The sequence below is a fragment of the Hydra vulgaris genome, chromosome 03, assembly GCF_038396675.1.
Source record: "Hydra vulgaris chromosome 03, alternate assembly HydraT2T_AEP".
Classification (NCBI taxonomy): Eukaryota; Metazoa; Cnidaria; class Hydrozoa; order Anthoathecata; family Hydridae; genus Hydra; species Hydra vulgaris.
Window position 1 is genome coordinate 38,062,284 of NC_088922.1, and position 72,089 is coordinate 38,134,372.

A 72,089-nucleotide genomic window follows, 5' to 3' on the forward strand; every position below is an offset into this window, starting at 1 on the left:
TTCGGCTATTCAAAAGCAAATTCAAAAAGTTGTTGAAATTTTTTGCAATTGGCCCAACCGTTGCCACAGCTTTTCAAAAAATGCTTTGCATTCAACGCGTTGACACTCAAAAAAAGAAAAAATGTAGACGTGGAAAGATGCGAAATCGATTGTCTTAATTAATATGAAATTTTTTTTTTTTTTGTAGTTATTTTAGGTGCTCCCAGAAGTCCTTACGGTCTTATCACAGAGCACCGTGGAAGAGCATTAATAGGAAGTTCACGCCTCATTCCATACCAATGTCGCTTGTTAGGCTGGAGCTGGCGTCGAACCTAGGACCTCTGGGTTCTGAGCCAGAACTCTATCCACTGCGCCACGGCTGCTCAAAATATTCAAAAGATTAAAACATGCTGACAGCAAAAAAGAAGCAAAACAAGCTAGGAAACGTAAACTTGACTTAGATTATGACCAGCACTTAACATCATGATGATGAGCAGCAGTTAACATCAATTAGCATCAGCAACTCCAACAACAACAACAACAGCAGCAACAACCAAACCGAGTCAAGTGCAAAAAATACCGTAATGTTTTGAGTGAAGCTTTAGCAAGTCAAAAAGCCAAAATAATAAATGGTATCAGAGCGAAAATTCAAAATGCAAAGTATGGCTTTGTCAAACATGCATTTCAAAGGGATATATAAAAGGCCCCGAGTTTTGTTGCACAAAAAAGTGCAGCACAATTGTTCTGCACTTTTTTGCGCTATTAAACTCGGTGTGATATAAATGTCACACCGACATTTGTATCACACCAATATTTTGTGCAACAAAACTCGGTGTGATGTAAATGTCGGAGTGAGATAAATGTCTAGTGACATTTATGTCACTTGCAAGTGACATAAATGCCACTTGCAAGTGACAACTCAACTCAATCTCCAAAACCTCTTAAAGACTCGACATCATCACATTAAAAAAATTTTCATTAATAGTTGGTTTTTTTAAAATTGTTAATACTGGTTGCATTTTTTAACTAAGTATTCTTTATCCATTAATTTGCATATTTCATTCTCCCTAAAAAAGTTTAATGTCTAATCTTTAAAAAGAATTATTTGATTTTTATATATTTAAATACACTTCTATTCTCTACAACTGTTAAAATTTAAAATTTAAAATAAGAAAATTAAAAAATTTAAAAATAAAAAATGTAAAATCTTTTTCCCGTAAAAAAAAAAATGAAACTTTTCACTACTTCATTTGATTTTTTTTTAAATTTAATTATTATTTAGGTGCCCTAAGAAGTCCTTACAGTCTTATCACTGAGCACCGCGCATGAGCATTTAATCGGAAGTTCAGGCCTCCTTCCAAACCGATATCGCAAAACTTGCCCAGAGGTGGTGTTTGAACCACTGATTCTTTGCTTCTGAAGCAAGTGATCACTGCCACTTCGCCACGGCTGCATTGACCTTCTTTTACTCTATTAGATAAAAACAAATCAAACAAAAAATACACGGGTCTTGTTTTAACAACAACATGTATTATAATCGACTTTTAGTCTTAGTTGCTTATTATTACTATTATTTAGGTGCTCCTTATCAAAAAACACCGTGGAATAGTATTTAACCAGGGGGTTTACGCCTGCTTTCTTACCAATGCTGCTTATCGGCATTGAACCTCGTACCTTGAAGCCAGAATTCTAACCACTGCGACACGGCTGTGTCGGACTTACTAATTTCAAAAATGTATTAGTCTATATTAGTCGACTTTTAACAAACATTAATTGATTTATTCGACAGTCGAATTATTTCGAAGTCTAATTGTAACGATGTTTTTTGATATCGTTTCGAGATTTTTATATTTTATATCGTTTTTGATATCGTTTTGAGTCGATACCTCGTTATATATCTCGCTATTATTGTATCTCGTCTTAATTTTTGTAGACGTAATCAAGCGTTTTACTCGCGTTGTATCTAAACTGAAATATATAATAACTAAATTTGTAACTAGTTTCCTAATGGATATTAATAGTAAAAAATACAGTTTATAAGTTCACAAATCCGTTGAAAAATGAAATCATTGCTTCTGAAATAGTTTTATTTATGTTAATTACAAGTTTTAACCTTGACAATTTGTTTGCATACCGCCACAACCTTGTTTGCATCCCACCACAAGCATACCATCGTAATAAACTTGTTTGTTAAATACTATCGGTAAAAATGCATTTTTTTAAACTAAAAAATAGGATTATATTATACCTATTTATGCTTTTACTAACTTTGCTTTTCGGAAAATTACTTTTTGTGAGTAAGGAATGCAAAAACTTGAAAAACCAAATACCGTCAATACACCAAAATGTTATTGTTCCTGATTTTTTCAATTTAAATGAGCATATTGTGGAGTTTGACGATAGTAATAAAATACGTAAAGTAAAACAACGTAATGTTGTTGAACCTATTGTTGCACCTGACATCAATTTGGAAAAGATTATATCTGAAAACAAAGGTATTTTGCAAACTGTATGTTTTATTTTATTAAAAAGTATTTACAGGAAATATTCACAAGATCCTATTTTACATAAAATAAGGGGTTTCTAATATTTTTCTAAGGTAGAAAGCAAATATTTGAATTTTAACAAAAAAATTTTTTACTTAAATCTATGTAAAATGTTAGTATACGATGATAGAGTATTGTTTTTTTTCTTTGTACAAAATCTATAGAGAAAAATATTTTAGTTGTAATAACAAGAAGAATAAAGCAACAAATAGTTGATTTGTTTTTATTTCAAATTAAAAATCAGAAAAAATATAAAACACTCTTCAGAAAAAACAGGTAATTTTAGATTTTTTTATAAAGTCAAGAAAAATATTTTCAAAACATTGCTGATAAAATTTATTTTTATGTCTACATTTAGAAACCAATTCCAATTTTTTATTTAATAAACATTCTTGGTTTGCATATGTGATTATTTGATCTATTCTTATACAATTTTTATATATATATATATATATATATATATATATATATATATATATATATATATATATATATATATATATATATATATACACAGTCTACAAATTTTGAAGAATTTCAGGTCGGCACAAGAGTGCCATACTTACTTAACATTAGGTTACAAAGGTGTATATATATATTATATATATATATATATATTATATATATTATATATATACTATACATACATATTATATATATATATATATATATATACATATATATACAGTGGTGTACACTTGGATTTTGCTCGGTCGCCCTTCGGGCGACTGAGAGTAATAATTTAGCCTATTATGGCCGCCCGCCAATGTTTTTAGTCGTCCATCACCATTTTTTAACAAAATTCGCATTTTGCGTAATTCTCAAACAGTAAAGTCTTGACTATCTCTCCTAAACTCGTTTTTTTTTTAAACATTAAATTTTTTTTTTCTGACTGTCACAACTGTTTTTTATATTTAATGAGGATTACATTATGAATAATAAGGAGAGAAAAAGAAATCAAGCGATAATTGTTCAAATTAATATATTTTATTTTTTGCAACATAATTTGATTGGTAGCAAAAAGACGTTAAATAAAAGCAAACTTTTTATGTATTACTTTTTTTGATAACGCAACTTGGTTTTTATCATTTCTCTTAGAATGTTACAACAAGATAATATTTAAATAATAAATAATACGTACGTACGCAGAAGGGGGTGGTCATAATTATGTTAGATAAAAGTCATCTTCTTAAGTTTTGGACGCATAAACTTTGCTTTATTTATATTTGGACGCATAAATTTTGCTTATAGAATTATTGAAATAATAATAATAATGAAAAAAAAATCGAGTCGCCCGGTCAGGCAACTAAACTGCATCAAAATATTATTTCCAGTAGCCCTTCGGAAGATTCGGGTGGCATTTGCTATCGGGCGACCGCTAGTGTACACCACTGATATATATATAAATATATGTAAAGGTGGGTCATAAATTTTAATTTTTTTGGCTATAGTGTAAAAAGTTGTTCTATTGGCCCAAAATTAGGAACTATAAATGTTTTTAAATTTTGAGCTTAGTACTTGCAAGTTTTAGTTAAAATGATGAAATAATGTGAAAACACATTTCAATTTTATAAAGGCATATCCTTTTAAGTGTTCATTAAGTTTAGTTTATATTATGGCCAGTTGTACATTAAATAATATTAGGTAAGTCTAAGTAACTATAAATTATTAATACCTAACCTTAACTCAACCCAAAGTAATTCTAACCTATAAATATATCCCCATGAAACTTGAAGTAAGGCTAATATAATATTACAAGAATATATGCGTTTAACATTTCTTTTTTATATTGTAGATTGTTAATAAATAGTGATATTTCTTGCTACAAAGGCAGGGTGGTCAGCGATCTTTGAAAAACTGGAAATGATAATGAAATATTGAAATTTGAAAAAGTTCAATATTTCATTATCATGTTTTTACCTTTTACAGAAATAATGATATTGCGCAGATTTCTACTGAATTTATTATATATTTTCTGACTTGCAAAAAGTTTTGTGTTAACTGTTACCGTCAGTATTATTAACATCTAGTAATTATTTACAAAAATATAATATATAACTAATATAATATCTAACACAAAGAACTGTCATTTTCAAACAGAATGGCTATACAAAGGATTCTTATTATGTAAAATTTTGTATATCATGTTCTAAAAAAGCAAGATATAGTTGGTGGAGAACGGATAATAATATTTCTAACATGGGAGTATCTGCCTTGACTTCTCATCCAACTGGTAAAAAGCATAAATTTAATGCAAAGACACATAATGCAGCAGATATATTTTTTACTGGTAGTTATTAGTTTTTTATTTTAATTTAAGTTTTTTTACTTTTTTTTAAATATGTTTTCCTGAATTTTGGAATGCTTGTAGCAACTTAATCGATTGGGTTCTATCAATAACTTACATTCTCCTAATTAAAAAAAAAACAAGCAAACTATAAATCAGCACAGTTTACTATTAAGGATCTTCAATCTCCAGCTCTGGTTACCAAGGCAGAAATAATATAAAGCTTTAATGTAGTAATGTCACATTTTTCTTTAAGATAGTGATTAAATTTAAATGAAATATTGAAATTCATATTATCACAGCACAATAGCATTAAAGTTTGCATTAAGCAAAACAAAATCTGGTTACCTTATTAATTTTGGTTTAGCACCATATTATCGAAACCAGCTTTTCTCTAATGTCAGAGCATCACCAATCTTTGTTTTGTCATATGATGAGAGTATGAGTGCTATCTTGAAAAATAAATAAATGGATTTCCAAGTTAGGTACTGGAATTTAAGTTCTGATGTTGTAAAAGCTAGATATATTGACTTAAATTCCTCAGACACCCTAATTCACAAAATTTATTTGACAAATTCATTGAAGCAACAGAGGTGTTTGATCTTGGAAAACTATAGCATAAAATAGGTACAATTCAGTGAAGAAGGAAAATAAGGATCACTTAGAGGTAGACGAAGTAAGCAAGAAACTTAAATTGATTATTGAAGAGTTTGTAATTATAAAGAAGCAGAATTTTTTTTTTGCAAAATGCAAAAAAAGTTCTTAAAACTGATGCTGACAAGTTAAGCATTGAAGCAGAAGAAAAGCGAAGCTTCACAATCCTTTCAAAAGCAAATTCCTTTAGAAACACAATTTTAGAAAACGGAACTGGCAATTAAAGAGCTTGATATTTCACTAAATTAACGTGAACAATCTAAAAAAGAGATTAAATATAAGTGTTTGATAACCAAGTGCATCTATATATATATATACAATATAAAATATTTTTTAATTTGTACCATACTATATATGACTATATTACAAAATATATTTATGTTTATATATAAAACATATTTTGAAGACAACATTTTTTTCTGATCAATATATCCTTGAAAAATCCTGGAAATATCCTGGAATTTTAAATTAGCTTTTGGCTGGCCATCCTGAAAGGGGTTTATTTCAATCAGTTGTTTATTATCAAATTTTTCTACTTATCATTTTTTGTTGGTTGGACAAGTTGTGCTTTTGACAGACACAAAATCACTTAATAATTTTCCTGCAACAATTAATAAGACAGTATTATTATTAGTTTAGTGAAAACAGAATAGAAAAAAGTACTATGTATTCCTACCTACCATACAAATAATCAGACATATCTTCTGTCGATGGAATGTATCTCTTCCCAGAATTAAGCAAACTTTCTTTTTGTATATTCACTACAATGTTTTCCTTGGTTTGTTCATTAACTTCATCATCAAAGTGTGATAAAACTGTAATTTCTTCTGACAAGTACCAAAGATATTGACAAAACTTGTTCAGGGCTGCTTTAGAGATTGATTTGTTAACATTTTAGTATTCCTTAAGCCTTTTTAAAAAGCACAAATCTTCATTATGTGCCTTCACCACCAGACTACATCCAAGCCAAGGCTTTACATATATAACTGCAATAAATAAACAAATGTCTTCAAATGCTCGTTTTTCCTTGGTGCTAATTTTGATATGGGATTGCAACAAACATATCTTTAAAGATTAAATAGCTTTAGCCATCCACCTTGCTTGATGCATTGCTCCGGAAGGTCTGATTTAAATTTTTTTTCTCATTATCACCTCCTAAGAACAGATTCAATCAGTTCCCGATAATTGTCACGTACAATAGTTTTTTGCAGTTTTTGATTATAAAATGTCAACAATTCTTCAATTGTTGTCTTACTAAAATGTTGTTTAACAATATCGGTGTATGTTTTAATTGCAGCCGGATCAATAGTTTTCCAGTTGTCTCTAAACTTTTTGAACATTGAGACATCAGGGCTACTTGTGACTTGGTGGATTTTTGTTTCAAACACACACTTTAAAACCAGTTTGTAAATGTGATGGCGGCAAGGAAAAAGTAGTAATTCACTGTCTAGTTTTTGTTTTAAAATATACAAACTCCTTTTTCCTGTATTAGACGCTGTTGTGTCACAGCACTTTATTTATACCCTGTCATCAAGGTTCCAGTCATAAAGTGCGTTTAATGCAGCTTCAGCTTGATCTTGGCGGGAAGAGCTCTCTAGTTTAGGTAAAGCCAGCAGTTGCTCTTTTTCCAAATATGAAATTAGAATTGCCAGACGTTCTTCTTTAGAACTTCTAATGTCCATTCCAAGTAATAATTTCCCATCCCAGTGAACAGTCACCATTTCAGATATATTATTCTTAAAATCTGATTTTATACATTCCATTCTATCTTTTCTACTTTGTGTGCAAATGCATTGAATTTACAATTTGTTTATCGAAAAATAATCACAGCTCAAATCTAGTGCTTCTATTACAGCTTGAAGTATATAGACAGAACCCCTAATGCTTAAGTGACATTTATCTAAAGCTGGAAATAACTTAGGCGTGATAAAGTTTTTCTTCCTCTTTTTGTAGTAGTTTCAGAACTTACCATTTGAAAGGTTGATGGTAAGGATTATTCAAGGGTTTCATCAGTACTAGTGTGTTGATCGTGATGTTCTTGTGTTTGTATGAAATCTTGAGTAGTAAAAGATAACGATAAACTCCCGAAACACATTTGCTCATGTCTTTTTTTTTCTTCTTTTAATTTTTTATGTCTTACCCCGTCTTCTTTGGCACATTTTTATGTTATAAAAAAGTTTGGAATTGAAAGCTTTATATTTGGAATTTGTGCTGACACAACAACATGTAACACTGGTTGTAATAAGGGTTGTATAAGTATTTTAGAAGAACTTTTAAATCGACCTTTGTTAAGACTTCTTTGTAGAAAACATTCTCAAGAACGAAAAAAGCGGTGTTAGCTTTCTAAAGCTAAACCTGGTATTTAGCTAAGTAATTACAAATAAACTTGCAGAAGTGTATAGGTATTTTGCTAAGTAATTACAAAAGTCTTTTGAAGAAAAACATTCTTATTATACATTAAATGAGTTTTGTTTTGGACTTAATGTTTTATATTTTATAACAACAAATAGTTTTAAGCACTTTGCATTTCTTGCTGTTAAATGATGTATGTTAAAAACTTTGATCAAAAGGTTTATTTATTTAGCTTTCTATTGATATATAGTTTATTATGCTTTGAAAGAGATTTACTATTCAAATTTTAATTAGTTTTAAATATTATCCAAAAAATTGTGCAATAACTGCAAATAGATTTTTGTTAAAAAGATTGGTATCAAAAGAGTTAAAACGATTTTTACAATGTCGCAAAATTTATAATAATTATCTATTTACAATTATTGTAAATAGGCTACATCAGGTAGTAGGGTTCAAACAGTAATTTAGACAAAATCTTAAAAAATGTGTAATAACTAATACATAAGTTACAGAACTTATTCCACATATTTACAATGTTACTTGCTTTTTGAACAATATGTTTTGAATAATATGTCTACATATCTACAAGATTGTCACGCCTGGAGTGTTTAAAGTCATTTCTGTGTTTTTCAACCACTTGTAGTAGATACTGCTTTTGTTCCTTTTTCTTGGTAATTGATTCATTGAATGTCTGGATAAGTGCTGCTCCGCGCTCTGCGCAATCATTGGCACACACTAACTTCTTTACAACTGATTTTGCAATCTTGAATGATGCAACATTCAGCCAGGTTTCTACATCCACTTCAAGGAAACTGCCGTCAATACCAGGAGTTTGAAAGAAGCTGCGATAGCAGTTTGAAAGAAGCTGCAATATTTGAAAGAAACTGCAATACATTGATAGTTCTGATAAGCTGCTTGGCAATAAATGTGAGTAAATGCTCACCACGAACTGTTTTCATTTTCAGAACATAGTGTGCTTTCTCAAGTGGAGACAGACAATTCAAAAAGAGAGCATTCCTGGCATAGATACCAGGAATGGCGCTTCATCATCTTCAGTCTACTTGTCTGCAAAGCCACATCATCATATTCATTCAGTCGTTGTATAAGCAAAATGTCATTGATTGGCACATCAATAGCAGTTCTGCTGGTAAACCATGATTGAAAATATACACAGATAACGAATCGCTGGATCTTCATTATCGTCAAACAGAAGTTCCATCTTAAGAGAGTAGATGGTCTTTGCCATCCAACGTGCTCAGTGCAGTGCATTAGGCTTCTGTATTGTGGTGTTGATCTGCATAACAAGCATTACACCAGCAAGAAACTCAAAATAGTCATGTCTTGGATGACTTTCAAGATTTAACTGTCTTTCATTAAAGGTCTTTAGTTCATCATGAACATTAATCAAAGGAGCTTGGCGATATATTGGAAGTGATGAATTGCAGTCCACTTATCAGGAAATCTCTTGAAGATGAGTATATCAGGCCTGGTTGATGATCCAAAACACACTGAGAGTACGACTTCAAGCATGTGGTGTCTGCATGTTAACCATAGCAGATTATGTCTAATAGCAACCTCCAACAGTGTGGGAGCTTCTTTGTGTTTACCTGTATTTGACGCAGTTGTGTCAAAGCACATATCAATAATAAGATTTTCACATTTCCACAATACCAACAATTCATAAACTGTGTCTGCTGCATGAACTACAATGAACTGTGCTCTTTGACAGAACTGCAGATGATGTTGAACATCCTACTTTATTCACCATGGAAACTAGAATCATGGTTGATGTTCGAATGGTGAGGCTCGTCCTATCAAGAACTGCAGCCACCTATCAAGAACTGCAAACAGGTAGCCACGACTTTGTCCAGAATGGCATTAATTGGTCATGCACTTGGCGTGCACTGTCTGCAAAAGACAACTTTTTTACACAAGGAAAAAAAAAATTCTGCATAACATCTCGTCCAGCTGGAAGATGTGCCCCTGTGATAGTCTCAGAAAGATACCCTATCAACCAAATACTGTCTTTGCTTCGTGTCACTCTACTCTTTGGGAACTTTACTGATCTTTCTGTAAAAAATTAAAATAATTAAGGTTATATTAAAATTTTTTTTACATTTTGAATTATTATTTGGTCAATCATCGAGTGCAGTCGCACCCACTTTCCGACCAAGCCTGAGTAAAACATATGTGTAGAATCTACAATTTGAGATCTTTTTAATGATACCAAACACATTCCCATATGTTGAGTAACAACTTCATAAACCTTTCACTGCTATCAATTCATTTGACCCTATATACACCAACAGTAAAAATTTCAAGGACCTTGCTGGACCACTAAATATTATTTAAATTTTATAAAAATTTGCAAGTGATATCATGAGACCATAAAGAAACTATTAGGAGGGTGAGACAACATTTTCAACAAAAAAATTTTTACCAAATATTTTATAAAAAACTATAACTTTGCTACTTTATTTTCCCATTCTACGTTGTTATACAAGACAATTCCACAAAAAGTTTTGAAATGTTTCAATTTTCCTGACCTCCCTAAGGGTTTATATATTTTTAAAAAACAAATTTTTGACCAATTGTTCTTTAAATTGCTATCTTAATTGGAGCAAGGACTAAAAAATTTTTTTTGTGTGAGCTGGCTATACTATTAGGAAGGTTGTTATAAAGTTTGAGCTCATAATATTTACAATTTCTCGAGATAAAACATTTTAAAACATGACCTGGTTTCTTTTAAAGACCTGATTTTTACTATGTTTTTAATTGCATATTTATCTAAATACTCTTAAATATTCATTAAAAAACTTAATAAAATTTGTATTTAAGAAGTTTGTTAAATAATCTAAATAATGTACTAAATACAGATAAAAAATAAAACTAATTTGTTTAAAATGTGAAAGACTTTTACTAAAGGCTTTACAAACACGTTTTGTAAATGTACATAAAAAATATACATAAAAAATTCAGTTAAACTTTTCTTATTAAAAGTTTAATTTTTCCCACAATTGATTAAGTATTTCTTTGGACCAGTTACGTTTATAAAATGGAAAATTAACTCTGTGTTCCTTCAAAACCAGTTAAATATCTTGCAACTTTTCCTCTTTAATTGATGAATCGATAAAGTCTTTTACCAATTTTATAGCTCTTTCTCAACAGTCATTGACACAGAATAATCTTTGATAAGTAAGGAAGATAAAAAATCTTTTTTTTTTTTTCAACAACGCAATTACAAATTTCAAAAATAATAAAATATACATATGTATATGTATGTATATATATATATGTATATATATATATATATATATAATATATATATATATATATATATATATATATATATATATATATATATATATATATATATATATTACTAAATAATATTGAACTAAAATTGATATTAAAATAATAATTGAAAATATAACAAACTTTTAATAATATATTTACATTTACAACGTTTATACATTGTTTTAGTTACACTTGAGTTAATTGTTAAATTGAACTAGTTTGTGGTTATTTATTTATTGCGGTAGTTAAAATACTTAACATCTACATATATATATGTATATATATATATATATATATATATATATATATATATATATATATATATATACATATATATATATATATATATATATATATATATATATAGATATATATATATATATGTATGTATATATATATATATATATATATATATGTATATATATATATATATATATATATATATATATATATATATATATATATATATATATATATATATATATATATGTCGTCCATTGCCATTTTTTTTAGAAAATTTTTGCATATTTCTTGTACAGTTAAGTCATTTTTGAATATAGTGTTAAGTCTTCCTTGGAAATGTGTGCAGTTTTTTGTCTTGCATGTTTACGGAAAGGTTTTTAATTTATACAACTTGATCATAGCCGTTTGCAAGTTTTATTATATTAATGTTTATATTATACTTTATGCATTTATATTAGCGTTTATATTATACATTTATTAAGCGTATATATTAAATGTTTATATTATATTATACTTTTTAAAGAAATGAAAATAAAAACAGTACACAAGTTATTTAAATATTAGGTTGCTGCAAAAATAATCTCGTTTTTCAACCGTTAACTTTGAACAAACATAACTCAGCATAGAATAAACTTTATTAATCGAAATAAGAACCATTACAATCAACACATTTTTGCCAACGAGAAACAAGTTTATTTATGCCGGTAGCGTAAAATTCCGAAGTCCTGGAAGCGATGAAGTCATCAAAGGTCGTTTTGACATCGTCTCGGCTTTTGAAGCATTTCTCGTGGAGGAAGTTGTCGAGATGCTTGAAAAAGTGGTAGTCGGTGGGCGAGAGGTCCGGTGAGTATGGTGGATGAGGCAGAGTTTCGTAGCCCAATGCGTTCAACTTCTGCAGGGTCGGTTGTGCGACGTGCGGCCGGGCGTTGTCGTGGAGGAGAATTGGTCCCTTCATATTGACCAATCTCGAGCACATACATCGGAGCTTTTGATGCATTTCGTCGATTTGCTGGCAGTACTTCTCTGCCGTAATCGTCTCGCCAGGATTCAGGAAGCTGTGATGGATGAGACCGGCTGCAGACCACCAAACAGTCACCATAACCTTCTTTTGGTGGAGATTCGGCTTCGGGAAGTGCTGTGGGGCCTCATCGCGGTTCAACCACTGCGGGGAACGTCGTCGGTTGTCGTAGAGGATCCATTTCTCATCATACGTCACAATCCGGTCGAGAAACGGATCGTTTTTGTTATACCTCAAAACGACGATTTTTTTGATTTTCGTTCAGTTCGTGCGGCACGCATTTGCTAAGCTTTTTTGACTTTCCTATTTGCTTCAAATGGCGATCAACTGTTATGAACGTTGAGTTCTTCCGCAACCTCTCGTATGATTTTGCGCGGGTCGGCTTCGATTAAGGCTCTCAATTGATCGTCATCAATCTCAGACGGGCGTCCGCGACCCTCTTTATCTTCAAGGCTCTCCTCACCGCTGTGGAATTTTTTGAACCACCACTGTGCCATACGTTCGTTAGTGGTTTCTGGGCCAAATGCAGTGTTGATATCGCAAGCTGTCTCGGCAGCTTTTCGGCCCATCTTGAACTGGAACAGAAAAATCGTGCGAATTTGTCTCTTGTCCATGATAGATTTGACGTCCTGTAAAAAATGACTAAATTATTATAAAACAAAACCAATACGATAACTAGATCAAGCGAAAAACGCGCTTTTAAATAACATATAGCATGACATCTGCCAATAATAAATTTATTCAAAAATTCATCCAAAAATATAAAATATGAAAAACGAGATCATTTTTGCAGCAACCTAATAATTAATTTTAAAAATTTTTTTTTTAAATTTAGATTTATTTTAATTTCCTATTTTGTTAGTTTTGCTTTCTTTGCTTTTGAGTTTTATTTTTTTTCCGCTAAGTTTAGAAACACTAAATATAATAAAACTTGCAACTTTATTATATTTAGTGATCAAGTTGTCTAAATTAAAAACATTTTCGTTGAGGTACAAGACGAAAAACTGCAAGCGTTTCCTGGGAAGGCTTGAGTTAATTAGAAAATATTTTTGCAAACCAAAATAATTATTAAAAACTATTGTTAATATTCGCTCTTCTAGTTTTAGAAAACACTTTGAGATGAATGACTAGTTCAAGAATACTTATGATTTTAAAGCAATAAAACAAAGCAAAATTCAAAAATGGTTTCTATCATTATTATTATAGTTCTATCACTTTTATCTTTTCTATAGTCGCTCTTCAAAAAATTTTTAATTTGTTTCATTTATTTAGTCAAATTAATTTGCTCTTTTTAAGTAAATTTGAGCTTAAAAAGTGGTTAATTTTTAACAACTTCAATAGTTCAAAGTGAAAGAGCAACAAAACAATTTTAAACATTTTAAATTAATTTGTTCTTTAAGGGATTCCCAAGTGCCGAGACAACATATGTTTATTTTGTAAATAAGCATTAGAAAATAAGTTTTGAGTTTATTAAAATTACCAAAACATTTTATTTATTGAGATATTAACAAAAAATATTTGTTTTGCTATTATACTTCCAGTTGGGAGGTTATTATTAATTTCATGAATCTGCATATTTTTTTCTGTTGTAAAAAAATCTGGTTTGAATAATAAATATACTTACCGCAGAGTTTTTAAACAGTTTACACTATTACACAATTAAATTGTTTACTCTCTTTATAAAAAAATGTTTGCGCTACGTTAAACATTTTAGTTCGGCTAGAGACTTTTAACAAAATAAAAATTGTAATTAAACAAAGATTACTGCTTTTATACTTTGCTTTGTGAAATCAAATGTATTTTCACTCCTTACTAAATCCAAAAAAAAAAGAAAGTATTTTAGGTTTTAAGATTTTATTAGCAGAACTTGTTTTTAACAAATATCAGTATAATTTTTAAATTTATATATATTATATTTGTAGCGCTCGTATTTAGTTTTGTTTTGAAAGTAAAATAAATATAAGTTAGACTTTTAAAGTGTTTACTTTTTGATAGTGTTATTTTTATTCGATTATTATGTTTCATAAAAGATTTTATATCAAGGCATTCTTCTACATAAAAGTTAATTGCAAAAGGGAAAACTCAAACATAAGGTTTATAACTAGAGTTTAAGTTATTTGAAAAAACTTTTTTGTATTGATCTCATTCAGGCCTTATTTTAAAGCGTTACGCGTAGAGCAATTTGTATGTCTCAAGAGATTTTTACGTAAGCAGTAAGCAATTTCAGTTAAGCGACTTTTTATCATTTTTTAACTTTTAAGTTATACTATAAGCGCTAAGATAAAAGAAGTAATTAATTTTAAAAAAAGTTACATTAACTTTTAAATGACGTTTATGTAAAAATATTTCTTACAAAAGTTTGAATGACAATCATGTTTGATATAAGCACTAGTTAAATAATAAATTTAAAAAATAAATTTTTTCATTAGTTAATATTTACTAATAAAAAAAACTCAAATAAAATTAAATTAAATTTATTTTGTTTTTATTTTATTGTAGTAATTGATTTTTTAAGCTTGAAGCAAAGATCATAAAAACATAAAAAATATATATAATTTAATTTAGATTTGAAAAATATATGATTTAATTTTGATTTAAAAAATATATTTAAGTTTTATTAAAGTTAATGCTTCGGTGTAACTTAACTGTCAAATCTATTTAAAAATATTATTAAATAATATTTCAACTTTTAAATTTTATTTGTTCTTAAAAAAAAAATCATTTTTATCACAATTGTTATTTTTCGTTTTCTTTTCTAAACATTTTTTTTTTACTAAAAATTAAATTTTAAATAAATGGCTGCATCAAAAGTTTGCACAAAACATCAGGTTTTTTTTATAACGCAACTTAAATCGCAGCGATAATTTTTAATAAATGATATATTCAGAAATGTAATTTTAATAAAATTAAAAACTTTAAACAAATAAAATAAGTAAGTTAAAGTAATTTTTTTATTTGTTACTTGCTAATTTTTTTTAATAAAAAATCATTTGGAGTTGCAAAGCCGCAGTTAGAAGTTTAAGAAGTAATTGTTTTAAAAACTCAAAAATTTAACATATTTTAATTCATTTTTGCAAATGTCGAGAAAAGAAATTTGTTAATATCAAACATTTTTAAAAATGTAATATTAAATTTAATTATTTAATATAAAAAAAAAGAGAATAGAATGTTCATTCCTTTATAGTAATAATAAAAAAGCCGTTAAATAACATTTAATTCATTTTGCTGTAATAAATATTATCGCAGTAATTTAAAAAAATTAAGAGAATTTTATGACATTAAATATCATGTTAAGTTAATGCATTAAGCATTTTTTATTTAAAACAAGGCCTGCTCATTTATTCACTACAAAAGTTCATTAATCAGACCATATTTAAAAAAAAATCAGAGGGCCAGAACTTACTTTCGAGTAAAAATAGTGTTAAAAATTATAAAGTTTTTTGCTAATGTCTTAATAAATAATTTGTTCTGGAAAGTTTAATTAACATGAAACTTATTTTTTAAGGATTATTTATGATATGAACACAACTTGTCTTGGCACTTGGAGATCACTTTAAAAGTAAATTTTAACTTATGACTTAAACCTTTTACTTTCATTATTAAATGTTAATCATTGAAGTTTTTGTAAATATTATTTACAGAAAATATACAATTTTAAATTTTATTTATATTATTTATAATAGAAATAAGTAACCACTAAAAATGTAACATTGCGGTCCATGTACATTGAGGTATTTTGTTTACAAATATATTTCTATTATTTTTCTAAACTAAATATAAACTAATATTTTAATTTTTAAACAATTTAACGCTCGAACAATATTATTTTGTTCTAATAAATAATAAAAAAAACATAAAACAAACTTCAACACCGAGACTTCCAAAATGTTAACGCATTATTACATTAGATAGTTAAAAAGTCATCAAAAGTATGTAACTGAAAAAAGTTGTCTTCTTTAGAACACACATATATATATATATATATATATATATATATATATATATATATATATATATATATATATATATATATATATATATATATATATATATATATCAGGCCTTGTTAAGAAGCGTTACGCAGCTCGCATTTTGCCTGCGAAAAGGGGATTTGCCTACGCGTTCTGCAGTTTTGCGCTACGCAAAAACTTTCATCGTTTAGAACATTTAAATTATCTTTTGATGTGGTTAAGGTGACGTTTATTCAGAAGAAATAAAGTCGTAAGTAAAAGCTTTTAGCCGCAATTGTAAACTGATAGATTTTTTGTTAAAGAAACAGTTTGTTCAATAATTTTTTTTGTTGTTGTTAAAAATAAGTTAAAAAAAAAAAGTGTTTTAAGTTTTATCTTAAGGAATTAAATATATAAATTCCTTTTAAATATTAAATTTTTTTTTTGTCGTAGTTAAAAAAAATGCACAATATATTTTGATGTAAATATTTTATTAATAAGATATTTTGTTAGTTGTTAATTCAATAACGTAAAGTTTTAATGACGTTCATTTAATTTATGAAAATGAATTATGATCACGAAATATATAAATATATCGGTAACTGATAAATAATAATAAAAAAACTCTTTATTGTTTAAAAACATTATTAAAAAGAGTTCACAAAATAAATAAGAAAAAATTTATTAACAGTTAATAAAATAACCAAAACCAACTGTAAAATTATAAGAAAATAAACAAATATTATTCTACGTTTTATGAAAAAAAAAAAATTTTCAAAATAAAATTTAGTTCATATTTGAAAAAAGTAATAAAAATGATTTTTCAAATAGAAAAAAAAAACTGTTTGTATGAATTTTAACGCGTTAATAAAATAACTTTAATTACAAGATGGTACTTAAAAAGACGCTAGTGATGCAATATAACTTTTAACAATAGAAAATATATTTGCTAAGTTGAGTTACTTAGAAATGCGTTACCCGTTTTCGTTACGCAGCGAAATCACGTAACAAGGCCTGATATATATATATATATATATATATATATATATATATATATATATATATATATATATATATATATATATATATATATATATATATATATATATATATATTTAAGATACTTCTCATTTACATCAAAAGACAGCTGATTTTTATGGACCTCATCGATTGGCCATAATTGTTCCTTATCGAAATCGTTTTGAAGAAATGAAAGAATTTGTTCCTTATATGCACAAATATTTGAATGCTAAAAAAATAAATCACAATATTTATATAATGAACCAAGTTGACAAGCACAGGTGTTTAATTATTTTAGTTTTTCATATATTTATATTTTAATCTTTAACAGTTAGTAAATAGTTTTACACTTTTTGATTGTATTTCTTTTTTTTAATATTAAATTTGTACTAAATACAATTTGACTGGCTTCTGGGAAATAAGCTAGCAAATAGCTAGCTTTATAGGGAATTTTGAGCAATTTTTTTCTCTTTGCATTTGTTTAGTTTTGACTTTTGATTTTAAAAATTAGGATTTTGAAAATTTGAAATTTTTATTTTAATGTTGGTTCAAATATATTTGAAAGAATGATTGAACTTTACACTTTGCAATTACAAATAGCAACAGGTTTATAGCTACTTATTTTAGCTTTGTAGCTAACTGCAGTTTAACATATCTTTAGCTAGTTAATTTACCCATATTATAACTTTTTATCTTGTGAAATTATTACAATATGTCATAGCTATGTAACCACTAATATAGTAGTTTTAAATAATTGAAACCACATTCATGAATAAAAACGTTTTTGTAAGTATAAATAAAAAATATTTACTATGTGTTTTGTAACTATAAATCTGGCGTATAAAGATAGCATCACACATTCTAGTCTGAAGTATAGTACAGTAAAAGGTTAGAAAATACAGTAAGCAGGGGTGTGGTGGCCCCAGAGTTACCGCATGGGTCTTTTTTTTATCTAAATATGGGCCTTTTAACCAATTTTTACTTTTTTTACATTCTGAAGTAAATCTACAAATATTTTTACATTTGTTATATTTATGTTTGTTATGTATATACATTTTTGAGAACTTTTTTGATATTAAGATCATGGATAAAATAAAATTGATTACATTTTAGTAATAGCTGCTTTCTCACATTGAAGTGTAGCTCCAATCGTGAAAGCAAGTCATTACAATAAAAGACTTTTCAATAGTCAAATGTAGTACATTTAGGTAACAAATTTGTATAAGTAATGTAGTACCTTTAGGTTACAAATTTGTACATATTTGTAATATTTTAATTGCATGATATTAATGACATAATAAACAGACTAAGAAGAGAACAAATTGTTTGTTGTACATCCTGACAAGAAAATCAACTTTTTAGGGAAAAGGGGAAATGTGTCCCCCTCCCTTAAATTTTTTTCCTGAATATTTTATGGAAATATTGTAATATCATAATACTTCTTTAAATAATATTTTCGTGTTTACATATTAATATACAAAGTGAAGTCCACAAAGTGCTTTGCATTCAAACTTTAATGATTTATTGAGTATTAAAAGTAACAAATATGTATTATTATATAATACATTTTTGTTACACAAAATATAATGTACAAGACATAATATAATATAATTAGAATAAATTAAATATGAAAATTCATATAAACTTCCTTCATAAATTTTGAGATTTTCTCATTAATGCCATCTAAACTCTATTGCTTGAGTATTCTGATACTGCTCTTCTCTGAAGTTTTCCATGATTCAATTTAGATTCAGAAGTTGAAAATCTACTCAGAGTTTTAACGTGTTGTGATACACAGATTCTGAACACTGGTCAACAAAAACTTTTTATGGCATTTTAATTTTGTTTATGAAAACAACAAGGTGGTGTTCAATAATGTGACCTGTCCACCCAGTTGAAAGGTTTTGGTTGAAGTTATTTTTAGATAAATCTCAGTTTCCTAAATCATATTAAAAACTAAATCAAGAGTTGGTCTATAAACATAAAATATTTATAAATAAGAATTAGTTCCATATTTAAATTAATTTCATATTCATTAATTCCATTCCTAAAATTTCTTAAATTCAAATTTACCAATAACTTCTTAACAAATTTTGCAATAGCATCTTTATAAACTTTATCCAGTTTCATCTCAAAGCACATACTACACTAACTACTAAAGGTTAATGTTAAAGTTTAAATTATGCAATAATATTATAATAGAAAAAACAATATACACAAATGTATGTATTAATGTGAGCGTATATAATTATTTAATTCACATGTAGAAAGGTACAGGTATTTTAAATGAATGTTAAATATAAATATTAAATATAAATATTTAAGTTACCTGTAGAAAACAATTTTAACAGTTCAACAACTGGGTGATATAAAGGAAAATGGTAAAAAATATGTTCTTCTAAATCAGGCAGAAGCTTATAAATTTTATTAGCATTTCTACCATCCAAACTATTCCCATTATATCCATGCCAAATTATCCCACAATTACTTAGCCAGACAGCAATATCAGACTCATTACATAGCACATTTTGAGATTATTGTCACAATTTTTATTATCAAATGAAGATTTGGTGGAGGAATTACATCAAGTATAAGCTTATCTCCACCTACATCAAGTAGACATGGATGTATAACATTTTTATTGATCTGCATAGAACATTTCTTAGATCCATTTTCAGCAAAGCTTCCATACAGCAACTTTAACTTGTTGAAAGTTCTCAGTTCTCCCAGATTTGACTTTTTTTTTGACACCATCACAATATAAACAAGATTACTTTACTCCATGTCTTAACAAGCCTCTAATTATATTTAGCAGTTTAAGATCTGCTGCTAGGTAGAACTTTAAATTGTTGAGTATTATTTTCTCTATAAGAATTTGTAGGTTTACATGATTTTCAGTAACATTTTTGACAAAAGCCAATACCAGTACTTTATTAACACCAGTATTCTTGCATGTTTGACAGTCAATATCCATTTCCATGTTGGAAACATTTATTATAACTTTCAAGGATCCTTGACCACTTTCAATCCCCACACGAATAATAATTTTATCCACATCTAATTCTCTAACAGTGCAAATATGATCAACAAGTGATTTTAGATCTTTCACATACACTAGATATTTAATAATAGTAGGCAGAATTTTATTATTTCCAACTTTTTTCTTTGTTGTGCTTTTTTTACTATGTAGTAATCATCAATAGTACGTGACCATAACTTTATTTTCTTTGAAGTATTAGCTTCCACTCCCAATCTACCTAAATCTTTTCTGCATTCCATTGCTATTGAGTTTATTGTACAATTTGACAGATTGCACTTTTTTTTTATATTATAGAAAATTTGGGTTGAAATTTTTTTTATGATGTGCTTTTTTTCTAATCTGTAGACTCAAAGGAGTCCCCCTGTCGATAATATCATAGTTTTTTCCAAATGAATATTTTTAACTTATATATATATATATATATATATATATATATATATATATATATATATATATATATATATATATATATATATATATGTATATATATATATATATATATATATATATATATATATATATATATATATGTATATATATATATATGTATATATATATATGTATATATATATATATATATATATATGTGTATATATATATATATATATATATATATATATATATATATATATATATATATATATATATATATATATATATACACATACATATATATAACGGGTGATGCGGAAGTTATCGGACAAAATAAAAATGTCAATAACTTATTTATAAACAAAAAAACAAACTACTATTATATTTTTTTTAAATAAAGCATTTATCTTTTAATAAAAATATATTATTTTTTATATGAAAAAACACCACCATCTGCAATTGATCTCAATTTTGCTCTGACGCCTTTCATATGCGACTGTAAAAAGTTTAAATCAATTTCTTGTAGTTTTAGTTTAATGCGATCAATCAAAACTTGCTCTGTTGAAGCTTGCCTACCCGTGCAGATCAAACTCAGATTTTCTCGCTTATGAGGCGAGCGCTCTACCACTACACCACTACCATGTTAATATATATACATGTAGACACACATTGCACATACACACACACATATATATACACATTCCACATTAACATGTCTATATATAAAACTGAATTTTTCTATTGGAGATATGTGAAATATATATTTACCTTTAAATCTTGTAATTTTATTCTCTCAGATGTGAGTAACCAATTCTTTAAAGTCACAATAAATAAAGTCTCCTTTTTTTGCAGAGTATAGATAAAACTTGCAGCTTGAACATAAACCTGTAGGGCTAGAAAGTAGATCTATATTGTAGTTGCTGTTGGCATACATTTGAATCAGATTTAGCAAGGGAGTTCCAGGTTCAAGCACAGAACATTAAAAAAATTTTTTTCCACAACAAACACAAATAAGCTTGCAAGATGATAAATGATCTCTACTTTTATATGGCATGTTATGTATGTTAATTATGCTAGTGAATATACTAATACAAAATAAATGTTAACAAAAGTATTTTAAACATTATTTATATTTATTTAAACTTTATTAAAAAGTTTGATTTCATGAACACCGAATTATTATTTAAAAAAAATCAGAAAAAATCAGTTTAAGAAAGTTAAAGAGTTCTCTTTTCCCTAAAAAGGTGATTTTATCGTCAGGATATACACCAAACAATTTGTTCTCTTTGTAGATAAGTCTGTTTATTCGTTGTTAATATCATGCAATTAAAATTATTTAAGTAATCAAATTTTTAACCTAAATGTACTGCATTTGACTTATGTTTTGTAATTAAAACTTTGTAATTAAATATTTAATGACTAAGATCGATACTTTTAAAACTGTTTTTGTGTCACTTACTTCAAATTTAAACAAAAAAATTTTCATTACTGTTTATTAAAAAATATTTAAGTTTTGAATAAGCGTGTAGCTATAATTTTTACTTTGATTAAGTTGTATTTTAGATACTTAGTTAAAAACGCAACTATAAAAATATTTTAAAATATTCAATAACATCTGCAAATAACTGTGTATTAGCTATAAAAAATATTGTGTTTTAAAAAGTGTACTTTATTTTTTAAAAGTTTTTATATAAAAATATAAAATTTAAATAGATTTTTAAAAACTACTAAAGCTCATTAGTTTTTTATTGCTATTGTTGTTTGTTGTTGTTTCTTTTACAGTTTTTTAATGTTTATTGATGAAATTCTTATACTGTTCATTTAAACATGTATATATATATGTATATATATATATATATATATATATATATAAATATATATATATATATATATATATATATATATATATATATGTGTGTGTGTGTGTGTATATGTGTATATATGTGTGTGTATATATATATATATATATATATATATATATGTGTGTGTGTATATATATATATATATATATATATATATATATATATATATATATATATATATATGTGTGTGTGTATATATATATATATGTGTGTATATATATATGTGTGTGTATATATATGTATGTATGTATATATATATATATATATATATTTATATATATATATATATTTATGTGTATATATGTATGGGCCTTTGTATTCAGAATATATGGTAAAATTCTGTATGTACACGCTTTCTAATAAAATCCTGCATAAGCTTTTTAGAGCCACCACAACCTTGATAGTAAGTAATATTTAAAGAAAAGTTCACAAGTAGTAAAATTGTAAGGTAGTTTTAATAAATGTAAAGCAATGTTACCAAAATCCTAATTTTCAACAGCATAATCAATATAGAATGTTTAAAACTTTGTTAATGTGTTTAGTGAAATTTAGTTAATTTATATTCATTTTCATCTACATTTTGCTTATTTATAGATAATGAAGTTAAAAATCTTTATTGTTTTTATAACAGTTGTTGCTAACTTGTTGTTGTTGTCAGCTTATGTTGCCAGCTTATGTAGCTGTAATCTTTGTGAGCGAATTGGCATGTTTGTGGTTACAAATGTTGCTAGCTAGTTGTTAGCCAATTTCCTACTAGATGATTTAAAAAAGTATATTTTTGTAATATAAATTTTTAACATTAAAAAAATATATAAGAAAATAATTTTATAATAAAAATTTGTTTACTCAAATACTGAGTTCAGGTAATTATGATAAAAACTTATATTAAATAGCCAAATTAAAAAAATAGTTCTGCTTATAAGTTTTACAAAAAAATTATTTTTAAAAATAATGTGTTATTATTATTGCAAAAACATTTTTTTATAGTATTTATTTAATAATAGCTAATATGAAATATTTATCATAACAAATATTTAATATGTTCTTGGAATGAAAGTTTCATGCGTTGGGGTTTGGAAAAACAATGCTCAGATTATTTATAATTGCATTTATTATTGGGTTAACACACCCCTGCAGTTATAAATAGTTGTAATTTTTTTAGAGTCGAAAATAATGGTTTTAAAATTTATAAAATGATTCAAAAACATTCATATTTAGATTCAACCGTGCATCTTTGATTAATACAGGCTTTTTGATTGCACGAAATGAATCATGTGATTATATTGCAATGCATGATGTAGATCTCATGCCATTAAATCCTAACTTAAACTACAATTACCCTGAACTTGGTCCTTTTCATGTTGCTGCTCCGAACCTTCATCCAAAATACCATTATTCTACATTTGTTGGTGGTATTTTGCTGTTATCTGTGGATCAATTTGAGGAGGTCTTCAATGTTTATCTTTATGTTTATTCATGGAAACAATTTTAATTCAGATAAAGAAAGAATTTGTTTTTGTCATTTGTAGCTAAATGGTTTGTCAAATATATTTTGGGGTTGGGGTCGTGAAGATGATGAGTTTTACATGAGAATTTCTGATAAAGGTTTCAAGGTAGTTAAATCTTTACTGTTTATAACTTTTTTATGTTAAAGTTTTTTTTTATTGAAAATTTTTTGGTCAATTTGTAAGTTTAGATTAAATTCTAGATTAATAGATCAATTAATAAGTTGTTGTTTAAAAAGCAGTGTCAAAGTTTGACAATTTTGTAATTCAACAATGCGATTAATGATTAATCAAATAAATTTATTTCGAATATATTTAATGGTCATTTATTTTATATTATCAACTTTCAACATTAATCAAAATATAATACTATACAATATAGTATATTATAGTATATTACTATTATGTTAAGGGGTAAAGAGATTCTATCTGTTCTTCAGATTATTAATCTGTTTCAGATTCTTAATCTGTCTTAATCTAAATTCAGATTCTTAATCTGTTCTGTCAGCATCTTAAGGGGTAAACAGATTTAATCTGTTGACCAGCTTTGCACCCCTTCTTCATCTATTAGGCTGGCGCAGATGTATTTTTAATACATTGTTTCCAGTTTAGGATGTTGAATGCTGGATCTTCTTGACTCAATGCATAGGTATTGCTTGTGTCTCTGTTTTTATGACTAGGCAGCTCATTCTATTATCTCCTAATGAGGGTACAGCTCTAAAACTCAGTTTTATGGTTCTGAGGCCGGCCGGTAGTCTGGTTTCCCGAACTCTGTGGTAGCTCTCAGAGAGGCTGATCAACAGCTGAAAAATATCAAAGTATTAACAGTGCCATGTTGCGCATGGATGATGTCCCTGTTTGTACTTTTGGTGTGCATTGCGGAGGCCACATTTGGAGCCCTTTGTTATGGCTTAGGGTTTATTAGTAGTAATGAGGCTATTGCTTGGGCTATTAAACAGTGTTCTGAGTACTATCTATGCTTTGAGTCAAGTTCTTCAATCTAATTTTAAAATAAATAAAGTACCAAAAACTATAAAACACAAAAAACCATCATCATCACCAAGTTCTCTAAACCTATCGTTCACTAATATTCGTGGTCTTCGAAGTAACTTTTTTTCTGTTAAGTCTTATCTCTTGCAAAGTTCACCAGACCTACTTGCTCTTTGTGAGACTAATTTGAGTTCAGCTGTCTCATCTTGCGATCTTGGTGTTGATGGTTATCTTCCTTTAGTTCGTAAAGACTCCTATAGCAGGCTTGGCCAGGAAGGCGTGCGATTTCACGTCATAATATGACCACGCAATACTATTTGATTTTACTTAACTTGACCACGGCTGTTAATAAGTTTTATAAATTTGTATCTGTTTTAAAAACGCGCAATAAAAATCTTAACTGAACTATAAAGAAGCTTAAAAAAAACTTATCGTTAAAGAAGCAAATAAATTTTCGTAAAAAAATTAGCGAAAAACAAAATGAAAATATTTTTACTAAAACTAAAATAGCAAAAATAAAATTAAAACTTAACTAAAATAAATAATAAACTATAAAGATAAGATTATCTAAATTACGTTTGGAATAATAACTTTGAATCGTCGTTTATCTTTACTAATGTTTTTATAATTGCATATTTTGCGAAACCCTTTTTAAATAAAATAACAATTTACAACTGACAATTGTTTAATAAACGCATACATTTAAAAGTTTAAAAAAAGATTCTTAACAAATCTTCGCACAAATAGTAAAATAAGTAAATATTATTAAATCGTTTATTTAAAAAATTTTTATAATTTTTTTTTTATTTAAAAACTATTATAATAAAAAATAAATGCTTAAATAAATATTAAAAAACATATATTATTCATTAATGTTTTTATAAAAAATCATTAGCAGTGATATGTTACTTTATTTAAATGCGTTTCAATAATATAGAAACGTAAGTAAAGATCAAAGTTATTTAATTCAAACGGCTTTCAAAAAAGTTTTTTTTTTTTTTTTCTTCTCAGCAAAAACTTTAATGATTCTAATATAAAGTTTATTAAAAACCTACGACTCTCTACTCCGACGACTCTAAACTTTAAATTCAAATTAAAAGCCACGACTCTAAACTTCGCTGTTTAGAGTCGTTGCTTATAAAATTTTTTGTTTTTAATTTTTACTTTTTTTTTTTATAAAAATATCTTATATAATTAAATAATATAAATAAAAAATTATACAACTTTCAATGATACTTTAATTAAAATTATTAGCTACTTTATTTAAAACCGTTTTGCTAATAAAAAAACATTAGTAAAGATAAACGTGTCAAAATTTTTTATTTTCAAAGTAATTAAAAACTAATTATTTCAGCGCATTTGTTTAAAACCGTGGTTAAATCATCAGAACAAAATATTATTTGCGTCGTCATATAAAGACTTGAAATCGCACGCCTTCCTGGCCAAGCCTGCTATAGTCACATACTTGGCCTGGGCATTTACATTTGTAAGAATTCACCCATTTGTCGTGAAACTAGATTTGAATTACAACCTCTTACAACTACAGTAAAGCTGACTGGGATTCTTTCCGTGATTTTCTTTGTGATGGCTCTTGGGTAGAAATTTTTTGTCTTCCTGTCGATAAATGCGCATCTTACATAACTTTGTGGATTCAGGCTGGCATGGAATCTTTTGTTCCCTCTCGACGATTCCTGGTCAAGCCTCACTCTCCTCCATGGTTTTCCTCACACTGTGCTGCTGCAATTGCCAATCAAAACCGTTACTTCCATATTTATCAGCAAAACAATTCTCCAGAAAACAGGCGTCTGTTTATTTCTGTTAGAAACCATTGTAAAAAGGTTTTGTCTAACGCCAAAGCCCGCTATTCTCAGGTCATGAAATCTTGCATCTCATCTCAAAAATTAGGCTCTCGTGACTTCTGGAGAATCTTTAATAGTATCAATAATAAGGGCAAATCTTTAATTCAACCTCTCTTGTATGGTTTTGATTTTGTCACCTCACCTGAAGACAAAGCTGAATTGTTTGCTAAAAACTTTTCATCAATATCATCTCTTGATTCCACTAGTTGTGTTCTACCTGATATTGCCAACAAACAGGTTGATCCATTGCTTGACATTCGTATTACTCCAGCTTCTGTATCTAAAGTGATTTCCTGCCTAGACTCTTCTACAGCTTGTGGCCCGGACAACATACCTGTTATTGTCTTGCAGAAGTGTTCTCCGGAGCTGTCGTCTATGCTCTCAAAACTATTTAACAAGTGCTTATCAGAGTCTTGTTTTCCAGTCTGCTGGAAAGCAGCATCTGTTATCCCTATCTTCAAAAATTCTGGAGAGCGATCTGCTTCGTCTAACTACTGTCCCATAAGTCTTCTTCCTATCATAAGCAAGGTTTTTGAATCTTTAATTAACAAACACTTAATTTCTTATCTTGAATCTAATAACTTACTTTCTTACCATTAATATGGATTTCGATCTTCTCGTTCTACAGCTGATTTGCTAACAGTAATAACTGATAGGTTTTATCGTGCATTAGATGAAGGTGGAGAGGTTAAGGCCATCGCTCTTGACATTTCAAAAGCTTTTGATAAAGTTTGGCATGCTGGTTTTCTCCATAAGCTTTTTTCTTATGGTGTATCTGGCAACATCTTTAAAATTATTGAATCCTTCCTTTCCAATTGTAGCATAAAAGTTGTCCTCATGGACAGCACTCTTCTTCTTATTCTGTAACTTCAGGGGTTCCTCAAGGTTCTCTCCTTGGCCCTATACTCTTTTTAATTTACATCAACAATCTTCCAGATATTCTCACATCTAAGGTGGCATTGTTTGCTGATGGTACTGCCATTTATTTTTGTTGTGATAAGAAACCAACACTCTCTGATTGCTTGGAGGGGGCATTTGAGCTTGAAAAGGATCTCACTTCTGCTACAGCATGGGGCTTACAGTGGCTGGTGAACTTCAATGCAGATAAAACTCAATTTTTTTCAGCCAATCGTTATCGCAATAATTTAGATCTTCCTATATTTATGAACGGCGATGTTCTCGTTGAGTAACCTACTCTTCATCTTCTAGGATTAACTCTTACTTCGGATCTTTCTTGGAAACCATTTATCAAATCAGTTGCAAAGTTAGCATCTGCTAAGGTTGCATCTCTTTATCGAGCTTTTTTACTTAGGATTCTATTCTCTATCGCTATAAATCTCAAATCCGGCCTTGTATGGAATACTGTTGCCATATTTGGGGCGGACCTTCTAACAATGCCCTTTCTCTTTTAGACAAGATGCAAAAACGCGTTGTAAACATAGTTGGACCTGCTCGTGCAGCCAACCTCCAACCATTATCACATCGTCGTAATGTTGCTTCTCTTTCTCTTTTCTACAAATACTATAATGGGCACTGCTCTAAAGAGCTAGCGTCTCTTGTGCCATCTACTAAAATTCATTCTCATTATACTCGTTATTCAATTAAGTTTCATCCTTTTTCCGTGGCTGTTCCTAAGTGCTCCAAAAATGCTTATTCATCTAGTTTTTTTCCTCGAACATCGGCTCTTTGGATTTCGCTTCCTTTATCTTGTTTTCCTGATTCATATAATTTGCAATCCTTTAAACTGTCTGTCAATCGTTATCTTGCTCTACAATCTTCATCTTTTCTCTTTCAGTAACTTCCAACTTTAATTAGTGGCTGCTTGAAGCTTTGTTGGAAGCGAAGATGTTTAGGAAAAAAAAAAGCTTGTGTGTGTGTGTATATATATATATATATATATATATATATATATATATATATATATATATATATATATATATATATATATATATACCATACTGCTCAAAGATTTAGCACACATTAGGTTTAATTTGGTTTTTTTCTTTAAAAATGAAATAAAAGTAAAAACAAGAAATTCAAGGATTTTTAAAAAACGAAATATTTGTTTGACTTTTTTAATTACATTAAGAGAAAAAAAAAAAAAAAAAAAATAAACGCAAGTGTCTATCACTAAATATCTTTAATCAAAATTAGGATATAAAAAAAGCTGCTCATAAGTTTAGCACACCTGGATTTAAGTTTGCTTTAATAGCAAGATCAATAATGGATATGTCCACCTTTGTTCTTTATGCATAGTCAACATCTTCTATTAATCGAATCAAAAAGTTTTCGGCAATAATCAGTTGATAAGTGTAGAACGACTCTTTCAAACTTTCCCTAAGATGTTCAGCTGATGTTACAGGGGCTTTAGTGAGTTTGCGGTCTGGTACAGTCCATACATTTTCGATTAAGGTCAGGTGATCTAGCTGGCCACTGAAGTACCTTAATGTTATTTTCTTGAAACCAAATAATCACCATTTTTACCTTTTGACAAGGAACGTTGTCTTGTTGAAACTGCCACTTTGACACATTGCTAAAAAAGATGTCTCTAGTTGGGATTAAATAATTTTCAAACGTTTCGATATATTTATGTTGATCCATATGACCATTGTATAAATAGCAGAAACCTGGGTTGTCATATGTGATGCAACCCCATATGCCTACCTTCACCATCTTGTAGTCGCAGCACAATGAGGCGACTATGAAAACATCTCATTATAGTGTCTTCAGATAATCACTCTGTTCTTTCGGTTAATAACTGTAAAGTTGGATTCATCACTAAATATTATTCTTCTTAGTTCATAATTAGATATTTTCAAAATAGCTCTACAAAATTTGATACGTTTTAACCGATCAGTTGGTTTAAGCAGTGGTTTTCTGGCAGCAACATTGCAACAAAGCTTTCGATCATTTAATTTTCTATTTACAGTTTGTCTTAAGATATGATTTTTTTAGAGCCAAGTTCACTTCTTGTGCAATCTCTTTGGCTGAGTATTTAGACTTTTTTCTTGCAATTCTATAGTTACTATTATCATCGGTGATACTTGTTATTCTTGGTCGTCCAGATTGGTTTTTGTACTTTTTTTTACTTGTATTTTAAATACTTTTGTTGGAAGTATTTAGTATTTGTACTTAAAATACTTTTTATTAATATTTTGTATTTTATACTCATTGAAAATACTTATTGAAAATACTTATAATTCAAATACTGCTTAAAGCATTTACAATGCACATTTATTCTGAAGTGTCACTTAGTCACTATTTATTCTGAATTATTTCTTTTTTTATTTACCTACTTTGGTTTCATTAGGGTAATTATTAAATTATATTGCGGGAATTATTATAAATTAAAGATCGCTGCATTTAACAGGGAAAATAAAAAAACTTTTGAATCAGTAAATGAAAATCAAGAAAATAATGAAATTTTACCAGCCATTGTAGATGGTACTTTTTTCAAAATCGTAGCCAGATCAAAAAAAAGTAATAAAATATCAGCGATATGCTTATTATGTGTACATAATTCTTAAGCATTTGAAGGTAATTTTCAATTTGGTATTAGTTAAATTAATTTATTTTATCTTTTTTGAACAATATGCAATTGATTATTAACTATCAATTATTTAATGTTGCAGTATAAATTAATATTCATCAAAATTTATTAATAATCTATTATAATAATTATTAATAATCCTATATAAATTATCAATAATCGAAATTTACAATACTTACTCAGTTACAGCAAAGTAAAAACTTTTAAAGAGTTTTATGTTTACTGTATAGAACTTGCACAAGAATCGCTTCGGAGACCATAAGTTACATAAGGTATATGTTCACAAGAAGTGTAAGCTATGCAATGCTGGTGTAGAAAGAACGACTGAGGAAGGCCCTGCTATAAAGAAGTTCAAACAAACTACTTACCATGAAGCAGTATCAGAATTATCAGCACGACGTCATATTATATCGCAAGAAGAAGCTGACAACTTAATTGTGGATTACATTGCTGAAGAGATGTGTCCTTTGGCTACTGTCGAAAAACTGGCTTTTTGTCAACTGCTTCATGGATTCAATCCTAATGTAAGCATCATGTGTTGCATGACTCTTAACAAATGTTTAAATTCAAAGCTTTCTAAGATTCATGAAAAAATAAGAAGCTAACTGAAAAAGCATCATTAGTTTGCACAACTGCTGATATATGGATAAAAGTTATCTTGGCATGACTGCAGACTGTATTGAAGTGCCTCTGAATGAATCTAGTTCAGTTTCACAAGCATCAGTATCCCTTGCTTACCATCGATTTTATGGTAGTCACACATATGATACAATTGCTGCAATGATTTCTCAAGTTCATTGTCAATATGACTTTAATGTAGAAAAAGTCTCAGCAACTGTCACTGACAATGCGTCAAATTTTGGAAAAGCATTTAGAGATTTTTTTGAAGAGTCAACTACAAGTGCTGCAGCAACTAGTGTAAGTGTGACTATCACACCTAATGCATCTGAAGAGCAAAAGGACATGGAAGAGGATGCAGTTAATGATTATGAAATTGATGTAATTAATATTGGAAGCATTCTTTTATTTTCATCAAAAAATGATAATGTTGATGATGATGATTCCTTAGCTGAGAGAATTTCTATGCCATCTCAAGAAACATGTATCAGCCATTCACTGAATCTGTTTTCAACTAATGATGCTAGCAAAGCATGTGATACAGATAGTGCGTTTGAGCGCATTTACCGTGCAGCTCTTGCAAAATGCACTTCAATATGGAATGCAACTCGGCAAAGTAGTAAAGCATCAGATGTTATGTCACATATTACAGACAAAGCAATACTCTGTCCTGTGCCAACACGTTGGAATTCTCAGTACAATGCTATCAAGCGATTACTTGAATTATGTGACAAACTTAATGATATATGTAATGCATTGAGCGCACCAAAATTTAAAAGCAAGAAATAAAAAGCCAAAATTTAAAAAAGCAAGAAATAAAAAGCCTGCAAGAATATGTTAAGGTAATGAACCTGTTGCTACAACATTGAATACTTTACAAGGAGATAATGTTTATTATGGTCATGTGTTTCCACATTTGCATAGCTTACAAGTAAAATTGGAAGCATTTCAAAATTACCAGTTAAAATATGCTAAATTATTTGTTGCAGCAATGTTAGCACAAATGAAAACTCGTTTTGAAAAGAAGTTGAGATTTGATGTAAGTAATTCATGCAAGATTGTTGGAGCAGTTTCTCATCCACTATTTAAGTTACAGTGGGTGCCAACTAATAAACGAGCTATCTGCAGAGAAATATGTGAAAATGCTATACTAGCTTCTAGTGAGCTGTCAGCAGCAACTAATCTCAATGTGACCACTGACAGCATAACTGAAAATTTTGTTTAGCTTACAAGTGAAATTGCATAGCTTACAAGTGAAATGTCATTATTATATACAAGTTGTATATAATGATGACACTCCAAATGCTGGTGCAACAAATGATGCTCATCAATAGTGCATGTTGTATTTGAATGATAAGATACAAGTTTGAATGCTCTGAATAAGTATAAGACTTTTTGGTCACTGTTTGTCAAATTCAATACCACTGTACCATTGTCGGCTCCAGTTGAACAACTGTTTAGCACAGCGGGACAAATACAAACGCCTAGGTGTAACTGTCTAAGTGATATGATGTTCGAAAAACTGCTGCTGCTAAAAACAAATGTGGACAACTGAATGAATGATATTTTGATATAAATGCAGTATAATGACTAAAAATTATGCTCGAGCAATGACAAAAATAAAGTTTAAAAATTGCCATAGTTTTTGCCATTAATTTTGGTAAAGTATTTTATATTTAGTATTTTAAAAACTTTTTTAGAAGTATTTTTATTTTAAATACTTTTAAAGTATTTGTATTCGTATTTGTATTTAAAATTTTTTTGTTCCATTATTTGTATTTATATTTTAAATACTTTTATTAAGTATTTTACCCAGCACTGGCGAAAAATACCAAGTTTATTTCAATTGAGGTAATACATACTTTGTACATCATAGAAACTTTAGTTCAGTTATTATGTGAAAAAAAAGAATAGTTAAATTTACTTAAGTAAAAATTTGACGTCAAAAAGTAAAAAGCGGTAGTTAAAAGACAATAATAGTGCAAGTGTGCTAAACTAATGAGCGGGTTTTTTAAACCACTTTAATTAGCGGTTTAAGTTAAAAATAGATGGTTAAAATAACTTTTTTTTTTTTTTCATAAGGTTTGTTTTAATTAACTGTAAACAAAAAAAAATAGAAAAGGCATACAAAGTTTACCGCCTAAAAATTCAATTAAAAGAAGAAAAATGAAACTTAAATCTAATGTGTGCTAAATTTTTGAGCAGTATTGTATATAGTCTTGAAAGTTGAAAGGTTTCTTCCATACACTACTACAGGTAGTTATAGTGTAGTTTAACTACACTACTTTGCTTCAATTGTTACTGGTGTTGAGGAAGGGCTTCTCATATTTGATAATTTAAAAAAATCGATTTTGTACACCCTGACTAGTAACATTCCTGAGTTAGCTCCATTTACTATTTTTATCATTTTAAATGTTCCTTTACCGCTTGGAACAATCCCTATGTTATGCATTGCTGTTACAAACTTATTTTCTGCTATCTCATTGGCTCATGAATCACCTGAAAATGATATTATGGAGCGCAAACCTCGAAATGAGAGTCATGATCAACTTGTTAACTCACGTCTAATTTCATTGTCTTATTCAATAAGAGGTGTAATTCAGGTCTTTTTTTTTTTTTTTGTTATTATTTGTCAAGTTAAAATATTAGATATTACAATAGTAACTCCTTAAACTGTGTAGTTTTAGGAGAACGCTGATAAAACTGATCAGATAAAGTTTAAGAAGTTGAATATAGTTTTTTTTAAGATATGATAGATAGCTTGCCCTAACCAAACCCTTCTTCGATGTAGCGGCATTTCCTTGTACCAGCAGGTTATAAGGTATTCGGTTTAGCAGCGCTCCCTTGTAGTGGCAGGGTTTAAGATAGTCAATGTAGCAGCACTTCTTTGTAGCAGCAGGCTATGAGATAGTTGATGTAGCAGCAGTCTCTTGTAGAACAAATAAACTTGTAAAAACTGGCATAAGTGCGAATATATATATTTGGGCCATTCTGAGAGAAAGGAAAAATAAAAAAAAAGCTAAAAAGTTAGGAAAACACATACTAAACTCCAACTTTTTTTTTTATATATTTAAAAATACTTTTAAGCAAAAAGTTGTAAAAAAATATCATTTGATCATACTATAGCATGGTTTTAATGTTTTAAGGGTTGTATAAACATGTTTTGATGTTTATTTACAGTCCTGTTGTGTAGTATTAAAAATCATATTGTAAAACCATAATTGAGAACTTAAATTTAAAAACTTAAAAAAAAGAATTAATAATTTGATAATGTTAGTGCATTTTTTCAATGTAATTTACATGGTTTTTTATAACCATTAATACTTTTTTTCTTACATCATTGATTGCATTGTTTTATTTGTTGTTTTTAATATTATTTTTTTTGTTCCGACCATCACAGTTTCAACTTTCACGTCAAAAAAAGAAAAACATAAAAATGCTTGTAAAAGTTCAAGTAAAAACTATAGAACTCAGCATATAATAATATCAATATGTGCTAAATACACAGACCAAATGATTTTTTTTTTACCATGCTGTTCGCTGCAGTAAGTCTGACAAAGTTGTTTTGTTTGGAAGTGATTAAAAGTAAATGTTCTGACCGTCACGCTATCTAGAGTTAATGGAGAAAAATATTTATGATTTTAATGCTGTAACTTTTGCATACTTAATGATATGGTAGTATTTCACATTTCTAAAAAATTCATTTCCATTTTTTGGTTCATTTTTAATAGCTTAAAGAGTATCAAATGTTATGACCATTGCGCTCTCGGAATTGGCCATATATATATATATATATATATATATATATATATATATATATATATATATATATATATTATTTAAAGATGGGTTTTCCCATTTAATATGGAGTGCTTCTTTAATTTTCAATTTGTTTTTAAATTGAAAATTAAAACTATAATTGTTTTAAAATTAAAATTTTCAATTTTAAAACAATTATAGTTACTTAGATTTTTACAATTAACTGATGAAATTATATGCTTATAAACATTAGATTCTTTGTCACTTGTAAGATGCTCATGAATCCTTGTTGTTAAGTGTCTAAAAGTTTCTAATGTCTAAAGCTGGCATTACATCCAGCACAAGAAAATTTGTAAACAACATTGGATTTGAGCAGCTTAGGAAGTGGATCTTTTATACATAAACCGTTTTGTAATTTGTTGGTGGTGAAAATTAAATTAATTATAACATCTTTATAATATTTTTTAATGGTTTTATAACTTTAGATATAGTAAAATTTAAGTAAAATCCTATAAATGGAAGCTTATAATATCTTATATTATGATTATCAATACTATTTATCACAGATGGGTTTAATTTTTTATCAACAAATAATTTAATTTCAGTGTCGATTATTTTAGGTGGGTATTGGTTATTTTTTAAAACATTAGATAGATTTTTTATGTCCTTATCAAATCTTAGTTGATTTTATACGTTCTATCTATTAAACAACATGTAAGACTAATTTTATAACAATTAGGAACAAAACTGGAAAATTTTTGTAAAAGACTTGTTTTTTGTGTGAACCCATGAACCCATCTTTAAATAAACGAACTGTTCAAGTTTTTTTTTTATTTTTTTAATTTAATTATAATTTTCATTTTTTTGCAATTTACGGTATCATAATTTATATTATAATTTTAATGGTTAGTAACAATTCTATTTGTCTGTTAATATTTCTCTGTAATGTCTTCGAATTTTGATTTTATATTTATATCCAGAGTTTTAAATTGTAATTTTATTTTTTGAAAATGTAGTATGTTATCTACGAAACATGTCAAGATTAAAAAATATTGTGTTTTTCTTTAAAATATGTTCATATATATATATATATATATATATATATATATATATATATATATATATATATATATATATATATATAAATATATATATATATGTATGTATGTATATTATGGTTGTTCAGTATGCTAATTTGTTTTCAGAACATAGGTATTTGAAGTGTTTTTTCCCATTCTACTATCATATTGTGGTTCAAAAATATTTTTTACTAAATTTTATTATTTGCCCTGAAGGTCCCTCAAAGCCCCCAAACATTTGACAGGTCCCAAATATTATTAAAAAAAATTATTTAAAAATATGTTGGCCTGGAACTCAAAAGAGGCAAAATCATTTTAAAATTTCAAAAATAAAATTGTTTTTTTTTTTATAAAAATAACAATTTTAGGTTTTTTTGAATAAAAACTATGGTTTTTAAACAAAAAGTAAAAATATGTTAATATTCACAATGCTTTTATTAATATGCATTTTTAAGTTGTTTTTTATAAAAAATTAATCTAATTTTTAAAATTTTTATAAAATTTTGCTTCTTTTGAGTACCAGGTTGACATATTTTGAAATAATTTTTTTTAAATAATATTAAGGACCTGTCAAATGTTTGGGGGTTTAAAAAACCTTGAGGGTAAATAATAAAATTTAGTAAAAAATATTTTAGAACCACGATATGATAATCGAATGGGAAAAACCTCAATTAGCTATGTTCTGAAAACAAATTAGCATACTGAACAGCCCTAATGTATATATGTATATACATATATACAGCCTGCAAAATTCAGGTCAGCATTCAGCAATGCAGATGCAAAAGCCAATCTATCTTTGTTTTACGATGGCATACAACTGTCAAGCTGAATCTCGTAAAGTGTTGTCATGCAAAAATAAATATATATAAAAAATATGTAATATTTGTTCATTATAAATTCATAATTTATTTATTGTAATCGTTTTTTCATGTTTGATAAGTATTATTCAAAAAAAAATTCATTTATTTTTTCTTTTCTTTTTGGTACACGAACAACAACAACAAGCTATTTATTTTCCATGATTTGTTTTTAACAATAGAATTAATAATAATAAAAGTAATAATGAAAACAATAATAAATAAGAAGAAGAAGAAGAATAACAATAATAATAGAATAATAATAATAATAATAATATAAGATAACAAATTTAACACAAATTATAGTAATAGTAACACTAAGTATGTTTACAATAATTACAATGAATAAATAAATATTATAATGGTATTTATAAGCATAAAATTGTTTATAATAATAAGCTAATGATTTTTTAAGACAGTGTCACTCATATAGAAATCTGATCAAAGGAATGAACCAATATCAAAGGAGTTACACCAATTAAAAGGAGTGACACTAATATAAAAAAATAGTAATGGTATATATAATAATAATGGCACTGTTATGTTTAACACATGTGGAGAAGAAACATGTTAGTTAAAAAACTTTAGATTTTTTTTTAATTACAAGTATTTATTTAAAATAAAATAACAATAATTTAGATACAAGTTAAGGTTTTCATTAAATTCACTCAAAATATAAAACACGACATTGTTAAACAATAGAAACTCAAAACAAATCATAATGCTTAACAGAACAGTTATTGAAAAATGGGGATTAAAATATTGCAGCTTTCAAACAATTTTAGGTGAAGTAATTTAATATTCAGATGTTTTGAAAAATTGTCACAATAAAAATAAAGGCTGCGTTAAATTAGCAATTTTTCAGACCAGATTTTTTTTTTATTTCGAAGAGTATATATTTATAAGACATCTGTGGCATAGTGGTTAGAGCGCTTGCTTTAGAAGCAAGAAATCCAGGGTTGGAAGTGAACATTAGGCATATTTTGTGTCATTGATTAAAATAAGGCAGAACTTCTTAATTAAATGCTCTTCCACAGTGCTCTGTAACATGACCGTTAGGTCTTCTTAGGTTACCTTAAACAAAAATCAAAAAAAGAAGATTGTTTTTTTATCAAAAAATGAAAAACAACTACTGTAGGAGATGCATATATGTTTATATATGCATGTTTATATATATATATATTTATAAGGTTTTGTTATTTTAGTTATAATTTTGTAATTATTAACAGTCATTTTAAAGGTTTATCGACATGGTGATGAAATTCTTACTGGTTTTAATACTTTCAAGCATTTTCATGGACCAGAGCGTAAACGTGACTATGTCAAGCTTCCTGGTCAAAAAAAGGTTTGTTTAATGTTAAATGACTAATAACTTAATGCAATCAATAACTTAAACAAAAAAAATTTTAATAAATTTTTTTATTAAAAAAAATTATTTTTGACAAAAGTATGACAATTCAAAACCATTCCAGTGTGTATTTAAGTTCAAAATAGACATTTTTTTGAATCTTCAAAATACGTCTTTTTGGATTTGAAATTTGAATTTATTCTTTCAGTAAATAAAAGTTTAAATTAAAATTTATAAAAATTTAATGATATTTGTTCTAATATCGTCAATAATAAGATCTGTTCTGCGTTTTAGTGGTATATTTTTATTATATATTTTTTTAAATCATGATAAAAAATGGTGACTTTTTTTTGTTTCCTTTCAATTTTGAAAAACATTCAAAATCAAAAATTTAAAAAAAATCGTTTCATCAAGTGTAAATATATTTCAAAGATCTTTGTACAAAAGTATTTCTAAAATATTTTAGATAAAAAAGATTTTGTGATATTTTTTTATATCATGTAAAAAAAAATTACATTCATGTTTTACATCTGCTTTTCACAGAAATCTTATTTAGAAACTAAAAATAATTTACCTGATTTAAAATGTTTGTTTTTAAGTGAAAATAATGTTGTTCAACTGCAGCTTTAATTGCTAAAAACTTGTTACCAATAAACATGATTTTTTTTTTTTTAAGTTATTCAAATTCAATGTTTTAAGACTAAAAAGTGTTCAATAAAAATCTGTGAAAATTATAAATTGCTATTATTTAAGTTTTTAAGCTAAAAACTAAACAGAAATGTATTTATATAGAGTATTTATTCCTTTAGTTGTTTTGATATTAAGCTTATTTTATCATTTATTTTTAATTTTTCCTATTCTAGAACAAGTTGACTTGGCTAGGTCTTTTACGGGGTTCTTATTAACTTTCTTTTGGCAAGAATTTATTCTAATACTGGGTTGTTTCAGATTTTTTGCCTGCTAATTTCTCTTTAGAATGTTCCAACAAATCCCATTCCCTTAAGAATACTCCAAAAATCCTCAATTGAACAATATTCTGGTATATTTAGCGGTTTATCAGTTTTGGCCTCATAATTTATGGAATTCTTTTCCAAGAATAGTATCACCGTTCTAATGCAAAGAAGCATTAAAATAATTATTAATTGTCATCATGATATTTCTTAATAAAAGGCAACCGTTTCTTGATGCAATTCTCTAATTAAAGATATTGGTTAGCTGCAAAACTGGAAAGGACAAAGTATGTTTTTGAGATTTTTTGGTAAAAATTTTCCATTCCTCTATATTTTACTTGCAAAAAAGTTTGCTCAACATTGCTTGAGTAAAGCTATTATTGCCATTGATTGTGCTGTGAGCCTAAGTAAAATAAGACTCTTCAATAATGCACAATTTTCCTTGCAAATTCCAATACAGACAATTGCCACTTTAGCAAATTTTTTCTTGCTGGTCATTATTTACATTGTTATCTTTTTCATTTAATGGCAACTGGTTCTGGTCTTCTTTTTTAACAAGTAATTTATCAGTACTGTACTGCACTTTAATTTGTGAGCAGGTTTTATGCACCTTTATAGAGTAACTTATGGAGTTTCCCAAAGACAAACTGTCTTTGGGAAACTCCATAAAGTTGATCAAACATGATTTAGAGGCATTTAATGTTTTTTTCATTCATTTTCTGACAATATATCCACTACCTTTAACTCTTTTATAATAATAATAATAAAAATAAAAGTCATTTTCAGCATGCTGGATTATATCAGAGATAGTTTGTCTTGAAATTTTTCTATTTTAAAGTGTTTTAAGGTGAATTTCTTTCCATAATAAATAAAATTCATAATTTTGTTTTCTGTTAGTTTCTTGTTTTGGCATCATTTTCTTAAAAATGTGTAACTATTTTACAAAATGTAGTACACGCCCACACCTCCTAATAAATCCTAAAATATCCTAACTAAATATCTCGACTAAATCTTATAGTTTTTCTGGGGCTGGGTTTGCAAAAAGTCTCATATTTAGCCAGGGCCCCAGTCAGTTACTATGTGTATATATATGTATGTGTGTATATATATGTATGTATGTGTGTGTGTGTGTATATATATATACATATATATATATATATATATATATATATATATATATATATGTATGTGTATATATATTTGTGTGTGTATATATATATTTATATATATATATTTATATATATATATATATATATATATATATATATATATATATATATATATATATATATATATATATATATATATATATATATATATATATATATATATAGATAGATAGATATAGATATAACTCTCGGAATTAGGGTCGGCATTCGGCAATGCTGACCTAACTGCCGACCTAAAAGTGTTTGAGGTCAGCAAAAATTGCCGACCTTGTTTCTATGTTTTATGGTAAGACCTTTGTATCAATTTTTTTTTGCCGACCTCTAAAAGCTTGAGGTCAGCATATTATTGCCGACCCCATTTTTCCTAATTTAGAGGATTATATATAAATATATATATATATATATATATATATATATATATATATATATATATATATATATATATATATATATATATATTAGTTTTAGTGTTGTTAACATTAGGGGATAAAACATACTTTAGGGACTGTGAATTTATATATAACTTGAGGATTGGTTTTACTTTTCGTATCACTAAATTCAGTATTTTCCTGTTTTACTTTTGTTATGCAAAACCTTGCTTATGTTATTTTTTAATGTGTAAGTATTTATTGGAATATTATTTGTAAGTATTTATTAGAATTAATTAGAATGTAAGTATTTACTAGAATTATTTTTGAGAATGTAATGTTTAAAATTGTAAAGAATATTTCATTATTTAAATCTTTTTAGGTAGGGATGTATAAAATAAGCAGTGATATCACAAACAAAAACAAGAAAACTTGGCAAAGCAATTTAGTTCATTTTGAGAAATCAAAGGCAAAAAGAACAGAAATCAATAAAATTAAAGAACCACTTGACAAGCCTAATGCACTAGTTATTTTAGGGAGGTTCACTTAGTTGGCCTTTTTAGAGAAATCTGTTTTTGAGAGATGCAAAGTTATCGCCTGTGAATTAATTTTTTTATTGACCAAACTGAATTTTCCAGTCATTTTTTTTGTTGATGAACTGATACAAAATTATGGTGTCTTGGTTAAAAATTTCAAACAGTCAACGCCAATTATTAGCATACACGCGGTGGTATGGCAAGATGACATGAAGTTTTTGTGTGAACTAGGGAATCACACTTCATATCATGACGCTTTTGTGTGGAAAAAAAACTTTGTGTCATCAGCATTTCCATTATGTGGAAAAAAAAGATTTTGCCGAAATTAATTTTAAAGCTCTTCCAAATATTTGTGATTTTGATGAAATTCAAGAGGAACTATAGCATTACTTGCATTTATTTTAATGCCAGAAGATTGGCAGCAACTGCAACAAGCATGCAATTTTATTGCTGGTTGTTGGATAAGTATCTGGTTTTCCAATCGCTATTAATAAAACTATGAAGTTTTATTAGCTGCAGTTAATCAGTATGCAAAAGCAAAAAAAAATTTTTTAAGACACTGGTGTAATCAAGAATCTGTTATAAACACGGCAAGATCCAATATTTGTACAAAAACTGTAAAAACTGTGCAAGAAATTTTGGTTTATGCAAAAACTGTCAACAATTAATAAAAAACTAATTTTTTGTAATAAAATTTAAAAGTTATACTGGTACTAATTTTTTAAGCATCTAGAATTTGTTAGAAATACATGACTTTATATTGAAAAGGCCTAAAATCATTAAAAACTGTTTTTTGCAGTTTTTTAATTTTTTTAAATTATAATTAAGATATTTTTTATTTTTAGTCTAAAACTCATTGTGTGGCACCATGGCCATACAAGATTTAAAAAAAGCAAAAAAATTTTTTTGTTATTAAAAATTAGTTAAAAAAAACAAAGTGTTTTAAGTTTTATCTTAAGGAATTAAATATATAAATTCCTTTTAAATATAAAAATTATTTTTAGTCATAATAGTTTAAAGAATGCACGATTTATTTTGATGTAAATATTTTAATAATAAGATATTTTGTTTATTGTTAATTCAATAACGTAAAGTTTTAATGACGTTCATTTAGTTTATGAAAATAAATTATGATCACGAATATGTTATCGGTAACTGATAAATAACAAAAAAAAACTCTGTTGTTTAAAAACATTATTAAAAAGAGTTCACAAATACACGAGTTCAAGCAAACTTTTGCCATTATTAATATCGCGCATGAAAAAGTCCTGGAACGAATTTAGAAGGGTAAATATTTATTTTCTCAGTTGCGAATTAGTAATAAAGTATATAAGATGAAAGTTAACTGTGCTATTATAGGATGTACCAATAGTTCCTTTTAGCTAGAAAAGCTGAAAGATAAAACTTGTTTTCAACACAAAGGGAAGATACTCTCCGAGTGTGGATGTGAGGCACCATTTCAAATGTATTGTTTCCCTAGTTTTAAAAGAAATAGCATAAAAAGAGAACAATGGATTAGTCAGCTTAGACGAGAAGGAAATAAAAAAGGAAGTGCATGGAAATCAGGAACTGCAGATAGAGTATGCTCTGATCATTTTGTTGATAAAATTCCAACTGTTATGAACCCTAATCCAACAATAAATATGGGTTTTTATCAACCTGAACAAAAAAAACCTAGAAGAACTTTAATGAAGCACCCAATCACTTCTTTACCATGTTCTAGTAAAATGCAACCTGTAGAACCTTTGTTGACTGAAAATAGTATTGTCACAGAGTTTTCAAGTCTTAGTTTTAATGCTGATGTTTTATCACCTATATTATCAGACCATACGTATTCATTGAGCTTACCACAACTTAACTATTGTACTTCATGTGAATACAAATCTTCACTTATCACCTCTTATGTTAGTAAGGTAAATAGCCTTACTAATCAATTAAAAAAGTCAAAAATAAAACAAACAGTCAAGCTTAAACAAAAATTCTCTTAGAGGTTAGTTAACAATGATAAAAGAATGAACTTTTATACTGGTATATCTTCGATTGCTATTTTTAATGTTATTTTTGGTTTGTTAAAACCATTTTTGCCATCCATTCGTTATTGGAGAGGCCCGAAACATTCACGTAGCAAAGTTAAACAACTAAAATCTATATCTAAATGTAAACTGTTATCACACAAAGAAGAATTTTTAATGACACTTATGAGGTTGCGCTTAGGTTTATTAAATGAAGATATTGCTGATCGTTTTGATATTTCAAAAGCTTTGTGTTCTAATATATTTACCACTTTTATTAGAATTATTGCTTATATTCTCGGAAATCCTATTATTGTTTGGCTCCCAAGTGAAGTCATAAAAAAAAACTTACCAGAGTTCTTTGTGAAAGCAAAGCATCACAAGTGTATAGTGATTCTTGATTGTTTTGAAATATTTATTGAACGTCCAAAGTCCCTTTACAACCAAGCAGTGACTTGGTCTGATTACAAGCACCACAACACTATTATAATATAAGGTATTAATTGGTATAGCACCAAATGGGTACATAACGTTTCTATCTAAATGTTACGGTGGAAGAGCATCAGATAAATTTTTTTCAAGTGACAGTGGTTTTTACAATCTGTTGAAAGAAGCGACGAGGTGATGGCAGACAGAGGATTTCAAATAAGAGAAGAACTATTATTCCGTTATTGCAGTTTATCAGTTCCACCAGGTGCAAGAGTAAAGAGTCAAATGACTGCAACTGAATGCAAGAAGACTACTGATGTTGCAAACTTAAGAATTCACATTGAAAGGGCCATAAACCGAATAAAAACTTTTCGAATCTTAAAAAATGTATTACCCATTTCTATGCTTCATCATATGGATGATATTATTTTATCGTGTGCAGCTTTATGCAGTTTAAAGCCTGCTTTAATAAAAAAATAATTCAAGCTTAAAAGTTTAAAACATAATTTTTAATTTAGTATTAGTCACGCGTGCTTAATACAAGGGGGTGGGGAAATTTTAGTCCAGATCTAATAAACAGGAGGATCTTAATTAAAGGTCAGATGGCAATTTTTTTGTTTTACACAACACACATGATTTTTTTATAGATTGACAATTTTTTAAATCTGATTACACTGAAAGTTTTATTTTTTATCTGTGAATGATATTATATTTTCCATTTTTTAAGGCCGGTTTACACTGAATATTTTTCTTATTTTTGACATTTAAACATTTTTGACATTTCAGCAAGTAAAAATTAATAAGATTTGTGGGTAGGAAAATTTTCTGAAAATTATTAAAAGCCCCTCTACAATTACTCTTGAGTCTTGATTGAGATTTTTGTTAACTTTTCCCATCCACTTTTTAATAAAACCCTCCAGTTTGTTAGATCTGGACTAAAATTCCCACCCACACTTTAATTCCCTCCCCTTGTATTAAGGACTCAATAGTAAGCACGCGAGAGTATTAAAATTGTAAATTTTTTTAACTACTTGTAAGGGATGCCGGACACCACTGTGCACTTTTAATGAATATATATGTTTCACACTACTACTGCTTTTTACTATTATAAATAGCTTGAATAACCATTTTGATTTTCAGTATTTTCTTTACCTAAATATTTGTACACCATTATTTGGATCTTATAATAAGATATAATAAGATGTAGAAGCTTCCAAAAGTTTCCAGAAAAAACATCTGGAAGCATCCAGAAGTATCCAGAAACATTCAGAAGCATCCAGAAGCATCGAAAAGAAGCATCTAGAATTTTCCAGAACAGGTTCACACAGGTTCATTTTACTATATAAGAGACATGTAAATCGACATGTAATTCAGTCAGTATATGGAAGTCAATCAGTCAGTATTATCAAGACAGTTTATTGAAGTGAGTTTTATCAAAGTGTTTTATCGAAGAACATCAATACAAGAAGTGAAATACAACAAGTGTTTCATTACATCAATACAGTCCACATCCAACCAAGACGTTGTGTTCCACACAGCATTATTGTATCATCACAAGGTAAATGTAACACGGTAAGCCTTGAGAAGCGTAATTATTTATTTTTTATTATTTTTATGACTTCAAGTGCAAAAATGGCTCCCGACAGTCTTGGATTGGAACTAAGAAAGAAAATTATTGGAGATTACGTAAGTGGAATGTCACAAATAAGTATTTGTGATAAATATTGCGTGAAAAAATGGACCGTATCAAGACTATGTTCCAAATATCGTTCTACGGGGAAGCTGGTAGCAGATAACAAAGGTGGAAGACCGCGTTCCACCACTTCTAGAGAGGATTCTATGATCGTCAGATTTGTCAAGAAGGATCCCTGGATATCATCAGTCGAGATACAAAAGCAATTAGAGCTGCCTGTATCGGACGGAACAATCAGACGACGTGCTGTTGAAGCAGGATTGTTTTCTCGACGCCCTGTAAAGAAACCGCTAATTTCACTAAAAAAAACAGAAGAAAAGACTCCTGTTTGCTACATCTCATATTGACTGGAATGTGCAGAAATGGCGAACTGTCCTGTTCAGTGATGAATCGAAGTTCAACATCATTGGTAGCGATGGCATTTGCCGTGTTCGTCGACCGGCCGGAAAACGCTTCGATTTACGTTACTGCCATAAGACCGTGAAGCATGGTGGAGGCAATGTAATGGTCTGGGGGTGTTATTCTGCTAACGGTCTAGGTCAAATACATCGAAGATGTTATGTTACCTCAAGCTGAATGGAATATGCCAATAAAATGGGTTTTTCAGCAAGACAACGATCCGAAACACACTGCAAAATTAGTCAAGCAGTGGTTTCAAGACAACCACCTATCGGTGATGGATTGGTCGCCTCAATCTCCGGATCTCAACCCTATCAAGAACCTGTGGGAGATTGTCAACCACAGAATTATTCGTGAAGGTGTTCGTAATAAGGATCAACTGTTTGAACAAATCCAAATGGCCTGCGCAGCGATTCCATAAAGTTTCATTGATCACCTGATCGAATCTATGCCTCGAAGATGCAAGGCTGTGATCGACAACAAAGGATTCGTCACGAAATATTGATAGCGAAATACAGCTTGGTCAACATTTTGTCGAGTTGCACTTGTTTTGCCCAGAAGAAAATCAACTTTTTGTTAATACTTTTGATTAATTTAATAATTTTCGTGTACAAATAATGAACTTTGTGATGAATAAAACTTGAAGAACTTTGTCTCTAAACAGTTACATAGTTATTTCTCTAAATTGAAAAAATGCAGCACTTTTATATAAAAAAACTAAATTAGCATTATTTGGTTGCACTCGTTTTGTCCGATACTGTATGTTTACATAAATACCACTAGCTTGAATTAAAAACAATATTTTAAAACAAGAGATCTATTTAAAAGATTATATTAAGGTAATAATAAGAATAATACGTATGAAACTTTACCATACATAAAGAAATTTGTTTTGCAATGTCTTTCAAATGCTATAAATTTTTTCATTAAACTTAAAATGTCGAGACCAAATATTTTGCTTCTCATATGCTTATTTTTTAAGAAATGGACATTAGATTGGGGGTGGGGTGGATGTTGTGTGGGATGCAATGGATGTTGTGTTTTTATTTTTTTAATTCTCAAGATTTTATTTTTATTCATTTTTTAAGATTTTATTCTTATAAAATTTATAAAAACCCTTCTCTGACTCATATTTTAGAATTTGTGTAGTTTTGGAAAACTTTTTTTCAAAAACAGATAACAAATATTATTATACATTTTAAATTATTAAAATCAGATGTTACTATACATTTTAATATATTATTATATATTTTCTGTTTATCTTTTCGCCACTAAAGAGTCGTGCTTTCGATATTTTAGGCTATGTTTTCGCGAGATCGTGTCACTGGATTAAACACACTTGAATACAACATTGTGAAAAGACAAGAAATTTATATAGACGGTTATCATTGCTCTGTTATAGACGTGGAACTTAAATGCGATTTAAATGCTACCCCATGGTGCGATCTTCCAGCATCAACGTAAAAAGACAAGAAAAAAAAAAGTTGTTTGAAATTTAAGTTTTAATAATATTTAATATTTATTTTGTATTTATTATAGAATATAAGTTTTCAGAAATATTGAAATTTACATGTTTCACGGTGCTCATATTAGCTTTTAAAACTCTCAAAAGCAATTAAAGCAATGCAAAAGTTTATCAAAACTTGGTCCAAAACCTCCAAAATTTCTTTTTCAAAAAAGTTGCCAAATTTTATTTTTAACATTAAATTAGGGCTATAAATACATTCTTTTAGAATATTTTTTATAGAGAAATTAAAGTTGAAGCAAAGGTCATTCGTTTTTTTTATATAATTTGCTCGTTAAAAGTTATAAAAAAATTGAAACAGACGACTATCGTAAGTATCAATTGACTTTGAAAGACTAATTTTGAGTGGATCTCATATTCCAGTTTACTATATGTCTAAATTAGAGTTATATAGTAGTTTTAAGCAAAATATCTATCAAAATGTCTATTTTTAAATAAAATACAAATATTTTTAGCATCACTAAAAAGAACATATGTTACAAACTGAAAATATAGATGAATATATTAGGAATCCATGCGGATATTTTCAGATCATATGATTTATTAAAGATAAAGGCTACCTAAAAGTTAAGTATTTATTTTTCCAATCAAAAAGATGGTTCAGAAACCAATATGAATTTTTAAAATATATTCTTGTAAGTTATGTATTTTTTTTATGTTTTATATTTGTTTATATATATATATATATATATATATATATATATATATATATATATATATATATATATACACACACACACAGTATTGGACAAAACATTTGCAACCAACATCGAACAATACTAAAAAGTGTTCCTAATTTTACATGTCTTAAAAACGAAACGAGCTATACTACGACAGCAAACAGCTCAGGAGGAGGAGTCAAAGCATGTCATGACATGAGTAATCAGCTGACAGGTGACAGCACGCAGGCAGAATTTCGTTGACAAGTGCAATTTTGCAGCGGACAAATTAAGTGCAACTTTTTTGGTTTGTTTCATTTTCTTAAGTATGGTCTGTGTCAACGTCACGGAAGTTTTTAATAATTAAAGGAAGTATCCAGAAATATCCAGAAACATTCAGAAGCATCGAAAAGAAGCATCTAGAATCTTCCAGAACAGGTTCGTTTTACTATATAAGAGACATGTAAATCGACATGTAATTCAGTCAGTATATGGAAGTCAATCAGTCAGTATTATCAAGACAGTTTATCGAAGTTGCTTCTCTTTCTCTTTTCTACAAATAGTATAATGGGCACTGCTCTAAAGAGCTAGCGTCTCTTGTGCCATCTACTAAAATTCATTCTCGTGTTACTCGTTATTCAATTAAGTGTCATCTATTTTCTGTGACTGTTCCTAAGTGCTCCAAAAACGCTTATTCGTCTAGTTTTTTTCCTCGAACATCAGTTCTTTGGAATTCGCTTCCTTTATCTTGCTTTCCTGATTCATATAATTTGCAATCTTTTAAGTCGTCCGTCAATCGTTATCTTGCTCTACAATCTTCATCTTTTCCTTTTCAGTAACTTCCAACTTTAATTAGTGGCTGCTTGCAGCCTTGTTGGAAGCGAAGATGTTAAAAAAAAAAAAAAGTGAGTTTTTTCAAAGTGTTTTATCGAAGAACATCAATACAAGAAGTGAAATACAACAAGTGTTTCATTACATCAATACAGTCCACATCCAACCAAGACGTTGTGTTCCACACAGCATTATTGTATCATCACAAGGTAAATGTAACACGGTAAGCCTTGAGAAGCGTAATTATTTATTTTTTATTATTTTTATGACTTCAAGTGCAAAAATGGCTCCCGACAGTCTTGGATTGGAACTAAGAAAGAAAATTATTGGAGATTACGTAAGTGGAATGTCACAAATAAGTATTTGTGATAAATATTGCGTGAAAAAATGGACCGTATCAAGACTATGTTCCAAATATCGTTCTACGGGGAAGCTGGTAGCAGATAACAAAGGTGGAAGACCGCGTTCCACCACTTCTAGAGAGGATTCTATGATCGTCAGATTTGTCAAGAAGGATCCCTGGATATCATCAGTCGAGATACAAAAGCAATTAGAGCTGCCTGTATCGGACGGAACAATCAGACGACGTGCTGTTGAAGCAGGATTGTTTTCTCGACGCCCTGTAAAGAAACCGCTAATTTCACTAAAAAAAACAGAAGAAAAGACTCCTGTTTGCTACATCTCATATTGACTGGAATGTGCAGAAATGGCGAACTGTCCTGTTCAGTGATGAATCGAAGTTCAACATCATTGGTAGCGATGGCATTTGCCGTGTTCGTCGACCGGCCGGAAAACGCTTCGATTTACGTTACTGCCATAAGACCGTGAAGCATGGTGGAGGCAATGTAATGGTCTGGGGGTGTTATTCTGCTAACGGTCTAGGTCAAATACATCGAAGATGTTATGTTACCTCAAGCTGAATGGAATATGCCAATAAAATGGGTTTTTCAGCAAGACAACGATCCGAAACACACTGCAAAATTAGTCAAGCAGTGGTTTCAAGACAACCACCTATCGGTGATGGATTGGTCGCCTCAATCTCCGGATCTCAACCCTATCAAGAACCTGTGGGAGATTGTCAACCACAGAATTATTCGTGAAGGTGTTCGTAATAAGGATCAACTGTTTGAACAAATCCAAATGGCCTGCGCAGCGATTCCATAAAGTTTCATTGATCACCTGATCGAATCTATGCCTCGAAGATGCAAGGCTGTGATCGACAACAAAGGATTCGTCACGAAATATTGATAGCGAAATACAGCTTGGTCAACATTTTGTCGAGTTGCACTTGTTTTGCCCAGAAGAAAATCAACTTTTTGTTAATACTTTTGATTAATTTAATAATTTTCGTGTACAAATAATGAACTTTGTGATGAATAAAACTTGAAGAACTTTGTCTCTAAACAGTTACATAGTTATTTCTCTAAATTGAAAAAATGCAGCACTTTTATATAAAAAAACTAAATTAGCATTATTTGGTTGCACTCGTTTTGTCCGATACTGTATGTTTACATAAATACCACTAGCTTGAATTAAAAACAATATTTTAAAACAAGAGATCTATTTAAAAGATTATATTAAGGTAATAATAAGAATAATACGTATGAAACTTTACCATACATAAAGAAATTTGTTTTGCAATGTCTTTCAAATGCTATAAATTTTTTCATTAAACTTAAAATGTCGAGACCAAATATTTTGCTTCTCATATGCTTATTTTTTAAGAAATGGACATTAGATTGGGGGTGGGGTGGATGTTGTGTGGGATGCAATGGATGTTGTGTTTTTATTTTTTTAATTCTCAAGATTTTATTTTTATTCATTTTTTAAGATTTTATTCTTATAAAATTTATAAAAACCCTTCTCTGACTCATATTTTAGAATTTGTGTAGTTTTGGAAAACTTTTTTTCAAAAACAGATAACAAATATTATTATACATTTTAAATTATTAAAATCAGATGTTACTATACATTTTAATATATTATTATATATTTTCTGTTTATCTTTTCGCCACTAAAGAGTCGTGCTTTCGATATTTTAGGCTATGTTTTCGCGAGATCGTGTCACTGGATTAAACACACTTGAATACAACATTGTGAAAAGACAAGAAATTTATATAGACGGTTATCATTGCTCTGTTATAGACGTGGAACTTAAATGCGATTTAAATGCTACCCCATGGTGCGATCTTCCAGCATCAACGTAAAAAGACAAGAAAAAAAAAAGTTGTTTGAAATTTAAGTTTTAATAATATTTAATATTTATTTTGTATTTATTATAGAATATAAGTTTTCAGAAATATTGAAATTTACATGTTTCACGGTGCTCATATTAGCTTTTAAAACTCTCAAAAGCAATTAAAGCAATGCAAAAGTTTATCAAAACTTGGTCCAAAACCTCCAAAATTTCTTTTTCAAAAAAGTTGCCAAATTTTATTTTTAACATTAAATTAGGGCTATAAATACATTCTTTTAGAATATTTTTTATAGAGAAATTAAAGTTGAAGCAAAGGTCATTCGTTTTTTTTATATAATTTGCTCGTTAAAAGTTATAAAAAAATTGAAACAGACGACTATCGTAAGTATCAATTGACTTTGAAAGACTAATTTTGAGTGGATCTCATATTCCAGTTTACTATATGTCTAAATTAGAGTTATATAGTAGTTTTAAGCAAAATATCTATCAAAATGTCTATTTTTAAATAAAATACAAATATTTTTAGCATCACTAAAAAGAACATATGTTACAAACTGAAAATATAGATGAATATATTAGGAATCCATGCGGATATTTTCAGATCATATGATTTATTAAAGATAAAGGCTACCTAAAAGTTAAGTATTTATTTTTCCAATCAAAAAGATGGTTCAGAAACCAATATGAATTTTTAAAATATATTCTTGTAAGTTATGTAATTATTTGATGTGTAATATATGTGTATATATATATATATATATATATATATATATATATATATATATATATATATATATATATATATATATATATATATATATATATACACACACACACAGTATTGGACAAAACATTTGCAACCAACATCGAACAATACTAAAAAGTGTTCCTAATTTTACATGTCTTAAAAACGAAACGAGCTATACTACGACAGCAAACAGCTCAGGAGGAGGAGTCAAAGCATGTCATGACATGAGTAATCAGCTGACAGGTGACAGCACGCAGGCAGAATTTCGTTGACAAGTGCAATTTTGCAGCGGACAAATTAAGTGCAACTTTTTTGGTTTGTTTCATTTTCTTAAGTATGGTCTGTGTCAACGTCACGGAAGTTTTTAATAATTAAAGGAAGTATCCAGAAATATCCAGAAACATTCAGAAGCATCGAAAAGAAGCATCTAGAATCTTCCAGAACAGGTTCGTTTTACTATATAAGAGACATGTAAATCGACATGTAATTCAGTCAGTATATGGAAGTCAATCAGTCAGTATTATCAAGACAGTTTATCGAAGTTGCTTCTCTTTCTCTTTTCTACAAATAGTATAATGGGCACTGCTCTAAAGAGCTAGCGTCTCTTGTGCCATCTACTAAAATTCATTCTCGTGTTACTCGTTATTCAATTAAGTGTCATCTATTTTCTGTGACTGTTCCTAAGTGCTCCAAAAACGCTTATTCGTCTAGTTTTTTTCCTCGAACATCAGTTCTTTGGAATTCGCTTCCTTTATCTTGCTTTCCTGATTCATATAATTTGCAATCTTTTAAGTCGTCCGTCAATCGTTATCTTGCTCTACAATCTTCATCTTTTCCTTTTCAGTAACTTCCAACTTTAATTAGTGGCTGCTTGCAGCCTTGTTGGAAGCGAAGATGTTAAAAAAAAAAAAAAGTGAGTTTTTTCAAAGTGTTTTATCGAAGAACATCAATACAAGAAGTGAAATACAACAAGTGTTTCATTACATCAATACAGTCCACATCCAACCAAGACGTTGTGTTCCACACAGCATTATTGTATCATCACAAGGTAAATGTAACACGGTAAGCCTTGAGAAGCGTAATTATTTATTTTTTATTATTTTTATGACTTCAAGTGCAAAAATGGCTCCCGACAGTCTTGGATTGGAACTAAGAAAGAAAATTATTGGAGATTACGTAAGTGGAATGTCACAAATAAGTATTTGTGATAAATATTGCGTGAAAAAATGGACCGTATCAAGACTATGTTCCAAATATCGTTCTACGGGGAAGCTGGTAGCAGATAACAAAGGTGGAAGACCGCGTTCCACCACTTCTAGAGAGGATTCTATGATCGTCAGATTTGTCAAGAAGGATCCCTGGATATCATCAGTCGAGATACAAAAGCAATTAGAGCTGCCTGTATCGGACGGAACAATCAGACGACGTGCTGTTGAAGCAGGATTGTTTTCTCGACGCCCTGTAAAGAAACCGCTAATTTCACTAAAAAAAACAGAAGAAAAGACTCCTGTTTGCTACATCTCATATTGACTGGAATGTGCAGAAATGGCGAACTGTCCTGTTCAGTGATGAATCGAAGTTCAACATCATTGGTAGCGATGGCATTTGCCGTGTTCGTCGACCGGCCGGAAAACGCTTCGATTTACGTTACTGCCATAAGACCGTGAAGCATGGTGGAGGCAATGTAATGGTCTGGGGGTGTTATTCTGCTAACGGTCTAGGTCAAATACATCGAAGATGTTATGTTACCTCAAGCTGAATGGAATATGCCAATAAAATGGGTTTTTCAGCAAGACAACGATCCGAAACACACTGCAAAATTAGTCAAGCAGTGGTTTCAAGACAACCACCTATCGGTGATGGATTGGTCGCCTCAATCTCCGGATCTCAACCCTATCAAGAACCTGTGGGAGATTGTCAACCACAGAATTATTCGTGAAGGTGTTCGTAATAAGGATCAACTGTTTGAACAAATCCAAATGGCCTGCGCAGCGATTCCATAAAGTTTCATTGATCACCTGATCGAATCTATGCCTCGAAGATGCAAGGCTGTGATCGACAACAAAGGATTCGTCACGAAATATTGATAGCGAAATACAGCTTGGTCAACAGTTTGTTGAGTTGCACTTGTTTTGTCCAGAAGGAAATCAATTTTTTAATACTTTTGATTAATTTATTAATTTTCGTGTACAAATAATGAACTTTGTGATGAATAAAACTTGAAGAACTTTGTCTCTAAACAGTTACATATTGTAATTTCTCTAAATTGAAAAAATGCAGCACTTTTATATAAGAAAACTAAATTAGCATTATTTGGTTGCACTCGTTTTGTCCGATACTGTATATATATATATATATATATATATATATATATATATATATATATATATATATATATATATATATATATATATATATATATATATATATATATATATATATATATATATATATAAATATATATATATATATATATACATATATATATATATATATATATATATATATATATATATATATATGTGTATATATATATATATATATATATTTACATATATATATATATATATATATATATATATATATATATATATATATATATATATATATATATATATATATTTATATATATATATATATATATATATCAGTGGTGTACACTGGATTTTTAGATGTTTGAGTTTTGACACTTACAGACAATGTGCAAACTCCAAAATTTTGTATGGTTACGCTCATATCAAAAAAGAATATTTTGCAAAGAATTGGGGTGATTGGAGTTTGGGATTTTTGGGCCCACCCAGCCCTTATCGTGGGAGCAATGAGTTTATAAAATATTTTCTTTACTATTTTTGTCTAAATTTATGTTCATCAACAAATTTGAAATTTTATGCAATAATCTCTTATTTTTTAAAAACTATGACCATATAAAAATTTAACCCCCCCCCCCCTTAATTTGAAGGGGCTGTAAACATTGCAGGGTCATAAAAACTGAACACTAAGAGATTCTTGCATGAAACTTGATTTTTTTTGATGACTATAAATTTAGATACAAATAGTAATGAAAATATTTTATAAACTCATTGCTCCCATGTTAAGGGCTGTGTGGGCCGAAAAATTATGGTTTTTTGTTCCCAAACTCCAATCAACCCAATTCTTTGCAAAACATTCTTTTTTGGTATAAGCATGAACATACAAAAGTTTGGAGTTTGCACAATGCCTGTAAGTACCAAAACTCAAACATCTAAAAATCCAGTGTACACCACTGTGTGTGTGCATGTACCTAGAGGATCAAAAAAATATTTAACATAAAATCACTGATTGGCGTCCGAGAGAGAAAATTGCAATTTAAATTTATGACTAAAATTTGAAGAACCTATGAAAAGAATTTATTAATTTTTATTATTCAAAAATATATTTTCTAACTTAAGCTCATCAAACTATCACAAAAGATTGACAAGGTGATAAAATTCTAAAAATAAGATGAGAAAATACCACTTTTCTTTCTTTGACAAGCTTAAAAATTTATCACAATTCTGAATTTAATTCTAAGTTTTCATTCTTCACATGTGCTTACTGCTAAGATCAACCAGACCTTGATCAAGTGCTCTGCATATTGAGGATGACCAGGAAAACGTTTGAATCTTTGCCAATGGAGCTTAAACTCATGATGTAGTGCCTCTGTCGTTTGTTCACTGAAGATGGTTAAAGAGCATTTCCTTCTGTTGATGAAATGTTGAATGTGGTGAAAGACTGTGTGAACTTTCGGTGTTACAGATGGCCCATTGAGAGCAATGTAGGATTCCTTGAAAGTTTGGATTATTTCAGAATAGTCTTTTTCAGGTTCATTGCCAAAGCATGAATCTACATCAGCATTGAATTTTCGCATTGTGTCAACGTAGCCAAAAACTTGAAATGCAGACTCTCTTTCAGCTTGCTGTTGAAGTAAGTCAATGTTTTTCAGGATCTTTCTGCATTCTGGTCCAGCCAACTGACCACCATGGTATGGCTTAATTTGAATGTGTAGTGCAGAAAGCCACTTGTCAACATTAGTCCAAGAGCCTTTAAGTGACTCAAGCAGATGGTTCACAACTCCTAATAGCAGATGGAGCTCCATTGGAGGGATAAGGTCAATAAGGAGAGAATCATCAGAAAGACTGATAATTGGAGAATGTTAAACCTTTGTTAAACCTTTTTGCTTTTTTGCTATCACCCCCAGAGGCAATGAAAGCTTCAAAGTTTTTCTTGACAGAACCAAAGGTTCGAGGAGTTCCACAGCTTGCAAGATTCTTTGTATCAATGTCACACCATGTACAAGGGTTTGAACTAGCATGTGACTAAATTCCACAAATAATGTTTGCAAGTTTCATTTCACAAGACAAGAAGAAACTTATTTGGTGCACTTGGACGAGTTCTAAGATTATTTTCACATTCTTATAGGTTTTTGGAAGTTCCTCACAAACAGCAAGTAAAAGCTGCCTTTTGACACTGGAATTTTTTGCAGTTTGATAAGTCAGAAGTCTTCTAGTGACATGTTGTGGGGTTTGTTGCAAATCAATAACACCCAAACTGACTTTGAGAAAACCTCCTCCCCATCTATACCCACTTTCACAAGGTGGTTTTGAGAAATGTTTCTTTTGAGTAGAGTTTTTTCTAGGAGAGACTTTGCACTAATGCAATGTGCAACTACTTTTGGTTCTGCTGATTTGCTTTCTAATGAAAACAGAATCTCAGTGTTAGTAAATTCAGATGCAAGTTGCCGCCCAAAAGACTGAAAGTTAGTAGCAAAATTTTTTTCTACATTGCGGGTCTGTGACACATTGTTCAAGGTTGAAACCAGTTTCTGCACTCCAGAGTTAGAAAGACCAGTGTTCATTTGTACTTTTGCTAAGTCTTCAGCACCAAGGACTTCTTTTTCTGGAAATAGGCATTTGGATCGTGATGAACCTGCAAATAAATTACAAAATGTTGTCAAGATTCTCAACTATTATACAAACCAATTATATTTCTTAATCACATAATAGACATTATTTACCTTGAAGGTAAATGGAAATGGACTGCCTCCTTATGCTTGATGCACATTATAGACATTATCTTTATGCACATTATAGACATTATTTACCTTGAAGGTAAAAGGAAATCGACTGCCTCCTTATGCTTGTTTGAGACGAATTGTTCCATGTGGAGATGCTTCAGATGAAGAGATGACTGACACTGCAACTGTTTCAGCAGCAAGTCTGTCCTTTGATGTGACTTCAACCAAGTTCTTGTGTAGAGTACTCTTTGTACATACATGAGCAAAACCACGGCCAATGACTGAAAAGCATTTTCCACATTTTTTCTCTACAGTATTTTGAGCTTTTATAACCTTGGCTGGTCCTGGGTTGGATGAGTTTTCAAGAAAAGTAGGCTTAGTTTTTCCAGATAGTCTTGCAGTTGAGCAAATCTTGCAATCACAGGTTGAAGTTCTGGTCAGTGTTTTTAGACTGATTGAATTAAAGTTGTGAAGTTCTGGCAAAGTGACCTTCAGACCTTCATCGCATCTTCTAAGTGATGATCTACAGGCCTCACATACACCAAGAGGGACTCTTGGGTCTTGAAAATCAATTTGTTTCTGTAAAATAACCTGTGATCTGTGTTTCATATCGTCAGTCAGTGCTCTAGAAGCCTTTTTGAAACAAAGAAAGCAGATACATTTTCGGTTTTCTTCATGAGTCTTTGCCCTATTAGGCATTTTGCCATGAAAAACCATGTTCTTTGTTTTAAATAAACACAAATCTAAAAAACGCAAATGTAAACAAACATATACATGTCTTTTCCCAGAATTTTACGCGACTTTTAGGTTTGTGTTGCGCTACAAAACTCCGAAGGCTTTGTTCGCTTAACTCCAGAAAAAAATTTAAAAAGATTTTTTATGTGTGTAGAGTTACTTTGACAGAATTTTTTTTTAATACAACAGATTTTATTTTCTTTGAAACTTTTCATTTATAGCATAAACTTTAAATGCAATTTTCTCTCTCGGACGCCAATCAGTGATTTTGAGTTTAATATTTTTTTGATCCTCTTGGTACATACTATCATCCCTAAAGAGGGTTTCTCTGGGTCAGAAGGTTTGGGTGGGAAGCCTTTTTTCGGAAAAGTGATTAAATCATTAAAGTGCCATAGTTCGACAACAATCATAAAGATGACGAAGTGATTCAGAAGTACTAATAAACAAGCATTGTTTAGGTCGAGTAAGCAGCTTTGAATAGTTCGGTTTTAAGTCTTTTTTTAAATGTTTTGTAGAATCACGCGTTTCTTTACTTAAATTGTTTCAAGTTCGTGGTGCAGATGTGTAGAAAGATTTTGTACCAAGAGATGTTCTTGCTCGACGACGTACAAGTTGGCAACTGTCTGACAATCTTGTGTTGGGGAGCTGGGAGGTTTGAATTTTTAAGAGATCAAAAAGGTATGCAGGAGACTTAGTTGATATAGTTTTATAAATTATGACAGATATTTTGTAGATTATTCTTTGACGTATTGGTAACCAATGGAGCGATTGAAGCAAATTTTCAGATTGCGAACGGAAAGGAGAGTGAAAAACAACACGAGCTAACTTATTTTGAATACGTTGAAGTTTGTTTAGATTTTTTTAAGAAGTTCCAGATAAAAGAAAGTACAGTAATCAAGTCAAGAGTTTGCAATTCCACAGGCAATTATTTTTGCACCACTTTTGGTAAGAAACGGACAAATATAATGAAGTGCGCGAATATGGTAGTTTCAGGATTTTACAATATTCTTTATGTGCTGGTCCATAGAGAGTGTTGAATCTAAGGTAATACCAAAAGTTTTTACCAAATTTGATGCAATAAGACCTGGAAATAAAAATTGGGTTTCGTCTTTAAATTTAAATGTTTGATTATTGGCTCCAAATAAGACAGCTTCTGTTTTTTTTGGATTAGGCAGTAGTCTATTTTCATGAAACCATGTGGTGACTGCATTTGCACATTAAGCTATATTGTTTATGTGGTCTATCCCTGGTCTAACGGCAGTATACAGTTGAGTATCATCAGCATATTGATGGTGATTATATCCAAGTTTACCAATAATGCTATTTACGGGAGACACAAACATGGAAAATAGAAATGGACTAATAAGACTACCTTGTGTACTCCGGTTGAAATATATGAGATTGATGATTGTTGTTCCAATAGAAAATAAAATGTATAGTACTAATTTTCTGTAACTTTTAAAACAAACATAGTTAATATGTTTTTGTTACGGCCGTAACTAACTAATTTTTTTGCTTCGAAAACATACTTGTAATTTTGATTAGGGTGGGGTGGGGCTGGTTGGGCAATTTTTACTAAATCTAACAGATCTCTTGAACGGTACATCGGATTAGTATAATTTTTTCACTATTAGTAAGATAATTTGATTCTCTAAAAAATGGTTGAGACAAAAAAACTTTTTTTGGTTTGTTTTAGAAAATATTATCTAAGGTTTATTAGGCTACTCAACCTACCCCAGCGGGGTAAGTTAAGCAATTGTGTGGAGTAAGTTGAGCAATAAAAAAATGAATGTATTTCTGTGACAACTATTAACTCTGTTATAAAACCAAAACATAGCTTCCTTATATATTAAATATATACTTTCAATTTTAACAAATTATTTAAGATATGAATATAAAATCTAATAATTTTGAGACTAAAATAAAATCAAAACAAAACTTTTCAATTTTAAAACTAAACACAACTTTTTAAACACATTTTTAAACAAAACTTGTTAATATTATGATAAAATAAAAACTAAACACTTAATGTTAGTCTTCAATTTTCATTTTGCAGTTAACACAAATATAGTTTTGACCAGAATGTGAATCACATTTTGAATGAGACTATTGATTGCAACCTTGACACTGGATCCAATTTTCTTCTGGTAGAATTTCAGAATAAGTTTCCCAACATACAAGACAAGCACAATCGTGTTCTGCACTTGTCTTTAATTTTTTTTTATCATCTTTATTGTTTGATTGTTTTTTAACTTTTTTTAATATACTAAGCAGCTGAGTCTCCTTATTACCATGATCTGAGTCTCCTTATTACCATGATACCATGATGCAAAGGATTGACAGGCAGAACTTTTTTTTGGTTTCTTTAAAATTTCTTTCTTTTCAGTTTTGTTTGTTTGTTTGTTTCTTTACTTTTTTTAATATACAATGAAACTGAGTCTCTATATTACCATGCTCTTTATTATTAGTTGAAAGAGATTGACAGGTAGATCATTTTTTTTTGTTTCTCAACTTTTTTAAGTTTCTTAGTTTGCTGCTGTTTTAATATAATTCTTTCTGGAGTATCTGTTAAAATACCAGCTTTCCTTTTTCTTTGTCTCGTCAAATATCTTTCTTAGTGCTACTTTTGGGTAAGGTCGAACAGTTTCTGGAGAAAATGCTTTAGGAGTTTCAGGAATAAGTAACGTTGTCTCTTTATTAATACTATTTTTGACAGATTAACCTGAAGATGATGTTAAACGTACTTCAAAATGAAGTACGTTTCAGAATGAGCTCCGTGTGAAAGCTCAGATATGAGATTTACTGGTTCTATACGATCTGTGACAAATGATGGTAAAAAATAATCAGCAAAAATGTTTGGATTGTACAGGTATATACCAGTACTTTGAAAACCCTTTGTATTGTTAATACACGTTATAGCTAATGGCAATTAATCAGATACAATTTTTGGTATATCATAAATTGTTATGGCTTTTCCGGGATTGTTTCTCAGCCATGCATCTTGTGCAACTGATAAGTACTTTTTAAAAGGTCCAAACACTGATACATCCAGTGGCTGCAACTTATGGCTGCAGAGTGGTGGTAAAGACAACAAGATTATTTCATTCTCCTATGCTAAGTTTAGTGTTTCAAAACGTAAGTGAGAAGAGCGATTGTTTAAAATCAACAGAATTTTATATTCATTTAAAGGCTTCGCACGTATAATGAAATGTTGCATAAAATTTTTGAATTCAATATCTGTAACCCAGCCACTTCCATTACCTACCCCAATACAGTCCGGTGAACCATTATTAACAAAAAATCTTTGTAACTTTTGCAAAGGAACACAAACATTGGAGGCACTGTATTTCCGGAGGCTGATACAGGGGTTATCATTGTGACACTAGTGCCTCTTTTCTCAGATGTCATAGCACCAACATTTCTCTTGCCCTTTAGATCCACAATTTTATTAGGTTTTACAACTGAACTTGTGTATTTAACTTATCCTAACTTATCCAATCACAAACAATCTTTTAAACATAAAAAATACTCAAAAGAAACTATGCTGTCTAAATATATTTGGTAACTAAAAGAAAAAAATATTAATTTTAAATTAAACTGGTCTATCCTAAAAACTGCGCCTGCCTATAATAACATTTCCAAAAAATGTATACTATACTTACAAGAAAAATTTGAAATTATTACTCATTTAGATCAAGAAAATTTACTGAATAAAAAATCAGAATTAATTTATAAAAAATAAAAAATCAGAATTAATGCAGACATGAAAATAATTTTCTTTAAAAAAATTATAAAAACAAGTGACCAGTCCAAATTTATCCTAATTCTAAAGAATTCTTTTCATGATTTTTTAATTATCTAATGTAGTTAATGCAACTTCCTGGTTGCAAAATACTACAGTTATTACATAATTATAACAGTTCCCAACTTCTTGTGAAATAATTTTTCTATAATTTGAAAACTTTTTTATGTTTAGACATTCTTCCTGATGAACCTACTGAAACACAGTGAAACACAGTGTTGAAGTAATCAAAAATTAGATAAGTGTTTTTACTAATTTATATATATATATACATATATATATACTTATATGTGTGAGTGTTTAAGTGTGTGTGCGTGCGTGCGTGCGTGTATGTGTGTGTGCGTTTGTGTGTGTGTGTGTGTATGTGCGTGTGTGTGTGTGTGTATGTGTATGTTAGTATGTGTGTATACATTCACACACACACACACACACACACACACACACACACACACACACACACACACACACACACACACACACACACACACTCTAACTATTATATACCAATATTTAAAGTTTTTTATTTAAATATAGTAATATTAAATAATATATATAAATTATTTATATATAGTATAAATAATCAAAATATGAATGAAATATCATATTTTATATATGTTTTGATTAGGCGCTACTGCACTTTTTAGTTGTTAAATTTAGTTGTGCGAATCCCTATTTGTCAGTCGATGTATGTATATTTAATTGCGCCAATCCATATTTGTCAATCGATTTTTGTACATTTAAAAAGCAATATCTTAATTTAGTTTTTAAAAGATTAATTTAGAATATATAAACTATATTCATAAAAAACATTTAATTTAACTAAAATTTAATTTTGACGACAATAAAAACCGGTTTGCATAATTAAAAAAAGATTTTTTGAACGATTGATTTCAAAATGTAAACTTTGATCTAAAACATTTTTAAAAAATGACGAATCATTCGCTGTATTATCATAATAAACTTAGTACACAAGATTAATTTGAAAAAATTATTCAAGAACTTTTCAACTTAAAGATTTTATTGGCCAAGTAACATTGAAGTAAAAATATTTTTAAAATATTAAAAAATCAAATAATTTTAAACCATAATAACATTAAAAAAAAAACAAAAAACGTTTAAGATATTACCTAATAATTGTTTTAGTATTTTATAATGATTAATTTAAAAGTGTGAATGGACATTAAAATGTTTATCAAACAAAAATTTTATATTCGCGTCTGATAGAGCCATTTTATTAATCGTTGTCAAATCTGCTCAACTTACCCCTACTAGACAAGACGACACATCAGTTAGGTTATAAAAAGAATTATAAAACTTGGGGTAAAAGGATAAGTATAAAAATAGCCAAATAAATGGGTAAAGTATAAACACTTATGTTATTCCAGATAAATGCTTTTTTGAGCATCTAAGAGAAAAATAGCAAAAATATTTATTTTTACTTTTTTGGACCAAAATCGAAAAAATGTCAATAAACTCAATGTTTCATTAGCGTTTCAAAAATCAGCGTATTATGTCCAAACAAGAGCTTTAGATGTTATAATATTTTATGCTTCAACTTTTTTTTATGTTTAAAGATATTTTCCTCTTTTTTATATAGTTTTCAAAACTTTTTTATTACCCTAATTGTGAATCTAAAACACTATTTTTGAGTCTTTAGATAGATTTCGCTTAAGGTGGTTCACCAGAAAAAAAAAAGAAAAAAATTTTTTTTTTTAATTTTATGAAAGATTGACCATTTAAGTTGACTTTAAAAAAAAAATTTGACATTCTTGTTTTAATATATAGCTTAATTTAATATACTTGAGCCCTATCATCATGTAAAACTCCCTAGCAGCATCATAGTAACAGGTTTTTATTTCGTTTTGGAAGTGTTTTTGAACTTGTTTTTTTAATAGCAATTTTGAGATGAAAGCAGTCATCAAGAAAGAACTGTTCTTGTTTTTCCCGGTCTTAACTGCATCGGTAGAAATCACAAATTAAACAGAGAAAAAGCTAGCACAAACATTAATGTTGCTTATTTGATTTTTAAAAAAAATTTATCTAGAAAAGTTAAAAGAAAATGGAATGGATATCATCCTAATGAAAATTCAACTGTTCAACCTTTAACTTCTCCAGCTTCATCAGTTGTTCCATCTAGTTCCAGTGATAAGAAACTAAAGCGTGTACAGGAAATAAATGTGAAAAGCAATAAAAAAAGTAGAAAAGCAACTAAAAAAAAGTACTTCTCAATTTTTATTTCAAACCAAGTAATAATTTTAATACAATAATATAAGAAGATCAAACATTAAAAAAAAGTTAATTATTCCTGTGGGAATCTAATAAAATTTCAAGCTTTTGCTTTAGCGGTACCCATAAGCTTGCGCACAGAATAAGAATCAAAATTATTTGATGCTTTTATAAATGATATTTTAATATTTTTAATGTTTCTGCGAAGCTTTTTTGTTTTTTTCATTTTCTTTTAATAATAGCCCAGCACTTTTCAATAACTCTCATTCTGGGCAGTTTGGAGGATTTTCTGTTTTAGGCATAAATTTCACATTATTCTTTTTATACCATTCCATAGCTAGTTTACAATAATGAATTGAAGCTAAATCAGGCCAGAACACAGGTCTGTTATTGTGTGATTTAATGAGAGGTAAAAGGCGTTGTTGTAAACATTCTTTAACATATATTTGACCAGAAAGTGTGGACTGAGAAATATAAGGTGCTGATTTTTTGCCACAACTGCAAATAGCTTGCCAAATCAAAACTTTTTTAGCGAACTTGTCATGTTTTGTGTATTTCAATTTCTTATTTCTTTTCCTTTAGAAATAAAATTGTCATACAACTTTCTGCCGCGGGTTCTTGCACTTTTTTGTTGAGTTCCAGAACGGTTGGGCACTTTTTGTGCTTTGAAAGAATAAAAACCATGCTTGTTTCTAACTTTTGCAACAAAATTATGAGAAAATCCATACATTTTTTCGCGTTCCCTTAGTGAAAGGCTTGGGTTATTCTTAAAACTGTTAACCAGTTTTCTAACTAGTTTTATATCTTTAAAACTTTCTTTTCTTCCACCACCAGATTTGCGTTTGATCGATTTTGTTTGAAAAAAAACGTTAAATAGCGCGACTAACAGTGTATGGATGTATTTGCAACGAATTTGCTATCGAATTGTAGCTACTATTAGGATTTTATAAATATTTGTGCATAACTTTTTCTCTTACGTCTTCTTCTTTTGTCATTTTTAAAACTTTTTTCAAGTTAAATCCAAAAACTAACATATTTTTTTGAAACCACAACACGTTGAAAACAAAATACAAAATAATTAAAAAGATTTTAATACAACCACTGACAAAAAATGACGTGTTTATTCTTTCACATTTATTTCGTGTACACGCTTTATTTACTGTCAATGGTATTGAAAATTGTGATGATAAATAAGTTGTTAATTATTTCGTTTTGAATTTACCATATTAAAGATTTTGATTTCAAAAATAGTCAGTGCTGTTTTTTGCCTCTTTTGATTGAAGATAAATTAAGTCACAGAATGGGTTTTTCTCATTTACTCAATATGAATTGCTTAGTTTATGGCTTGTTAACGTGTACTTATACTTCACCAAGAATTTTATCGAAAATTAAGCCACAATTTTGTAGGAAAAAAAATTCTTGAAATGGGTGTCCATTCAGCAGTGATCCATTACAATGATGGTACATATGGTGTATTAAATGTACCAAAGTATTATGGCTTAATCAGTTCAGTAACTTGTAAAAAATCAATTTTAGCAAATATTGCTCGTGTTAAACGAATGAATTTAAAATCGAATAATGAAGCAAAAAGTAGGAGAAAATCTTCAAGATAAAATATAATGGTTTATCGCGATGCTGAAACCATTTTATTTTATCTTGAAGATTTAGAATAGGATAGACAGGATAAGAAAAAAGAGTTTTATGTAGCTGATGGTTTTTAGCAGTTTTAACACTTCAAAATGATCTATTCTTTTTTAATTCTTGTTTTTTTTTCATAATACAACCACTGTTTTTTTTGGGGTTTTGTAAAATTCAAAACATGAGTAACTTTTTTAAGTTTATGTTTATGAGCTGAAATTTTCAAGAAATGTTTATTTAATATTGATGCTCCGGTTGACCCATAGGTTTTTCTTGGATTTGGTTAGATAAAAAGTTATTGCTATAAATCTATAGAAGTCAAAAATTTTCAATTTTTTTAGTAAATTTGTGATAAAAAGAGTAATTTTCAAAAATTTTAAAAACGCATGCGTTAAACGGTGTATAACAAGTGTTTTTATAACTGTATCAATTTTCAATCCATAATCTTTTCACTAGATCAAGATATTATGTTTTGAAATACAGCCTTTGTTGTTCTTTTTTCCGCCATAATGGATTTTTAATGAGTTTTAAAAATTATCTTTCTAAATAAAAATAATAATAACACTTTATTAAAAAAAGTTTTCATCAAAAGGAAACATTTTATATAATATTTTTCAAATTAATTTTTCCCTGGTGTACCACCTTAACAGAGTTCCCTGGTGTACCACCTTAACAGAGTTCCCTGGTGTACCACCTTAGCAGAGTTCCCTGGTGTACCACCTTAGCAGAGTTCCCTGGTGTACCACCTTAACAGAGTTCCCTGGTGTAACCACCTTAACAGAGTTCCCTGGTGTACCACCTTAACAGAGTTCCCTGGTGTACCACCTTAACAGAGTTCCCTGGTGTACCACCTTAACAGAGTTCCCTGGTGTACCACCTTAGCAGAGTTCCCTGGTGTACCACCTTAGCAGAGTTCCCTGGTGTACCACCTTAACAGAGTTCCCTGGTGTAACCACCTTAACAGAGTTCCCTGGTGTACCACCTTAACAGAGTTCCCTGGTGTACCACCTTAACAGAGTTCCCTGGTGTACCACCTTAACAGAGTTCCCTGGTGTAACCACCTTAACAGAGTTCCCTGGTGTACCACCTTAACAGAGTTCCCTGGTGTACCACCTTAACAGAGTTAACTTAATTTTAATTAAAGTTTTTTGAAAAATTGCCTTAATCTACTATAAATCTTAACTCTAATCAGTTCTAGTACATATTAACTAAATATAATGAGTAAACACAACATCTCTATCAACTTTTACAAAAAAAAAAAGACTTCCGACCAAGAAAGAGCTTATAATTAAGAAATTGCCAATAAACAATCAGAACAGATCATAAAAAACGTATTTATTTATAATCTCATTTAAATTTGGACAAGCGATTGTGATTTTCAGATTTTTTTTTTATAAAAAAGGATTTTCGGTCCAGGTTTTTTCGCTACAAACATATTTTTTGCTACGGCAAAATTCGTCATTAATTGTTTTTCGTTTTTTTATAATTCACACACCTGATCATTTAAAGGAATTATATAGTCTACAAAATATTATACAGACGCTATAATATTTTAAAATCGCCTTAACTACACCGAGTACTTTCAAAATTTTTATGATTACACTCAAATTCTAAAACGTTTGTAAATCGTTCGAATTCCAAGTAATATTGGAAAATAATATTGTTAAAACTGTATATGTATTTATTTGTATTTTATAAATTGATCAATAATTCTTTTAATTAGTGAATTTCTTTATACAATCAGAATTAAGATCAAATGGCTAGAAATAGGTCTTTAGCTAGCATCTAAAAAATTGACGCCTAAACACATGTTAACTTTAATTTTGTTAAAAACTTTATACAATTATATTCGTCGTTAAGTAATCTATTTAAAACCAAACTATTTTATTTTTATTACACGATGCGAATTTGTTTTTTTAAATAATAAATGCAATGTGGCCAGAAATAAGTCTGTTTATCCTAACTCCAAGGAAGTGGGAGACAATTTATCAAAAATAACCGCTGTGTTTACAGAAAAACAAGCAAAAAAAATAGTAAAAGCAATTTAGGTAACTTTTAAAGTAGAAATTTTCAACATTATTTTTTAAAGGTACATATCTAATGTTTTGGAGTTGGGGCATTCTTTGGTCTGGTGAGATGGTATTCACTAAATACAAGGAGTTAAATCTGGGGTATGACAAACAATAAAAACGTTTTTTTTTAAAGTTTTATTTTTATTTATACTGTAAAGTTTTATTTTTATTCATACTGTAATACAAAGCATATGTCTTCTTGAATGATTATCAAGCTATTTAAGATAAGTTAAAGATTTTAAGTTGGTTTCCATGGTTTACCACCTGTAGATTTTAAGTATCAACTATGTATATATATATACACCTGAAAGATTAAATATGTTTTTATTTAGAAGGTTTTCACATAAAATTAGCACAAATAACAACTCTTTTGTAAATATAGGACCTAAACTAGCCGCAAAAATTCGCAATGGAAAAAATCATTTAAGCTATACATCCAAATTAATAAAAATTAACTTAAAGATGAAGAATTAAGATTTAATGATCTTGAAAGAACTTTTAGAAGCTTAAAACGTAATCGTAAACGTGTTATCTTTAGAGAAAAAACTGATAAATGTGAGGTTTTTATTTAACGAAAATTGGTTATTTAAAAATTAAATAAAAATCTTTATTTGTTTTTATGTATATATATATATATATATATATATATATATATATATATATATATATATATATATATATATATATATATATATTATTTGCTAAAATAAAATAAAATAATAGCTATACATATTTTTTATATAGATTAATTTGATCATTTTCATTTAGATTTCTTTTTCTTACGAAGTGGAGACAAATTATCACCAGTGCTACTATACTCCTGTGATGGTTCATTGGTATCAAGCAGCCTTTTACTGAGAAGGATTAACCTTTCACTGACCTTACCTTTCTCAGAGCATTTAAAATCTTTTTTGTTTTGTTGTGTTTTACCTAATACCTTAAAATTAATTTTAAAACGTGCATCAATAAAAAGGCAACCTTATAACTGACATTCCCATTAAAGTTAAACCATGTTTTAAATTCAGGTTATAATGAAGGTATTATTTTTGATAAGTTTAAAGTTCTCTGTTGTATTTTTTTCAATAGCAACTTCTGATCTCAAAAATGCAATATGTACCTGAGCTGATTATTTTTATAATATTTTTGAATGTTTTGAAGAGTACCTTATCTGCTTTTTTTGTATTATTATTGTGGTTATTTAGGTACTGCCAGAAGCCATTATGGTTTTATTACAAAGTATTGCGGAAGAGCATTAAAATAGGAATTTCACGCTTCCTTCCTTACCAATGTCTCTTATTGGGCTGGAGCCGGTGTCAAACCTCGAACCTCTAGGTTCTCAACCTGAACTCTATCTTTGATTTTGGTAATTCCTTATGGAACAAAAAAGCTATGGGCTAGGAACATTATCTGTAATACGTTTACTTAATTGAAAATAGACTGTTTTGCGATTCTGAAATAAATTATCTGCATAATGAGAGTTTTAAGAAGAGACATTTCTCTGTGAGATTTTTTTTAGGAAGTTACAAAATCGTAAATACTTAAATTGTAGTTGGCTAGTTAATTCGAATTATAAAAACGCTTTATTTTGTCTTGGCTGCCGATTGTTCTCAAATCTAAAAATCAAGCTCACAATTAGGAAAAAAAGATCGGTAAAATATTCCTTTGTTCCAATTGTTTTTCATTGCTTAAACCTTTATCCCTTAACCTTACCATCAGCCGATTCATTGACCACTTTATTTAAAACTATCTGACTACTTTAACCAACGTTGGTAATCTAGCTAAACATGAACTGTCCATGAAGCACATTCGTGATAACGACACCTGAATTAAGCTGGAAAATTGATTTGAGGAATGAAAGACAATTGACAAGGAAATACAAAACCTTGTGCTAAAAGAAACTCAGCACTGGAGCAATGTTTTAAAAGAAAACATTTTAGCTGCGCAACTTCTTTCAGAACGGAATTTACCACTTTGTGGATCGATTGTTTTAACTAAACAATGAAGTGCTTGGTGGTTGGTATAATTGTTTGGAAAGGGCAATTCATGCATTTTTAACAAGTAAAAAAATAAGAAAGTTCATGATCATCACTTTGGTAAAACAATTTAAAATGAGGTAATTAATGTGATTGGTGATGCTGCTTTGCAAAAAATGTAAATAATGATCAATAAGTTCGAAATGATCAATAAGTTTAAAATGTTATTTCATCATTTTTAACTGCACAACTGATCCTGATCACCAAGAGCAAATGACTATGATTTTTTGAACACCCAAGATTGGGACTACATCAGTAGAAACCAATGAGTATTATGTTGGATTCTTACCGGTCAAAAACAGCACTAGTTTGCCTCGGTAGTATTGCAGTCTATTGTGGTACTTAAAAAAGCTTTAATATCTAAATTTAAGAACTGCAGAGGCCAAGGATATGGTAGCGAAGCAAATATGAAAGGCTGCAATCGTGGTGTACAAAAACTTATACTTGAATTCAATCTAAGATTATTTTATGCATCATGTGGATATCACAATCTCAGTTTAGTTGTTGGAGATTTGGCAAAATTTTTAGTCGTTGCAATGACAATTTTCAGAGTTTTGCATTAAATTAACTTCTGTTTGGCGCTTCAACATAGCAATGGGAGATCTTAAAAACTCTTATACAAAATCTGACTATAAAGCCTATTTCCGATACACGCTAGAATGGAGGATCGATAGTGTGAAAGGTGTTCGTTTTTAAATAGTAGAAGCGTACAATCCATTGGTGGAAAAGACTGCCAACGATCTAAAAGCAAAAAGAAAAACAACTAGGCTGGCAAAAAAAATTGAATTTTTCTATTAGCCATCTGATACGATTTATTGCCTCAAATGAACATTTTAAGGTAATTGATGCTATCAAAAAAATATGCAATTCGACGTTGAACTGGAATATATAAAAAGTGCAAACAAGTTTATAAAAATACAAAAAAAAATGGTTTTGTATCTGCTCAAATTTTAGCTAGAGAATTGGCTTAAGAATTAGAAATGGAACCAGTTGAAATTACATTTATAACTGAAGTAGGCTTAAGAAAAACAAAGCGTGTAAACAGTTCGATTATAAAGGCTAGATTGACAGGTCTAAGAAATATTTAGTGGAACTATTTAATGTTTTTTTAAATTTTGAGCAAATGGAACTTTGGTTTCTTTGGATTTCAACACAATATTAAAAGAAATTCAAAGTTACACTAAAATGATTTGATAAAATGCTGAACGGGTTTGACTATTGCGCTCTTAGATGCATCTGGTTCAGATGTTAATCCAAAGGATTTATGCAAAAAGTTGCAAGTACTTTCCAACATTCCAGATAGTATTCCATCTTCTCTTAATGCTTTACGTTTTATTTATGATCATAGTTTAAACACTGCAATTCCATGTGCCACTATAGCACTTCGTATAACATTCACAAATCCGATCCCTGTTGCGTCGGGTGAAATTTTTTTTCTCCAAGTTTAAGTTAATCAAAATCTATTTGAAAACTACTCTACACAAGAACGCTTCAACAGTCAGGTAATGATATACATTAAACCAGATATTGTTCCGTCTCTGCATTATTCACAATTAATACGAGACTAAAATGCCATTAAAGCACGAAGAGATAATTTGCGCTGAACGTTTATAAATTCTGGAAGAACGTGAAACTTGCTGCTGTGAAAAATATGATTTTCGCAAAATATTGGACAAACGATTTACATGAAATGTTTGGAGAGCTATGCAATATTTCGGTCGTGGAAGGTCAAGTACTCCAACAACTATTGTTATACATTGTCATCTATTTGCAATCATTACTAATGCTACACTTTTAGCCAAACTGTATGTCAAAATCTGTGCATGGAATAATAGCTTTTATCAGATATATGATAGTTTTTATCTTCTTTTATCAGCGGTGGACAAGTAACAAAGCTTGTACTTTTACTTGAGTGAAACTTTACTCAATTACTAGTAAATGTTACTGGGTAAAAGGTTTACTCAAGTAAAAGTAAACAGTAGCTTATTAAAAATGTACTTAAAATAAAAAGTAACGCGTTACTTTTTTAATTTTCTTTTAAAATTCTTTTAAAATTTTATTTTAAAATTTTAATTACAAAAGAAAAAAATTCGAAACGTCGGCGATGCACGTGTTTGATGTTTTCATCAAAAAGGATACTTGTATCAAAATAAAAATGATCAAAAAAGGTAACTAAATTGAAGTAACTCATGCCAAAAATTTACTTATGTAATTTGCTTCGAAATTTGCAATTAGGGATTTGTATCGAAATGCGGTATAAGGATTTAAATTTAAATGTGTTTGGTTTTTATTTTTTAATTGTCTTTATTATTTAAAATTTTTTGTTTCATTGAACTGTTTTTTCATTTTTGTTTTATCGACTAATAAAACAAATAGGGTTAGTGGAGTGTACACAAATCGACTGAATTAAATAGGTATAACGTGCTGGGAGTGCACATACATCGACTGACTAACTGAGAAGAACATACAGGGAGTGTATATTGATCGACATTTTTGATGCGATTTCATAATTCCATTTTTGACACAAATCCGGATTATTCATTTTGAGCCATTTTTGCATTAATGAAAACATAAATGAAAACATTAATGAAAACATTAATGAAAACATTAATGAAAACATTAATGAAAACATTAATGAAAACATTAATGAAAACATTAATGAAAACATTAATGAAAACATTAATGAAAGCTATTAGGAATTGAAGTTACAAACAAGCGCTATTTTTTATCAAAATAAAAATAAAATCATTAGGGGAGACCGGGGCTAGTTGCAACAAAATTTAAAAAACTGCATTTATCTCCTATAACTTTCTTTTTTTTTTAAACTTTTATAAGGGTTAGAAAATAGAT

General features: G+C 28.9%; 1 protein-coding gene across 1 annotated transcript; it reads left to right on the forward strand.

Annotated features, from left to right (window-relative positions):
* Positions 1–1,903: 1,903 nt before the first annotated feature.
* LOC100206713 (beta-1,4-galactosyltransferase 7) lies at positions 1,904–47,314 on the forward strand. Its single transcript, XM_065793133.1, has 6 exons — positions 1,904–2,474; positions 17,447–17,627; positions 23,839–24,067; positions 24,150–24,233; positions 38,078–38,182; positions 47,041–47,314. The coding sequence occupies exons 1-6, from the start codon at positions 2,189–2,191 to the stop codon at positions 47,203–47,205; spliced, it is 1,050 nt and encodes a 349-aa protein (XP_065649205.1). The 5' UTR covers positions 1,904–2,188; the 3' UTR covers positions 47,206–47,314.
* The last annotated feature ends 24,775 nt before the right edge of the window (positions 47,315–72,089 follow it).

Excerpts from the sequence above, each read along its gene's own strand:
- LOC100206713 (XM_065793133.1), top strand. The coding sequence starts at position 2,189 with ATGCATTTTTTTAAACTAAAAAATAGGATTATATTATACCTATTTATG. Across the intron at positions 24,068-24,149 it reads CTGTGGATCAATTTGAGGAG|CTAAATGGTTTGTCAAATAT; the intron begins GTCTTCAATGTT and ends TGTCATTTGTAG. Across the intron at positions 24,234-38,077 it reads TTTCTGATAAAGGTTTCAAG|GTTTATCGACATGGTGATGA; the intron begins GTAGTTAAATCT and ends GTCATTTTAAAG.